The sequence below is a fragment of the Bufo gargarizans genome, chromosome 2 (assembly GCF_014858855.1).
Source record: "Bufo gargarizans isolate SCDJY-AF-19 chromosome 2, ASM1485885v1, whole genome shotgun sequence".
Taxonomy (NCBI): Eukaryota; Metazoa; Chordata; class Amphibia; order Anura; family Bufonidae; genus Bufo; species Bufo gargarizans.
Window position 1 is genome coordinate 686,493,519 of NC_058081.1, and position 72,089 is coordinate 686,565,607.

The following is a 72,089-nucleotide window of genomic DNA, read 5'->3' on the forward strand; positions in this document are numbered from 1 at the left end:
AATATCCCACTGGGAAGCCGTCGGGACCCGGGCTCTTCCCCATTGGCATGGACCCTAAGATGTTAGTAACTTCTTTCTCCGTTACGGGGGATAGTAGAGTTTGACCCTCTTCCTCGGTTAAGGTGGGAAGATGCAGATGTTTTAGAAAATTATCTATCAGGGTATCTCTATCTGCAGTAGACCCCGGCACCTCATCAGGGAGTCCATATAGGTCTCGATAAAATTTTTGAAACTCGCTGGCTATATCAGATGTTTTATGTAAGGTAATGCCATCTATCGTATTAATTCCTGCTATATACATTGAATCCTTTTTTTGCTTAAGAAGAGAGGACATTAGTTTCGTGCCCGAAATTGTGAATATTGATATGTTTTCGCATAACGAACATTCAGGTGGTCTGTTAGTTGTTTACGCAAAATGGTCAACTTCTCTTGGGCCACCAGGGCTCTAGAACGCTTATGTACCGATTCAATAGCGGCAATTTGCTTAAGTAGGGAGTTTAAGTGCTCCTGTCTATCCCTTTTAACTTTACTGCCCAGTGCAATGAGCTCCCCCCTCATGATCTGTTTGTGCGTCTCCCAGACAGTTGTGAGCGGCATGCCTTCCGTGCAATTCTCTTTAAAGAACCATGTCATTTTCTGACTGAGGCTATTCAGGTCCGATTGTTTGTCTAGGGGTGTTTCATTTAACCGCCATTGTCTGGTATGTGTTGGCAGTGTCGGGAACTGGAGAGAGGTAGTCACTGGGGCATGGTCGGAGACCGTAATGGGTTCAATGGTGGATTGCTCCACCCTGTCAGCACAGCTTCCTGAGATCAGGACATAGTCCAACCTCTTATAGGTATTATGCGGGGCTGAAAAGAAAGTATAGTCCCTTTCGGCAGGGTGAAGCAATCTCCACGAATCTACTAAGTTGACGTCAGCCAAGTATGTGTTAACCCGGCCTAAGGCCGCCTGGGTCAATTGGGAAGAGCCATCAGACGCATCCACCAAGGGGTTCAGCGTCATATTAAGGTCACCTCGTATTAATCTAATTCCCTCAGCGAAGGAGGCAAATGTCTTCAAAGTGCTGACAAGCCATTTTGTTTGACCCCGGTTAGGGCTATATAGACTGGCAAGGGTCACTACCTGGGTACCTATTGAGCCCTTCACAAATACATAATGCCCTTCCGGATCATCTTGTATGCAGGTTCATTGGAAAGGGACTCTCTTTGATATAGCAATGCCTACCCCTCTAGCTGCCTTGCTGTATTCGCTAGTAAACCAATGCTGGAAGTACGTTCTAGGAAGGGTGGGCACATACGCTGACTTAAAGGGATTCTGTCACCTCCCCTCAGCCAAAAAACGATTTAAAAGCAGCCATGCAGCACAGCTTACCTGCATTAGGCTGTGCTCTTTTATCTTGAAATCCGTCCAGCAGTTACTTCAAAAAACGACTTTGATCGATAAGGAAATGCGTCCTGAAGGTGCCCAGAGGGGCGTTTTTTTCTTCCTAGTGAGCCCAGTACCGCCCCTCTTTCAGTGCCCAGCCCGCCTTCCTTGTATTTTTAAACCGCCGCCCCCAGCCTGCCACAGCCTCCCCTCCCTCTCCTCCCCCTCCCTCACGCCGAACGAAGTCTCGCACAGGCGCAGTACCCACTGAGGGCTGCGCCTGTGCGATCATCAGGAGACTGAGGGCGGCAGCTTCATCTTCGTCACTGGGCATGCGCCGAGCCCAGTGACGTCCGATGCTCGCTCTTCCCTGCTGACTGAGGGAAGAGCGAGCATCGGACGTCACTGGGCTCGGCGCATGCCCAGTGACGAAGATGAAGCTGCCGCCCTCAGTCTCCTGATGATCGCACAGGCGCAGCCCTCAGTGGGTACTGCGCCTGTGCGAGACTTCGTTCGGCGTGAGGGAGGGGGAGGAGAGGGAGGGGAGGCTGTGGCAGGCTGGGGGCGGCGGTTTGAAAATACAAGGAAGGCGGGCTGGGCACTGAAAGAGGGGCGGTACTGGGCTCACTAGGAAGAAAAAAACGCCCCTCTGGGCACCTTCAGGACGCATTTCCTTATCGATCAAAGTCGTTTTTTGAAGTAACTGCTGGACGGATTTCAAGATAAAAGAGCACAGCCTAATGCAGGTAAGCTGTGCTGCATGGCTGCTTTTAAATCGTTTTTTGGCTGAGGGGAGGTGACAGAATCCCTTTAAAGTGCAGTTCTTGCAGGAAACAGATGTCAGTGTGCCATTTTTTCAGCAAACGTATAACCTGCGATCTCTTCTGTGGGGTGTTAAACCCTCTAACATTAAACGAAGTACATTTAATCAGTGCCATGGTACAGTCTAGATGGGTACCATAGCAGCAATCAGCAATTCGGATTCATGCGTGTGACCAGGGAAACACATTAAAATAGGGAACAGTAAGAACAACCAGGAAATAGAGTAAGTCTCCAACATGGGTATCGGGTGACTCGTGCCTAACGCGCAGCCTATCAGAAGAAGGCAAAGCGCGAATGGCCCAAGCCAGCCTGTTTTGAGGCGCTTGCACCAGGATTGCGCCAATAAATCCCTGGTGAGTGCCATGTAGGTCCGTAGACAAACGGCAATACGGGGGGAGTAAGCCAGCCTGTCTCCCGAGCCATGGCAAAAGGAGTCAAGTAAGATAAACAGCTTATCAACCTAGCCATCAAACAAATGGCCTGACCGGCCCTAAGGCCACTTATTGGCATCAACACACCATACCGCAATGCCCCAACAGTGAAGCGGTCTAACATACCAAATAAACTGTTGAAACAGACATGTAAGATAAATATATGAAACGTGGCTGCACACCCCAACTATACCAGTGGAAAAGGTATAGCATAGCAGCGTTTTGTGGACCACCCGGCCGGGTCGGTCCACCGAAGAGCGGCTCAACCGCCACTCAACAACCAGAGGAATCCCAGCCTGGGCCCTGTGTCGCGAGGTAGCGGCCGAACATCTCCCGGTAGGCAGCAAACAAAACAAGCACATAGAATTTCAGTTTATACTTGCACACCGGAACACTGAAAACATCTATAATGCGGGTTGGCCCAATATCTCCGGTTCTGGCAGCCGCCATCTGCAAGCGAGGTAAGTGCTGTCAAGCAAGACATACAGCTCAAGGCCTGTTGTTAGATTTCCTTTTCGCCACCGCTTTGGTCCACCTCTGCTCTGAGGGCAATTCAGGTAGCGGGACTCCCGTATCGGCAGATGGGAGCCATAATGGTATGTCCAGAGGGGTCGTCTGGAGCAGAGTCCACGCCGCTGGTAAGTCCGCCGGTGTACGGATCGTGCATCTTTTTTACCCTCAGAAGAAAAGGTCAGGCCGAATGGGAAGAGCCACTTGTAGGGCAGCCTAATAGCCCGCAGATGGTCCGTGAGCGGTTTTAGGATTCTCCGCTTGCTCAATGTTGAGGGTGCTAGGTCTTGAAACAAGAGGATCTTGGCTCCTTCATAGAGCGGTTCCTTCTGTTCTCTGGCGGCTTTAAGGATCGCCGCCGTGTCAACATACCGCAACAGGCCGCAGACCACATCCCTCGGTGGGTCAGTGTCCTTCGGTTTCGGCCTAAGTGCTCTGTGGATACGCTCCACACAAATCTTGACAGCCCGTTCAGCTCCTAGTAGGCCGGAAAATATGGCGGCCGCCGCTTCAGGTAGTGCGTCATGCGGCACCAGCTCTGGGAGACCTCGCAGCCTGATGTTTTTCCGACGGCTACGGTTCTCCTGGTCTTCTATCAGAGCATATGCATTGTCCATCCAGAGAGGAGGCAAGTGCAGCGCTGTTGTCGCCCAAAGTGTGGGCAAAAGTTAGTATGGCCGCCTGTGTGTGCTCCAACTTCTCCACACGATGCCCGATGTGCTTCACGTCGCTCTTGATTTCAGTGAGGTCTTGTATCACCGGAGCCAACGCTGAGGTCAGGGCTTGTTGTATGAACTGGCGCGAAATGGGCGCCGTGGAATTTGCACGGAACCCAGCGTCTGTGTCTGAGGAGACGCCGTCCGCTCCCTCTGCGTCCTGCAGCCAGTCCTCATGCTCAGGCGGCGCCATCTTAGGCCTCTTTCACACTTGCGTTGTCCGGATCCGGCGTGTACTCCACTTCCCGGAATTACACACCGGATCCGGAAAAACGCAAGTGTACTGAAAGCATTTGAAGACGGATCCGTCTTCAAAATGCTTTCAGTGTTACTATGGCACCCAGGACGCTATTAAAGTCCTGGTTGCCATAGTAGGAGCGGGGGAGCGGTATGCTTACAGTCCGCGCGGCTCCCGGGGCGCTCCAGAGTGACGTCAGAGCGCCCCATGCGCATGGATGACGTGCCATGCGATCACGTTATCCATGCGCGTGGGGCGCCCTGACGTCCCTCTGGAGCGCCCCGGGAGCCGCACGGACGGTAAGTATACTGCTCCCCCGCTACACTTTACCATGGCTGCCAGGACTTTAGCGTCCCGGCAGCCATGGTAACCATTCAGAAAAAGCTAAACGCCGGATCCGGCAATGCGCCGAAACGACGTTTTTCTTAAGGCCGGATCCGGATCAATGCCTTTCAATGGGCATTCATTCCGGATCCGGCCTTGCGGCAAGTCTTCAGGATTTTTGGCCGGAGCAAAAAGCGCAGCATGCTGCGGTATTTTCTCCGGCCAAAAAAGTTCCGTTCTGGAACTGAAGACATCCTGATGCATCCTGAACGGATTTCTCTCCATTCAGAATGCATTAGGATAAAACTGATCAGGATTCTTCCGGCATAGAGCCCCGACGACGGAACTCTATGCCGGAAGACAAGAATGCAGGTGTGAAAGAGCCCTTAGCGGCACTCACGGCCAGCGGCCTCTTATTTAGAAATGTATCCATTTCTTGTGGACCGCGGTCCGGTCTGTTGGGTTCTGGCTTGTCTCTGGGGATGTATCTTTTCAGGCTAGGAAGCGAAATTAACCAGTTTGCTGGCTCACATGGAGAGGAGCTCTCCCACATGCGTCCGGCAAGGTCGGCAGTCAAGCTCCGCCCCCATAGTAGTTATATTCTTGTACATAGGAGGTAGTATTATAGTAGTTATATTCTTGTACATAGGAGCAGTATTATAGTAATTATATTCTTGTACATAGGAGCAGTATTATAGTAGTTATATTCTTGTACATAGGAGGTAGTATTATAGTAGTTATATTCTTGTACATAGGAGCAGTATTATAGTAATTATATTCTTGTACATAGGAGCAGTATTATAGTAGTTATATTCTTGCACATAGGAGCAGTATTATAGTAGTTATATTCCTGTACATAGGAGCAGTATTATAGTAGTTATATTCTTGTACATAGGAGCAGTATTATAGTAGTTATATTCTTGAACATAGGAGGCAGTATTATAGTAGTTATATTCTTGTACATAGGAGCAGTATTATAGTAGTTATATTCTTGTACATAGGAGGCAGTATTATAGTAGTTATATTCTTGTACATAGGAGCAGTATTATAGTAGTTATATTCTTGTACATAGAAGCAGTATTATAGTAGTTATATTCTTGTACATAGAAGCAGTATTATAGTAGTTATATTCTTGTACATAGGAGCAGTATTATAGTAGTTATATTCTTGTACATAGGAGGTAGTATTATAGTAGTTATATTCTTGTACATAGGAGCAGTATTATAGTAATTATATTCTTGTACATAGGAGCAGTATTATAGTAGTTATATTCTTGTACATAGAAGCAGTATTATAGTAGTTATATTCTTGTACATAGGAGGTAGTATTATAGTAGTTATATTCTTGTACATAGGAGCAGTATTATAGTAATTATATTCTTGTACATAGGAGCAGTATTATAGTAGTTATATTCTTGCACATAGGAGCAGTATTATAGTAGTTATATTCCTGTACATAGGAGCAGTATTATAGTAGTTATATTCTTGTACATAGGAGCAGTATTATAGTAGTTATATTCTTGTACATAGGAGGCAGTATTATAGTAGTTATATTCTTGTACATAGGAGCAGTATTATAGTAGTTATATTCTTGTACATAGGAGCAGTATTATAGTAGTTATATTCTTGTACATAGGAGCAGTATTATAGTAGTTATATTCTTGTACATAGGAGCAGTATTATAGTAGTTATATTCTTGTACATAGGAGCAGTATTATAGTAGTTATATTCTTATAAGTACAAGGCGGTATTATAGTAGTTATAGTCTTGTACTTAGGAACAGCATTATAATATATTCATGTACATAGGAGCAGTATTAGATTTAATGTTCCCTTAACCGGATATTCACGGATTGAAGTATTGATTACATGTCCTTATTATAGTTCAGCAGTATCTGATCGTTGGTGGTCTGACCCCCGGTATCCATGTTGATCAGCTCTTTGAAGAGGCTGCATTACTTAGGTGAGTGCAGCTGCCTCTTCCACGTCCTTTGACGTCAGGTATGCCGTCACATGGCTCTTCTGCGGCTTATTCCCATTCAAGTGAATGGTATTGAGCTGCAGTCTAAAGCACAGCCACTACAAAATATAGGTCGCTGTGCTTGATATCCTGCGGGGAGGCCCTAGTCCTTCTGAGTTATGTGGTTCCTTCTGACAACTGATTGGAGGCCATGCCGGGAATTGGACCCCCACCGTTCACATATTGAACGACAGATCGACCTATCTTGAGGATTGGAAAATCCTCCAGAAAAATCCCTTTAACAGGTTAAATAAGCTGCATCATGAAGTGGGGGGGGGGGGGGGGGGGGGGTTTGCTTTGAGAGATGCACCTCCTGGCCCTGGATCAGCTTTCTCCATGCTCCACAAAGCGTATTACAGGCATCTGATATGCTCTGTGGTTGTTAAATACAGATGGTCAGGGCAGCCAGAGGACTGTGAGATGGTCCTGATTCCGCCCAGGATGTTTTCTCTCTGAACTTTACCTTTTGTACATATGACTCATTATTCTTCACATTGCAAACTGTTCCTGGTAAAACCAAGTGGGGCATCACAAGGAAAGCTAGAGAAGTTTCTCTACTGGAAATTCGTGTGTGACACAGGTTCTGATTTCCAAACTGTGTTAACCCTTGCTTTTTTCCGAACAGGTATACTGCAAAAATCTATTTGACTCCAAATAAGTCATCATGATCTAATGCACCAGGTCCTTCACAGGAAAACTAGCCCTTTGGAACAGCTGTCCACTCCGTCTTAGTATCTCCGCCAGCTCCAAAAATTTGAATGGAGGGGTGGCGCACACATTTAACCACTGCTTCATTCACACAGGCTATAGGACTCCTGTTCTCATGATTGGTGAGAGGTCTCAGCTTTTGGACCCTCACTGAACAGAAAGTTGTCACCTATCATGTGGATAGGTGACAGGTTTTGGTTTTTGGCCAACTCCTTTAAAGATTCTGAACAAGTACGGGGCATTTTCTTTTATGATTGCATTTTACTACTTTTGGTTTAAAAATAATTTTTTCATTATTTTTTTTTTATTAAATACTAGCAGAAGGAACCGGCTTCGCACGGGTATATTTCATCTATTTATTTTAATGTTTGTGTGTGTCGTTAAAAGATATCGACAGTATCCCCCATAACAGTGACATCTCCTTCCCCCTTAACAGTAACATCCACAGCGGCTGCCCCTTTATTAGTGACCTCCACAGTACCCCATCTCGTTAACAGTGATTTCCACAATAACCCGCCCCCTTAACAGTGATCTCTACAGAGCTCTGTTCCCTTAAAATATGACCTCCACAACACCCCGCCCCCTTAGCAGTGACCTCTACAGCACCCCGCCCCTTAACACTGACCTCCATAGAGGACCACCCCCTTAACTGTGACCTCCACAGTTCCCTGTCCCCTTAACAGAGACCTCCACCGTGCGCGCCCCTTTAACAGTGACCTTGACAGCATCCCGCCCCCTTATCAGTGACCTTGACAGCATCCCGCCCCTTATCAGTGACCTCCACAGTGGCCGCCCCTTTTTTAGTGACCTCCACAGTACCCCATTTCCTTAACAGTGATTTCCACAACACCCCGCCCCTTTAACAGTGGCCTTTACAGAAATCTGCCCTTTAACACTGACCTCCATAGCGGACCGTCCCCTTAACTGTGACCTCCACAGCAGTCTGCCCCTAGGGTGACCAGAGGTCCGGTTTCAGGCAGGACAGTCCAGCTTTCAGACTCCCTGTCCTCCGTCCGGCGCAGGAACTGGATGGATACAGGGATGTTCTTTTGAACAGCTCACTCTCAGACAACAGCACTGTGCTGTCTGAGCGTGAGCTGCAGGGAGAAAGTCACCTTCCCTGCCACCCCTGCAGCTGACAGTTGATTTTTACCTCAATTTGTTCAGTCCTTGTCGGCTGTGGAGTGGGAGGGGGCGTGGCTTAGCAGGACCTGGGGGCGGGGTTTTTAAGTCCATCTTTTGAGGGTGGCCTGAGTGGCCACCCTACCTGTCCCTGAACTGAGACCTCCACAGCATTCCGCTCCCTTAACAGTGTCATCCACAGCACCTTGCCCCTTCAAAGCTGACCTGCAGCAGTGAAGAAAAATGGCTGAGTGGTTATGGAAACCTGGAGTAAAACTGTGTGTATGTGGAGACTAAGGGCCTGCGAGCTTCTATTGACTGATAGGGGTTATGTGACCAGGCTTCTATTGGCTAATGCATTTTTTGAGTATATCTCACACAGGGATGTCCTTTTGAAAAGCTCACTCTCAGACAGCAGCACTGTACTGTCTGAGTGTGAGCTGCAGGGAGAAAGTCAACGTCCCTCCCACCCCTGCAGCTGACAGAAGTTAATTTTTACCTTCATTTTTTTTCAATCCCTATCGGCTGAGTGGATGGGCGTGGCCTAACCAGATTGGGGTGTGGCTTAGCGGGATCTAGAAGTTGATTTTTAACTTCATTTTTTTCAATATCAGTGGGCTGAGGAGTGGAAGGGGGCATGGCCTAACCGGATCAGGGGTATGTCCTTTTGAACAGCTCACTCAAAGACAGCAGCACTGTGCTGTTTGAGCGTGACCTGCAGGGAGAAAGTCACCCTCCCTCCCCACCCCTGAAGCTTATAGAAGTTGATTTTTACGTTAATTTTTTCAATCCCTGTTGGCTGCGGAGTGGACAGGGCGTGGTCTAACCATATCTAGGGTGTGGCTTAGCGGGACGTGGGGGCAGACTTTTTAAGTCCATCTTTTGAGGGTGGCCTGAATAGCCACCCTACCTGCCCCCTGAACTGTGACCTTCACAGCACTCCACTCCCTTAACAGTGTCATCCACAGCTCCCTCCCCCTTTAAAGCTGACCTACAGCAGTGAAGAAAAATGGCTGGTTTGTTATGGAAACCTGGAGTAAAACTGTGTGTATGTGGAGACTAAGGGCCTGCGAGCTTCTATTGACTGATAAGGGACATGTGACCGTGTGTATGACATTTGGGATATGAGTGAAAGATTTGCAGGCTTGTATTGCTAATGCAGGTAATTTTTGGGGGAATATCTCAGAAACGGTACGTCCTAGAGAGCTGTGACCCCCACAAGATTTATTTCCAGGTAGCAAGGGATGTGTATACCAAGTTTCGTTGAAATCGATGTTTGCGTTTTTGAGTGATCTTTCAGCCTATCTGCCGATTGTCCTGCTTCTAGTTTAACACTGAACTGTCAGGAAGCTGCACTGATGGCTCAGGCTGTAGCCTCTCTGAACTCCTTACAGCTCCTAAATTCTCATTATAGCTCAATTCTTACTAAAGTGATGAGCTGTCAGGAAATCAGGGATAAGGTCTGTACATTAAGCCGTCAGAGCAGCTCTTAACTTAACCCTGTAGAACATAAACCGCTGACAATTTATAATAAAAAACAACTAAAAAAATTATCTCAAGCCCAAAATGAGTAAAATGACCTAGTGACCCAAACTAACAAGTGGCCAGGAAATAAGCGCAATACCTGCGTTAAAATGCAGCTGTGTTATTGTAGTACTGGGGCCTAAAACTTGAGTCTTGTTCCCACCTTTGTACAATTCATGGTGCAGGACCTTTTTTTTTTTTGGGTCCTTAAAAGTCAATAAAAAGTTCAGGCTTGCTTGCAGTTTCCATTGACTTCCATGAGTTTGGGCATTAAATATAGATGTTGATATTGTGCAGGTATTTTCAGTTGTGCACAAAAAGTTGCAAAAATCATGTTTTTTTCTTACCTAGGAAAGCTATTATGTAAAAGGAGTTATCCCATGATTAATGTATAAAATAAAAATCAGACATCATATAGTACATGAAAATCTCTTTCTAACAGCCCTGTAAACTTACATGGATCCAGAGATCTACCGATTTATTGCCGTAATTGTTCTGCTAGATTTATTTTGAGCTGTCAGCTGGGAAGGGGGAGGGGTCGTTCATTTTCTCATAGGGTGGGTGTGTCCTGTCTGCTGCAGGTGGTAGCAGTTGAAGGATGAAACTGAGCATGTGCTTCCATCTCAGTAAGCAGGACAGAGAAATTAGAAAAAGAGCAAACAGCAGGTGGCGCTCTACAGATAGATTTCCGTCATAGTTTCACCACAGCTGGAGTGCCGAAGGTTCCTGATCTCTGCTATAGTGATACAACCTACTGTGCTTTGTACAGGGTTTCTTCCAAGGGTCCCCAAAACATAATTCAAAAACAGCTTGAACCAGACCACAGCTATTACTGGTTTCAATAGTGACTCAATTGGATGAAGTTTACTTTCGACCAATTTTTATAACCCCACCAGCAACACCAAAGACTTTCCTTTCACCCAAAGACAAATGAAGTGGCTGTGAAAGGCTCCCAGATTTACCTATAATATCTTTAACCTTTGTAAATCCCTTCTGCACACACTTTAGGGATTAGAAACCTCCGATGAACCGCGTCGTAGATGAGTGATCACTCTTATTTGTTTATACTTGTGGTTTTGCGTGTATAGCCCAAGGACATATGACTCCACGTAGAGGGTTCCCAGTGGCTACTTTTTGGGTCAGGTTTCAACATCTCAGATTTATTTTATTTTTTACCTGGAGCACGCGTACCCAGTAAAATCTGCTATTTAAAAGGGTATTCCGTCCTTAAAGGGGTTGTCTCATCCCAGACATTGATGGCATCTTGCTAGGATATGCCATCCATGTCAGATAGGTGCGGGTCCCATCTACTATCTCCAGAACGGGACCCCCCAAATTGAAGGCTACTGCCCTCCATTCACCTCTGTGGGAGTTTTTGAGAATACCTGAACACTGTCTCGGCTATTTCTGGCAGTCTCACAGAGGGGAGAGGTGGCCGCGCTTGCGCAGTGCGCTCCCCATTCACGCTTATGGGACTTCCAAAAATAGCTGACCACGCTCGCTGAGCTATTTTTGGAAATACAATAGCGATGAATGGAGAGCGCACTGTACATTAAAGACTCCCATAGACTTGCGAGAGCCGCGCACATATGCAGCCACCTCAGGCTCTCCATTTTTCACATTCGTAAAAATTTAAGTAAGATTTCCCACTCAGCATTTCAAGGTCCTGGAGTGGCCTAGCCAGTCTCCAGACCTGAACCCAATTGAAAATCTTTTTAAGGAGCTGAAACTCAAAGTAGCCCAGCGACCGCCCCGAAACCTGAAAGATCTGGAGAAGATCAGTATGGAGGAGTGGGCCAACAATCCCTGCTGCAGTGTGTGCAAACTTGGTCAAGAACTACAGGAAATGTCTGTACCAAATATTAAGTTCTGTTTTTCTATTGTATCAAACACTTATTTCATGCAATAAAATGCAAATTAATTATTTATAAATCATACAATGTGATTTTCTGGATTTATTAAAAATTCTGTCTCTCACAGTTGACGTGCACCTACGATAAAAATTACAGACCTCCCCATTCTTTGTAGGTGGGAAAATGTGCAAAATCAGCAGTGTATCAAATCCTTATTTTCCCCACTGTATAAGGCCTCATGCACACGGCCGTTGGGTAGCCGTGGCCGTATTGTGGCCCGCAAACGCATATCCTAATATGGCCACTGTGGTACTTCAATGGGACTCAGCTGCGCCCAGGCCATGTGACTAATGTACGGTGTGACCTGCTCGGAAATCATTCTTCATGTGTGATTGGGATTTCCCGTTTTGACCACTGCACGTTTCGAAGGAGCGCACGGCATTATACTGATTTATAATGCTGTGTGTCTCTGCATGACTTTACATGAATTATACTCCCGGTGCTCTGTGGCCTCTTCATACAGCTGGTTGTCAGGGGTGCAGGGAGTCGGACCCCCGCAGATCTGATGTTGATGACTAGTGTTGAGTGAAGCGTAGTGGAATTCGGTCCGAAGTTTCGGAAAACTTCAATTTGCAACTAAGCTGAATTTCCTTGCGCTTGGTGGTAAGGAATCGGGTTTTCCTAAAATAGCGGCTGCACGTGTTACAAAGTAACAGGAACGCGAGATCACCCGTAATGCCGTGCAGCCAGCTAACCCGCAGCTAGCCTTGTGATGTCACAGCACTATAAAAGCCTCATCCCGCACGGTCTCCGCCATTGTCCAGTGAGCTGAGCATAGGGAGAGGTGTGGCAAGGGCTCTTGCGTGGTCATGTTTGATCCGTCCACCATGTTCGGCATCTGGTTTTAAGCCTAATAATTTTAAAAGTGAAATATTATTAGGTTCATGGTAGGGAGGGATTCCCAGGGGCGCACCTAGCCTTTCTGCTGCCTGAGGCGAAAACCGAAACGCCCGGCGATAATGATGACACCGGCCTCGGATAGGCTGCAGGAACTAGGACTAAAGCCTATAAGAGGAAACGGTGGACCAGGGAGACGACGCTCCCGTGCACCTTCGCAACATTCAACTGTATTGTTATCCTGAGATACAGTTGAATATGTAGAGATGAGCGTTATCACACTGAAAGCGCTCACTGCCCGTGGCCCTTCTGTTGCCTCACCTGGCCTCATTGGTGGTGCACCCCCAGGGATCCACATGGAATTATGGTCATCCTTGTTGTGAATCCACCAAATTGTATTCCTTTGAGGAAGGTTTCCTGTCTCCATGCTGTGTACCATCTCTGGTACCATCACACAGGAGGACAGGTGCTACTGCATATACGCCCCAGCTCCCCGGGGCGTATATGCTGAGCGGCCTGGGTATACCTGCGTTATTGACGAGTTCATTCGGAACTAAACAAATTTCTCGGTAAACTTCAGCGAATCGTCCGAATGGAATTTTTCAAAACTTTGCTAATCTCTATTGATGACCCATTCTGAGGAGAGGACATCAATATCGAATCCCTGGATAACACCTTTAAGCTCGCTATAGCGCCGTTATTTGGCCAATAAAGGTGTGTGAGACTAGATGGTGGTATGTATTGGGCTCAGCAGAACACCATTAGTGGCCTCTATGTTTCCTTGTAGTGTAGTATTTTGGTAACGTTTAAGGAAGACCTAGCATGCCGCATATTTGACTTTATATGGCGGTATAACTTAGACTCTGTGTAGCACTATTATTGGCCTCTCCGTATACTTGTAACTTGTCTGGCGGTATAGCACTATTTGGTGGTATAATTTATGTGCTGTAGAGCGCTGTTACTGGCCACTATCTGAATTAGGGCTCATGCACGTGAACGTATTTCCTTTTCCTGTCTGTTTTTTTTGCGGACCGTATACGGAACCATTTATTTCAAAGGGTTCGCAAAAAAAATAAATATGAAGTTACTCCGTGTGCATTCCGTTTCCGCTTGTCCGTATTTAATGTCCTATTATTGTCCGTATTACGAACAAGGATAGGACTGTTCTATTAGGGGCCAGCTGTTCCTTTTCGCAAAATATGGAATGCAAACGGACGTCATCTGTATTTTTTGCGGAACGCAAACTACATACGTTCGTGTGCGTGAGCCCTTACTGAAATGTTCTGTATTTTGCGGTCTGGAAAACGCGGATCCGCAAAAAATACAGATGACGTCCGTGTTGCATCCGTTTTTTGGGCGGATCCTTTGTAACGATGCCTATCCTTGTCTGCAAAACGCCAGTCTTTGATAAATGACCCCCATTGACTTTAATGCTTAAGGGCTCATGCACATTGAACGTATTTTCAGTCCGCCTTTTTTTGCGGATTGGATGTCCTACAGACAAGGATAGGACTGTTCTATTATGAGCCGGAAGGCACACAGCCAGCATCCGTGTTTTGTGGGTCACAAAAATGGCTAAGGCCGTGTGCATGAGCCCTTGGGCTATATGCACACGACCGTGCCGTTTTTGCAGTCCGCAAACCGCGGATTCGCAGAAAACGGAAGCCGTTTGTGTGCCTTCCGCAATTTGAGGAGCGGCCCATTGTCGACATGCCTATTCTTGTCCGCAAAACAGGCAAGAATAAGACATGCTATATTTATTTAGCGGGGCCTCGGAACGGAGCAACGGATGCGGACAGCACACGGAGTGTTGTCCGCATCTTTTGCGGCCCCATTGAAGTGAATGGGTCCGCACCCGAGCCACAAAAACTGCACGAAAAACGAGCCTTATTCACACATCCGTGATTTCCCAAAGAGTGTAGGTCAGTGGAAAAATCACGGAGACTTGCACAACTTTGGTCTATGATGCGGCCCAAAACGCACCCATTGAAGTCTACGGGTCCGTGAAAAACCACTGACACAACACGGGTGGCGTCCGCGTTCTGTCAGTGATTTTCACGGATCATTTGAAAAAGAATTCTCAGTCTAGCAATGTCTGTTAAATACGGATGACACACGGAAGGCAAAAAACGGACACGCGGACCCCAAACGTGGATCCTTCACGGATGCACTACTGACCGTCTTGTAATGGGTGTCATCACGGACGTGTGAAATACCCCTTACAGATGATGGGGCTTCTCCTTCTGGGATCCGTCCTGATCTATAAGAAAGGAGCAGCTCTAACACGGCAGGAAATTGCTTATAAGGTAATTGCTTAGCACGATCGGTAAAGCGACGGCAGTTTGGAACGTGACTGCAAAAAAACGTCAGCATCATTAGTATGTAAGCTCCTAATGGAACAGTGTGCTGACATGTAAGCAACTCCCCCAAATCCACAGTTATAAAGGGTGTGCCGCCTGCAGGCACTGCCCTTCACTGTGCAGCGGAGAAGCAGAGGAGAAGGTAGGAGCAGCCTCGTAGCGGGCAGCACTGGGGGGGACCTCTGGATGATACATGACAGTTTTACAGAATCCAGCGACATTTAGGCTTAAGGCTGCGTGCAGCGACACCTGAGGCGATTTTAGGTCAGCCTCGCCTAAACAGCCATTACCTAATACACTCAGATGTAGCAGAGCTGAGTTTGCGCAGCTCATGGTGAGATCACAATGTGGCTTAGCCTACTACATTATCTTAACCAGTAGCAGTTGAGGGTGCAGAGGTTGCAGTTGTCCCAGCGTCACGCCTCGTGCAGACAAATGGGACAGAAATTTCGTCAACCAGTCTGCAGTGTACGAACAGGTACCTGCGCACGCGTGCAGATTTCAAAACGGAAATTCCGCGCTGCTTTCCATGTGGATTTCTGTGCATTTCTGCACCCAAAACCGCATGTGTTACTTGCGTTTTTATATATATATATTTTTTTGCTGCAGGATTAAAGCGAATTTGCCGCAGATCTCGCCCTTCCATTGAAAAGGGTGAAATCTGCACCAAAAATCGCACGGTTTACAGTTGTCACTAGTGTTGAGCGAAGCGAGCTTCGGATGCTTTATCCGAAGTCGCTCCGTTCAAAACTTCGGAATAATACTGTAAGGAGATCCGCCTCCGTACAGTATTAGAATGTATGGGCTCTGATGAGCCGCAGTACGTTATTCGCAAAGTTGCGCGTGACTTCGTTGAATAACTTTGGTAGTTGATTTTTTAAATGGAAAAACACTTTTAACTCGGCTTCGGTTCCGACTTTGCTAATAACTAACTTCGGCTCATCGGAGCCCATACATTCTAATACTGTACGGAGACAAAATCTCCGTACGGTATTATTCCGAAGTTTGGAACGAAGCATCCGAAGCTCGCTTCGCTCAACACTAGTTGACACGCTGCAGATTTCAAAATCCGCACGGCAGGTCCATTTGCGCTGAGATTTCAAGCGTTTCTATCCATTGACGTCCAGAGCTGACTCCAGATTTCATCTGGCAGTGCCTTGTGGTTTGTCTGAGCTTGAGCTCAAATTCTTGATGCAGCTTTGGATGTGAATGGAGAAGCAAATATCCTCGCTCGATATCTGCAAACCTTTCACGTTGATTTGCAGTGTGTAACAATGATGTTATGCGTCATTAGTATCTGATATGTGTGTTTGTTATTTACAGATAATAGTGACCATAAATTGTTACATTGTTTATTATTTCTGATTATTTATTTATTTTCCCTGATTTGTGTTTCTATCGCTTAAAGGGCATCTGTCAGCAGTTTTGTACCTATGACACTGTCTGACCTGTTACATGTGCACTTGGCGGCTGGAGGCATCTGTGCTGGTCCCATGTTTATATGTGCCCCCCCCCCCCCCTGCACTGCTGAGAACAATGATGTTTTAATATATGCAAATGAGGTTCTAGGAGCAACGGGGGCGTTGTCATTACACCTAGAGGCTCTGCCATTTCTTCAACTGTTGCTCCCAGAGGCTCATTTGCATATAATAAAACCTCATTTTTCTCAGCAATGTGGACATATGAACATGGGACCAACACAGATGCCTTCTACTGCCAAGGGCACATGTAACAGGTCAGCCGGTGTCATAGATACAAAACTGCTGACAGATGCTCTTTAAGAATATTAGAAGAGAGGGGCTCAGTGTGCACCAGCTCTGTGATCTAGATATATGTTCCATAAGTCTTCTTGTCCAGAGGTCCTTGTATATAAGAAGATGAATATTACATGACGAGGGTTTAGGTAGGTCTGCGCGGCTCGCTAAGGCTTGTTTCACACTAGCGGCAAGGAACACCATGGCTGGAAGCACAAAAGCAAAAAACAAACACAATACAACAAAGCTCTGCAAGCACAAATAATAAAGTAATTACAATAGCACCATACTCACTATAGAAAATGTACCAATGCTACGTTATAAATGTGAGATTTTAATACAAAATAATTTGTGCCTGTCCGCCAACGGTAAGGCGATCTCTTTAGGACAGGAACCTACACTACATACTCCCTCCAGACTTGCCTCCATTAAATTCAGGGAATGCAGGTCCCACATGCATGCTGAGCCCACTCTGTATTCCGCCTCTCCTGGTGCCAAATGGCCTCCGATAAATGCAGGGAGAACGGCTACAGGTTTATACTTGCCTGTCGGATTAGATATACTGCCTCAGCAGACAATGTCCCTCGTCACAGGCTTAGATACACCATTTTAGCAGACATTTTCACACATGATTGGATTAGATACACTCAGTGTCATGATAGGTTTAGATATCAAGACCGTAGACGATATAACACATGACAGGGTTAGATACAAAGCTCAGCAGACATAATTAGACTTGATTGGCTTGGATAAGCACAGTGTAAGACATGATAGTTTTAGATACAGCAGCTCAGCAGAAAGTATCACACATGATAGGTTTAGATTCATCAGGCAATATCACACATGATAGGATTAGATACTCAAGCCCAGCAGATAGTAGCACACATGATAGGATTAGATACAGCAGTTCAGCAGACAGTATCACACATGGTTGGCTTAGATACACATGCCATGATAGGGTTAGATACACTGACTCAGCAGAAAGTATCATACATGATAGGATTAGATACTCAAGCTCAGCAGATAGTACACATGATAGGATTAGATACAGCAGGTCAGCAGGCAGTATCACACATGACTGGCTTAGATACACATGATATGATAGGGTTAGATACACTGACTCAGCAGAAAGTATCACACATGATAAGCTTATATGTACTGCATTTCAGCTAATAGTATCACCTATGGTGGGCTTAGATACAAAGCTCAGCAGACATTATTAGACATATTGCGTATAAGACATGATAGTTTTAGATACAACGGCAAAGCAGACAGTATCACACATGATATGATTAGATACACAGATCAGCAGACAGTATCACACATGATAGGATTAGATACACATATCAGTAGACAGTATCACACAGGATCGGATTAGATACACAGCTCAGCAGACAGTATCACACAGGACAGGATTAGATACACAGATCAGCAGACAGTATCACACAGGACAGGATTAGATACACAGCTCAGCAGTAGTGTTGAGCGCGAATATTCGAATATCGAATTTTTTTCGCGAATATCGGCACTTCGCTAATTCGCGAATATTTCGAATATAGTGATATAAATTCGATATTTGGAATATTCGTTTTTTTTTTTTTTTTTTTTTTTGTTTTTTTATTGTTATATTTTTTTCTTTCCCACTTCCCTAAAGTTGTTCTTACCTGTCCTTTGGATTCCTGGCTTCCTGGCTGCTCCAGTCAGTGCCCGTTGCCGCTTCTGCCGACTTCCGTGCTCATGGAGCGTCCCCATCACCATGGGAACGTCTCCATATACTAGAATGTACTGTCGGATTTGAGAATTACGTTAAAATCGCAATTCGATTTTTTCAAGTTATAATAATCGAATTTCGATTTTAACTTAGCACTGCTATATGCCATATTAGTTAGCCTAATATGGAATATAGCAGTGCTAAGTTAAAATCGAAATTCGATTATTATAACTTGAAAAAATCGAATTGCGATTTCAATAGGAGAGTAGCCTTTAAGTTAAAATCGAAATTCGATTATTTAAATCGCATATTAATCGCGATAACAAGAATAATGACGAATATTCGATTTCGACGAATATAAAACGAATATTCTATCGAATATTCGCGAATTTCGTCGAAATCGAATATGGCACCTGCCGCTCATCACTACTCAGCAGACAGTATCACACATGATAGGATTAGATACACATATCAGTAGACAGTATTACACAGGATAAGATTAGATACACAGCTCAGCAGACAGTATCACACATGATAGGATTAGATACACAGCTCAGCAGACAGTATCACACATGATAGGATTAGATACACATATCAGTAGACAGTATTACACATGATAGGATTAGATACACAGCTCAGCAGACAGTATCACACAGGATAGGATTAGATACACAGCTCAGCAGACAGTATCACACAGGATAGGATTAGATACACAGCTCAGCAGACAGTATCACACATGATAGGATTAGATACACAGCTCAGCAGACAGTATCACACATGATAGGATTAGATACACATATCAGTAGACAGTATCACACAGGATAGGATTAGATACACAGCTCAGCAGACAGTATCACACATGATAGGATTACATACGGCAGCTCAGCAGACAGTATCACACATGATAGGATTAGATACACATATCAGTAGACAGTATCACACATGATAGGATTAGATTCATCAAGCAATAACACACATGATAGGATTAGATACTCAAGCTCAGCAGATAGTAGCACACATGATAGGATTGGATACAGCAGGTCAGCAGGCAGTATCACACATGATTAGCTTAGATACACATGATATGATAGGGTTAGATACACTGACTCAGCAGAAAGTATCACACATGATAAGCTTATATATACTGCATTTCAGCAAATAGTATCACCTATGGTGGGCTTAGATACAAAGCTCAGCAGACATTATTAGACATATTGCATATAAGACATGATAGGATTAGATACAATGGCAAAGCAGACAGTATCACACAGGATAGGATTAGATACACATATCAGTAGACAGTATCACACATGATAGGATTAGATACACAGATCAGCAGACATTATCACACATGATAGGATTAGATTCAAAGCTCAGAAGACATTATTAGACACTATTGGTTTAGATACACACAGTGTAAGACCTGATAGTTTTAGATACAGCGGCAAAGCAGGCGGTATCACACATGATAGGATTAGCTACATAGCCCAGGAGATAGTATCACAGAAGTAAGGATTAGGTACAGCAGTTCAGCAGGCAGTATCACACATGATAGGGTTAGATACACTGATTTAGCAGACAGTATCACACATGATAGGGTTAGATACGCTGATTTAGCAGACAGTATCACACATGATAGGGTTAGATACGCTGATTTAGCAGACAGTATCACACAGGATAGGATTAGATACACTGACTTAGCAGACAGTATCACACATGATAGGGTTAGATACACTGATTCAGCAGACAGTATCACACATGATAGGATTAGATACACTGATTTAGCAGACAGTATCACACATGATAGGGTTAGATACACTGATTTAGCAGACAGTATCACACAGGATAGGATTAGATACACTGATTCAGCAGACAGTATCACACATGATAGGATTAGATACACTGATTTAGCAGACAGTATCACACATGATAGGGTTAGATACACTGATTTAGCAGACAGTATCACACATGATAGGATTAGATACACTGATTTAGCAGACAGTATCACACATGATAGGATTAGATACACTGATTTAGCAGACAGTATCACACATGATAGGGTTAGATACGCTGATTTAGCAGACAGTATCACACATGATAGGATTAGATACACTGATTTAGCAGACAGTATCACACATGATAGGATTAGATACACTGATTTAGCAGACAGTATCACACATGATAGGGTTAGATACACTGATTTAGCAGACAGTATCACACATGATAGGGTTAGATACACTGATTTAGCAGACAGTATCACACATGATAGGATTAGATACACTGATTTAGCAGACAGTATCACACATGACAGGGTTAGATACGCTGATTTAGCAGACAGTATCACACATGATAGGGTTAGATACGCTGATTTAGCAGACAGTATCACACAGGATAGGATTAGATACACTGACTTAGCAGACAGTATCACACATGATAGGGTTAGATACACTGATTCAGCAGACAGTATCACACATGATAGGATTAGATACACTGATTTAGCAGACAGTATCACACATGATAGGGTTAGATACACTGATTCAGCAGACAGTATCACACATGATAGGATTAGATACACTGATTTAGCAGACAGTATCACACATGATAGGGTTAGATACACTGACTTAGCAGACAGTATCACACATGATAGGATTAGATACACTGATTCAGCAGACAGTATCACACATGATAGGGTTAGATACACTGATTTAGCAGACAGTATCACACATGATAGGGTTAGATACACTGATTTAGCAGACAGTATCACACATGATAGGGTTAGATACACTGATTCAGCAGACAGTATCACACATGATAGGGTTAGATACACTGACTTAGCAGACAGTATCACACATGATAGGATTAGATACACTGATTCAGCAGACAGTATCACACAGGATAGGATTAGATACACTGATTTAGCAGACAGTATCACACATGATAGGGTTAGATACACTGACTTAGCAGACAGTATCACACATGATAGGGTTAGATACGCTGATTTAGCAGACAGTATCACACATGATAGGATTAGATACACTGATTTAGCAGACAGTATCACACATGATAGGGTTAGATACACTGATTTAGCAGACAGTATCACACATGATAGGGTTAGATACACTGACTCAGCAGACAGTATCACACAGGATAGGATTAGATACACTGATTTAGCAGACAGTATCACACATGATAGGATTAGATACACTGACTTAGCAGACAGTATCACACATGATAGGGTTAGATACACTGATTTAGCAGACAGTATCACACATGATAGGATTAGATACACTGATTTAGCAGACAGTATCACACATGATAGGGTTAGATACGCTGATTTAGCAGACAGTATCACACATGATAGGATTAGATACACTGATTTAGCAGACAGTATCACACATGATAGGGTTAGATACGCTGATTTAGCAGACAGTATCACACATGATAGGGTTAGATACACTGATTTAGCAGACAGTATCACACATGATAGGATTAGATACACTGATTTAGCAGACAGTATCACACATGATAGGATTAGATACACTGATTTAGCAGACAGTATCACACATGACAGGGTTAGATACGCTGATTTAGCAGACAGTATCACACATGATAGGGTTAGATACGCTGATTTAGCAGACAGTATCACACAGGATAGGATTAGATACGCTGATTTAGCAGACAGTATCACACATGATAGGGTTAGATACACTGATTCAGCAGACAGTATCACACATGATAGGATTAGATACACTGATTTAGCAGACAGTATCACACATGATAGGGTTAGATACACTGATTTAGCAGACAGTATCACACATGATAGGATTAGATACACTGACTTAGCAGACAGTATCACACATGATAGGGTTAGATACACTGACTTAGCAGACAGTATCACACATGATAGGGTTAGATACACTGACTTAGCAGACAGTATCACACATGATAGGATTAGATACACTGATTTAGCAGACAGTATCACACATGATAGGGTTAGATACGCTGATTTAGCAGACAGTATCACACATGATAGGATTAGATACACTGATTTAGCAGACAGTATCACACATGACAGGGTTAGATACACTGATTTAGCAGACAGTATCACACATGATAGGGTTAGATACACTGATTTAGCAGACAGTATCACACATGATAGGGTTAGATACACTGACTTAGCAGACAGTATCACACATGATAGGGTTAGATACACTGACTTAGCAGACAGTATCACACATGATAAACTTATATGTACTGCATTTCAGCAAATAGTATCACCTATGGTGGGCTTAGATACAAAGCTCAAAGATAACACTTTACCTAAAGCAGCTCAGCATATAGTATAACGCATGACTGGCTTAGATACAGCAGGCAGTATCACAGATGATGGGTCTTACTGTACATTATTGGATTATAATCCATTGCTCCAATGTTTCAGGACTCATTACTGCGCTAATTACACTTCCTATCATTGTGCACCAACTACTCTCATCCTCCTGTGTTTCAGAGGGGAAACAAACACTAACATGGGGACCTGGAACTGTTTAATAACTTTGCTCCTGGGTAAGTAAATGGACAGCGGGTCCTCTAGTCCTTAAAGGGCCAGTAACCCTAAAGTGGTCAGCTGATAAGGGTATGTTCACACTGAGTATTTTCTGTGCTGGGAATTCTGGACACAGAGTCCTCATCCAGAATGGACAGGACAATTCTTTTTTTCCACCATACGGTTTTTAAAACTAGACACGGAAAAAGCGCGTGTAGGGTTTAACATCGAAATAAATGGAGAAGTTCTGCAAGCATTTGTGGCCTGGAATCCGCGTCAAAAAGCCTCTGTGTGAACCTAGTGCCTGTTCACACAGAGTTTTTGGGCGCGTCCCTGCAGCCACCTATTCCTTTCAATGGCAAGCAGCACTTGCCATGGGCTGAAGGGAAGGAGTTAGCATTGGGGAGGGAGGGGCGCCGTTTCAGTTTTTGTCTCCGCAGCAGAAAGGCTAGGTGCGCCCGTGTCCGCGTCTATACACAATTTTTGGTGCAAATGCATTGAAATAGACACAGCTGAAAAATGCCTTAAACCCCCCCCCCCCCTTCCCTTTGAAATCAGAGTGGATTCCTTACTGATTTCTGAAGCAAATTTTAGAATTTTTGCCGCCTCCTGTTCATTTTAATGGGACGTCCAGCACGGATTCCGTGCCAAGAGAGGGCATACTGCTTCTTCCCATTGACATGAATAGGAGGCTGCTTAGAGTCATTTTTTGGCTCTGATTCCTATACCGAAAATGCGACACAAACAGCACAGAAAAAGCCAGTGTGAATGGGGCCTAACGATGCTGGAACGCTATCAGACGAGCGGCTGATATCAATGCAAATGTCTCCGGAGGTTCTTAGCGCTGGAGATATGGGACATAGTAGGGATTACGGAGGGCAGGGAGGGTTATGCACTTTTGTCTCTCATCCAACATTACAGCCAGAAATGGCTGATAACAGAGAGCAATGCATCCCGTTTAGAATCACAGCTGATTGACTATAGATTTGCTGCCGGTTACTCATCTCCATCCGCACTTGTTTTTCAGCGCTGCCGTCGGTTCTCTCTTTGACGTCTATACACTCAGGTACAGTAAGTAGCTGTATCTTATGGGAAATTAGAAAATCGGAGGTTGTGTGGCTTATATACTGCTTCTAGCTTCCGTTGTAAGAGTAATTGCATCTATGAAAATGCCCCACCTCTACTTGCCGATCCCTCTTGATGTGGACATGTGACCAGTGCAGCCAATCACTGGCTGACCGAAGCCATTAGAAACAATGTATATTGCTCTATGTAGAGGGACACATATGGAAAGCTCCACTACTGTAGAGAGATACAAGACAATAGATGAAAGTTGGTCAACCTGCTGATTTTGGTGTGACATGCCAACCTCCTAAGGTGTATGCTCAACTCTTTCCCAGGAGGGACAAAGTGGGGTCGCGCATGTTGGATACCCAATGCTTTTGTTGTCAGGAAAGATAAGCTGTTGACTGAGATTCCTGAAGGGAAGAGAGGGCTCTGAGGGAGACAGATGTGTCTGGAAGAGGACTGAGAAGTCTTGAGGAGGACATAAGGGTCTGGAGGCGACAGATGTCTTTGGAAGGAACAGAGGTGTCTGGACGGGAAAGAGGGGTCTGGAGGGGAAAGAGGGGTCTGGAGGGGAAGGAGAGGCCTGGAGGGGAAAGAGGGGTCTAAAGAGGAAAGAGAGGTGTAGAGAGGACAGAGGGATCTGGGGGGAACAATGGAATCTAAAGGGGACAGATGTCACTGGAGAGGACAGAAGGATCTAGAGAGGACAGAGAGGTCTGAAGGGGACAGATGTCTGTGGAGAGAATAGAGATGTATGGACAAGACTGAGGACTCAGACAGAGGGAACAGAAGTGTCTGACATAGGAGTTTGGGGAAGACAGACGTATCTGGAGAGGACAGGGAGATCTGGAGAGGACAGAGGTATACGAAAAGGAGAGAGGGGTCTGAATGGGACAGAACTGTCTGTAGGGAACAGAGGGGTCTGAAGAAGGCAGAGGAGTCTGAATGGAACAGAAGGGTCTGTAGGGGACAGGTGTCTTTTGAGGGAACAGAAGTGTCTGGAGAGGACAGAGGGGTCTAGAGGGAGTAGAGGTGTCTCACAAAGGCGTCTGGGAAATAAAGAAGTGTTTGGAAGAGACAGAGGCGTTTGGAGGGGACAGAGGGGTCTGGAGGGGTCTGGCACTGGCTTAATACCCATCTCCCTACTGAGAACACATGCACACTCGGCTGATCCTATCTAATGTGTATGACCAGTTTTAGTTTTGGGGTTGTCACATGTCATTATCTCTCTCGCAGACTCGCTCCTTTACCCCTATGGGGAGGCTCATAACGACATGATGACTGAAATTGAGGATGACGGCGGCACAGGCATGATGCACATAAACTATGCATTTACCTACTTTGGTGAAATATACAGATCTCTTTGCGTAAGTCGAGACACGTCGAGGTGTTTATGGGGTTCATGTCGTCACTTTTTGTCATCTCATTGCTGACTTTTCTTTTGCTGGCAGGTCAACACCAACGGGGTTATATCATTTCTACTGGCAATGGAAGAATACACCCCTGACATGTTTCCCATTGAAGGCTTGTATATGATCTGCCCCTTTTGGTCAGACGTGGATATTGAATGCGGAGGGTTTATCTATTACAGGGAGTCGAGGGATGAGACTATTCTGAATCGAATTAACGATGAGATAAACAAATGTTTTGAAAATGCACAATTTAACGCAGAATGGTGCATGATTATAACCTGGGACAAAGTGTCATATCACGGAAGCGAATCCAACAAGGTTAATATCTGAGTGCTATATCTGACATATCTGATTTCCAGGTACAGATCCTGCTACAGTGGCAGCGATCACAGGCATTTAACCCCTTAAATATGATCAAAATTGACTGTGGCATTTGACAAAGCGTTTGACAAAGAGATGGCGATCCCTCTGTACCCCATCAGCATCCCATGATGATGACTGCCATGCTGGAGGCCTAACAATGGTTAGGTCAATTAGACCCTAATAGGCAGACTAGGGGCGTTGCTAGGGTCTCAAAAGATCTTAAATCCAAACCCCAATGCATAGGGCTCAATTCTCTAAGTCGACCAACCGCCCCCCACAAACACTAGCACTGAAGACATTTTGCTGTACTTGCTATACAGCAGCTCGTACCCCTCACATCCAGGGCCACCCAGGTGACGTCTCCTCTGATGTAGATCTTCTCAGTCATCATCTTCTCCATTCAGTCCGGACAACTTCTCTCAGCGGCCTCATCTCTGCAGAGTGTGACACATGGACATCTTAGCTTCCTCACTTTTCTGTACCCCCAAATACTATCCTGAAGAAAAATTTGTGCCATACAGATAATCTTCCCCATAGTAATAGTGCTCCTCATAGTCCCACGAATAGTAATTCCCATCTAGAATGCCCTCATTAGTAATATTGTCCCCTACAGTGCCCCTACAGTAAAGAGTGCCTCCATTAGTAGAAGAGCCCTCCAGTATTAATAATGCCCTTACAGAGCCCCCAGTAGAAATAAGGCCCCCCCTATTGTTCCCCCAGTGGTAATAAAGCTATCTACTGACCCCTCTGTAGTAATAAGGCCCCCACAGTGCTCTTAGTAGAAAAATGCGGATCTATAAGGCCCCCAGTAGTAATAAGAACGCCTAATGTCCCCTGGATTTAAAATACCCCCCAGTGCCCCCAGTATTTATAATGCCCGCCCTGAAGTGCCCCCAGTATTCATAATGCCTCCTGCAGTGCCCCTGTAGTTATATTCCTCAGTTTAGTGTCCTTCAGAAATTATAATTCCTCAGCCCCTCCACCATACAGTCCCATGTAAATAACACTATTTCCTTCTCTCCACCATAGAGTCCCATGTAAATACCATCACACCATCTTTCAAGCCCCCTCCAATATACAGTCCCATGTAAATAACATCCCTCCCTATCTACAGCCCCGTCCAATATACAGTCCCACGTAAATAACATCACCTCCTCCCCGGCAGCTTTCAACATACAGTCCCATGTAAATCTCATTACCCCCTCCCCAGCGCCCTTCAACATACAGTCCCATGTAACTAACATCACCCCCTTAATATTCTGTCCCATGTAAATAACATCACTCCCTCCCCCAGACACCTTCAACATACAGTCCCATGTAAATAAAATCACCCCCTCCCCAGCCACCTCCAAATGCAGTCCCATGTAAATAACATTACCCCTTAGCATTCAGTCCCATGTAAATAATATAACTCCCTCCCACAGCCACCTACAACATGCAGTCCCATGTAAATAACATCACCCCTTAACATTCAGTCTCATGTAAATAATATAACTCCCTCCCACAGCCACCTACAACATGCAGTCCCATGTAAATAACATCACCCCTTAACATTCAGTCTCATGTAAATAATATTACTCCCTCCAACAGCCACCTCCAACATGCATTCCCATGTAAATAACATCACTCCACCCCACTGTCCCATGTAAATAACTTCCCTCCCTTTAGCCCTAACATACAGTCCCAGTTAAATAACTACAACTCCCAGCATTGCTCTGCCTCTCCCTTCACTTACCTCTCCTCATGTACAGACATCTCCACAGCTTCTTCCCAGGACTTCTCTTCACTGCTGAGCCGTCCTCTCCTGCACTGATCACATGATGGTGACATCATCGCAGGTCCTTTTCAGCTACTGCATTTAGAACTGATCACATGACCTGTGATGTCATCATAGGTCCTTCAGCTCTTGCAGGGCATTAGATTCAAATGTATTGCCGTACTGAGGATGGCAATACAGTTGTATCTATCTGGCAGGCAGTGCATTCGGGGCCTGGGACAAAACATCAGGGGCCCAGGCCCTGGATGTTTTAACCTAGCAATGCCCCTGAGGCAGACTGTCAATATAAGGCTACTTTCACACTAGCGTTGTTAGAATCCGACAGGCAGTCCCGTTTGCCGATGCGCGGCAAACCATATGCAAACAGATATCTTTTTTCCCCCGGATCCGTTAGACCGATCCAGTGATATATCGGATCTGTCTCATCCTTTATCATCCGGTTTCAAACGGAATAATGGATCCGGTATTAAAAAAAATTCAAAGATCAAAAGCGAAACTAGCTCCTCCCATATCCAGGCGCAGATCGGAAAACCGGATCCGGCGACGCAGAAATTTCCAGAACACTTCCAGTATCGGATCCTGCATTACTACATCTCTATGGAAATTAATGCCGGATCCGGCAAATGCGGTATTGTTCAGGGATTTTGGCGGGAAAAAATACCACAGCAAGCTGCGGTATTTTGTCCGATCAAATACTGTACAAGGGACGGAGCGGAAGACATCCTGATGCATACTTAACGGATCAATTCAGAATGCATTAGGACAAAACTAATGCGTTTTTTTCCGGTATTGAGACCCTTTACCGGATTTCAATACCAGAAAAGAATAACACTAGTGTGGAAGTACCCTAATACGGGTATAATGCACTGCAATACAGAAGTATTGTGCCAGCAATATAGACATCAAATGTTCAAGTCCTCCAAGTGGAACTGAAAAATAAATAAAATAAAAAATAATATATATAAATAAATAAATAAAAAAATTTTTATGAAATAATACAATTTTCAAGCAGAAAAATTGGTTTTAACATAATCAGGTCCTTTATTATAAATAAATAAAAAAACACAAAATATGCTACACATGACTGGTATCACTGTGTCTGTAATGGCCAAAGTTAGAACTTGATCATCCGGCAAGATAAACACGGTAAAAAAAAGAAAAGTTTCAAAATCACAGTTTTTTGGTTACTTTGCCTCTCAAAATCGATCGAGTCATACTTACGCCAAAATTGTACCAATAAAATCTACATCCCCATCCTGCAAAAAACAAAAACAAAAAAACAAGCTGCCTTGATGGAAAAAAAAATATGTTATAGGTCTTGGCATCATGGCGAAACAAAAAATGAAATATATATATATATATTCTTTTAAAAGTAATTTTATTGTGCAAAAATAATAAAACATAAATTTGGTATCATCGTCATTGTATCAACCTGCACCCCATAAAATTTAAAAATGAAAACTTCTGAAAGAATTGCAGTTTTTTTCTCCTCCCAAGAAACAGAATGAAAAGTTTTTTTTCTAAAATATAAAAAAAAAAAATCATTTTAGCAAAATCTGCATTTCAAAATCCAAATATTGCTTCGTCCCTTTCAGAACACTGCTGTGCCCCCGAGCAGCAGTATATGACAACATATGGGGTATTGCCATCCTCAGAGCAATTGCTTAACATTACGTAGGCCGCTTTTTTCACAGGCTAACCCGTGTGAAAATGAAACATTTTGAGCTAAAACCAGGAGCGTCGCTAGTACTGGATATTCGGGACACAAGCCCCGGATATCTTGCCCAATTCTGTGGAAATTATGGATACAGCTAAGCAATGACTGGGGCCCCTGTTCTTCAGATAGGTTTAGGAGGATAAACCATCCATCCAATTAACTGACAAATTCACCTTTCAACTCCCATTCAGTCTCAAGTATGATGTAGCCACCTTGTCCGGTGGTCAGGGGTCCTCCTAATAGGTGGGGTCTATAACCTATAAGACATTTATAGGATAACTTTTGAATAGAGGTTGGTAAAACCACTTGACCACCACTCATTTCCTTCTTTGAAAATCCCATATCAAAAAGTTCCTTCCACCATAAGCTTATCTAGGCTGTAGTAAAAGGGTTCAACGAAAAATTCAAGCTGATTAGATCACTGTTGATTAGTTGGTCAAGATCATCTAATGGCGCCCATAATTGTTACCTGAGTGTTAACATCTCAAGGATCAAACTAACGCTCTTCTCTTTGGCAGACGAACACCTTCCAGGCCATCCTCGCGTCCGATGGTCCGAGGTCTATGGTTATGTTTATCTACGAGAACATGGAGTGGAGCGCAGGCACAGCTAGTGGCGGACACCCTTTGACAGGTCGTGGAGGCACTGCTGCCCAGGTATGCATATAGACTGGTTTTCTTAAAGAAAAGCTGTGCAATTATCATAGGAGGCATGTGCCTAAACTCCAAAAATACAAACAAAAACTGAAAAAAGCTTAATTTTGGTTCCTCATCAAATTTTCCAATTTTTTCCCCTCGAGTAGAGTTTGTTATGTGACATTTGTAAAGGGGAAATCATGTTAGATGTAGAGTGTGACATTTATTTTGTGGCACAGGTGTGAAGAAAATAGAGGCTATTAGTTGCTAGAGTGTAGAAACCATACTGCAACCTTTATGGCTGGGGGCACATATTGTCCTATGCTTGGAGGTAGACCAGTGGATATTGTAATTTAGGGATAAGCGAATCGACTTCGGATGTTTCACCCGAAGTCGATTCGCTCATCCCTAATTGTAATGTCAAGCTGTTAAAGTAAATATTAATTATTGAAATTGATACAAATCTCAATAATTAATATTCATAAATAGGCGTGAGTCGTCTAGTGATGCCTCCGCCTATTTATACCAATTAAACAAACACTACTGATTACCTTACTCTACATTGAACTACCTGCGGCTATTGCTGCGGCGCCTACTACAATAAAAGACTACACACTGTGCTTAAATAAAAAGGTACTTATTATACAATAATACGTTATAGTCTAATATTTGCTTATAATTATATATATCTATATAAATGGAATAGATATGCAATATAATACGTAAACACACTGTAACAACACTAATACGGTCCTAACTACGCTAACACAGTCCCAAGTCCTCCCCGGGATCTAACTACAATTACAATAATACACTTACATACACACAAATATCAGCAACCCACCCGCCTGGCTACTCACTTGTCCCTACGAGGCAACAAGGGGTTAAACACAATTGTGGCACTGCAGGGGTTAATACTTGCAGGCCAGAGATATAGACAGGGATGTAGCCGTGGGTTACAGGTTTCATGGAATACAGGGTTAATACAGGCCAGCAATTCAAGGGTTAAAGCGGGGCCGTAAACCACACAATCACTGCAATGTAGGGGTAATTACAGTGCAGGGGATGATGAACATAAAGGGGTTAACCCAGGGCTGGACATCTGGGGTTACCTGGGTTAGGGGTATTTGGGCTATTGCAGGGGACCAGGATATCAAGGGTTATAACAGCCCAGCAAGGGTATACTGGGGCTGCACACAGGGAATGCAGGAGAACTGGGGTGCAGGGATTGCAGGGGTTAATGCTCTGCCGGGCAGGGAATGCAGGGGTTAAGGATATGGGCAGAAGGGAGTTAGCAGGGGTAAAAGACCTGCAGGACAGTGCAATAGGGGTTAATGATACTCAGCCAGTGCTCATCTCTAGGGCGTTAGATTCTCGCTTGCTCATTTTCATGGGGATGGTTCTCCCTCATCCATGGGGCTGCATGCACTCCACTCCAGTCCCCTCTACCAAGTGTGCCTCTCTTTATCTTCAAATCCCATGAGCCCTCCCCCCTAGTCCCAAATGCTGGAGGGGGGGGATGGAGTTTGGCCATGGAGGTGTGAAAACAGGTTCATGATGTCTCTGGTTAGAAAGCCCCCTGACAAACGGTGCCAGAGAGTCTGCAATCGCTTTGTCCTGAGGCGACCAGCAAACGAGACCATCCTACTGTTTAGGGCCTGAACGAAAGAGGACTAGATACTGATCAGCTGTTATCCTACAGGGTATCCGCACAAGTTTTTCTCTAAACATGGGGGATGAGTTGATTGGGAATTGAATCTTTGGAATACTTAATACACCTCCCTCTACATATATATACATATCCCACTTGGCCATACAGGGCCAATATATATATATATATATTCATATATCGCCCTTCCCTCTACACAAGTTAATAGACTTTTTTCATCCAAATAGGTTGGGTTCAACGCAGGGATGGAATGCTTCAACGTTCCCTTCTCCAGGACCGAAGAAATTATAAATATTAAATCTAGCAGCAATATTGGCAAACCTGGGGTATGGGTCTTCCAAGTAGATCGTTTTCGTGTGCCTGGTGGCTGCATTCACGGCGGTATGTATCTAGAGCTTATAGAAGTGCTCCACTGATCACAAGTAAGGGGGTCACAGCTGATAGCATATTGTTGGGATTTCACTAAGGTTTTGGCCTTTTTTTTTAAGGTCTGCAAAAACGGGGTCCGTAGTTCCGTGATCAGTGACCTTTTTTTCATCCGTGGGTCTTCCTTGATTTTTGGAGGATCCACGGACATGAAAAAAAAGTCGTTTTGGTGTCCGTCTGGCCGTGTGGAGCCAAACGGATCCATCCTGAATTACAATGCAAATCAATGGGGACGGATCCGTTTGACGTTGACACAATATGTTGCAATTGCAAACGGATCCGTCCCCTATCAACTTTCAATGTAAAGTCAGGAGTCCCTTTTATACCATCGGATAGGAGTTTTCTCCAATCCGATGGTATATTTTAACTTGAAGCGTCCCCACCACCATGGGAACGCCTTTATGTTAGAATATACCATCGGATTTGAGTTAGATCGTGAAACTCAGATCCGACAGTATATTCTAACACAGAGGCGTTCCCATGGTGATGGGGACGCTTCAAGTTAGAATATACTACGAACTGTGTACATGACTGCCCCCTGCTGCCTGGCAGGTGCTGCCAGGCAGCAGGGGGCAGACCCCCCTCCCCCCCTGTATTTAACTCATTGGTGGCCAGTGCGGCCCCCCTCCCTCCCCTGTAGTTAACACAATGGTGGCCAGTACGGCCAGTCCCCCCTCCCTCCGCTGTAGTTAACTCATTGGTGGCCAGTGAGGCCCCCCCTCCCTCCCCTGTAGTTAACACATTGGTGGACAGTGCCGCCGGCCACTCTCCCTCCCCTGTAGTTAACACATTAGTGGCCAGTGCGGCCGGCCCCCCCCTCCCTCCCCTGTAGTACTGTAGATTCATTGGTGGCCAGTGGGCCCCCCTCATAATTAAAATCTCCCCCCTATCATTGGTGGCAGCGGAGAGTACCGATCGGAGTCCCAGTTTAATCGCTACTGCAGTCCTGGTTGCCATGGTGCTATACGCAATGCGCCGCACAGACCTGTCACTTACCAGTAGGTGGAGCGCCCGGCCGGTCACAGACATCGCAGCTCGCAGGTAAGTATAATGCTTCTAAAAATTGCTAAGTAACCATGGCAACCAGGACTGCAGTAGCGTCCTGGCTGCCATGGTTACCGATCGGAGCCCCAGCGATTAAACTGGGACTCCGATCGGTACTCTCCGCTGCCACCAATGAGATTTTAATTAGGAGGGGGGGGACCCACTGGCCACCAATGAATCTACAGTACTACAGGGGAGGGAGGGGGGGCTGGCCGCACTGGCCACCAATGTGTTAAATACAAGGGAGGGAGGGGGGGCCCACTGGCCACCAATGAATTTAAAACTGGGGAGGGAGGGGGGGTGCCCCCTCCTGCCTGGCAGCACATGATCTCTAACAGGCGGCTATGATACGCACAATTAACCCCTCAGGTGCAGCACCTGAGGGGTTAATTGTGCGGATCACAGCCCCCTGTAAGAGATCGGGTGCTGCCAGGCAGCAGGGGGCAGTCATGTACACAGTTCAAAGTATATTCTAACTAGAAGCGTCCCCATCACTATGGGAACGCCTCTGTGTTAGAATATACTGTCGGATCTGAGTTTTCACAAACTGAAAACTCAGCTCTGAAAAAGCTTTTATGCAGACGGATCTGCGGATCCGTCTGTGTGAAAGTAGCCTACGGCCACGGACCACGGACGCGGATGCCAATCTTGTGTGCATCCGTGTTTTTTCACGGACCCATTGACTTGAATAGGTCCGTGAACCGTTCTCCGTCAAAAAAGTAGGACATGTACTATTTTTTTGACGGACAGGAAACACGGATCATGGATGCGGCTACAAAACGGTGCATTTTATGATTTTTCCACTGACCTGTTGAAAGTCAATGGGTCAGTGAAAAAAAACTGAAAACGGCACAACGGCCACGGATGCCCACACCGGTCGTGTGCATGAGGCCTTTATCTGTAGAGGTCCAAACTTGGACTTCTAGTTTTAAGGATATGCAACTGTAAAGCACAGTGGCCCAATGGGTTGTCTTCCCCTTGGCAGCTCTCCCAACCCAACACTGTATAAGCACTGCAACATAGCTCCCCTCATAAAACTGGAAGTAGTGCCTATTGGGTTGCTGAGTTAGCTCCATACATTCTTGGGAATGGTTGAGTTGCCAGTCGGACTTTTCTTGGTATGCCATTGGTAGCATATCCTATACAAAACCCCCTTTTAAAGTGGTTGGGCCACAAACAACATTCACAGGATAGTTGAATATATGCGAGGGGTCCAACCACTTGATCCTCCACGTTAATGAGAATGGGGGTTTCTGAGTCTCTTCTGTGAATGGTGGTGTGCATGAGTTAACAGTAGGCTATTTCTGTCAGTCCCATAGACTGAATGAAGCAGTGGTCACACAGGAACACTACCACTCCATTCACATTGGAGGCTCGAGAATCTCAGTTCTTGTGATCGGAGGGGAAGCATTGGTCGGACACCCAGGAATAATATATTTATCACCCACCCTGTGCACAGTTGTTGAATATTGTTCGGCCAACCCATTTAAGCTAAACAATTGATGGGTTGCTAGGGACTTGGACTATGGACAAACCATTTTGTATAAACCAGTCTCACCTAAATTACTTAGTTTTCAGTTAATAACCAAATGATAGCTGTGCTGCAGGCAAGAAACTAGAAAGGGGGCTCTTCAATCCACAAGCTGCCCATATGACAGCAGAAAGTAGAATGTTACATGTTTAGAATATTTCCATGGAAGAACCAAGCTTTTGCCAAGAAGAGGTTTGACTTCTGCCAAAGTTTTGGTCTCGGCACTGTTCATAAAACATCTTCCTGTCTTATTTTCTTATCTGCAGAACATTTCCTTCATTATGGACAAGTCATATGGAGTGATGAAACATGTTCGACAAAATGTTCCTGTAGGCACGATGGGAGAGTGCAATATGAAGAAAAGCCATGCGATGAAGGTCTGGTCTGTCTGCCCTTTGGACGACACTACATGTGCCAGATCAATGAGAAGGACTGCTAGAAACCCATCTAAAGATCTTATGATGGGTCTGCTTCCCTTGCTTGCATTCCTCTCTCAGTCTATCAGCTATTTTTCACAATCTTATTTAGTTATAACCGATAGAATGAACCCAACCCTTTATGTTCCACCATAGCATCCATCCAAATCTCCAGACTCTATCATTTCTGATGTTACATTATATAAATTAGGCCAAGTTTTTGATTAGAAGAAGACTTATATTTTTGGATAAGTTCAATGGTGTCTTATTCTAGTCTCCAAAACTTTTAACCATGGTCCAGAAGATAGAAGGCAGTCAACCTGGTCTGTCATTCCTCTGTTTATGTCAGATATAAAGGTTCACATCAGTCTTTCCTCGTCTCCTTTTTTCTTGATCACATTAAATAAATTGCTCAGCTCTTGTCTACTTTGCAGTTCTTCTTACTTCTCTAGCTTCACAGGGAGGCGAAGAAGAGATTTTGGGAATAAAGATTTAACATGCTATACATTCCGCTCAAGGTTTTGGGTAAGAAGTCGGAGTCTTCATGTTAGGACATTTGTGGCACCTTGAGCCACAAAGAAGAAAGGGGCTCCAACCACTTACCAACATCTTTAGGGGGAACTAAAAGATTTCCCACCAAATTGCATACAACTAGAAGCTAATTTGATGAAGTCAGCCATACTTGATGTAGAATGGGTTTGGAAAGGAATTTTTCAGTACTTTCTATCCCTTGAAGAATCACTTCAAAGGTGTACAAATCAACATGAAGTGGACTTTGTAACTGAATGTAAAATTTAGGGATACAGGGAAAACTCATATATCTATCTTCTTGTGTGGCACATCTGTACCTGATACACGCCAATAAAAGGGAATGTCATCCAACTGTAATCATCAATATAGTTCTTGTATTTATAATGTCATACTATAATCTGCAGCCCATTGCAAAATCTCGAGCCACAATTATAGAACAATGTAAAGTTCCTTTAATCTGTTTCCTTTCTTTAGATAATTCCAGTAATCTGGCACTTAGTTCTGCAGCCTATATTCTAGAAAATTAAGGTGTTTCTCCTGCACTGCCAAAGGTTTGGTCAGCAGCAACTCAGGGCTGATCCACTGCTGTAAGTGGATTCTTGTTTGACAGTTTTGGGTTAAGTAAGAGTTAAAACAAAAACTCACTGAAAAAAGTGGCTTAAATGGGTGGAAATGCTCCAAACCCAGACACTGTAGCGTGTCTATAACTGGGGGAGCAATTCCTCTGCATGCAGTCCGCAGAATGGCAATCCCCAGCAAAAAATGCGTACAATGGAGGATGCTGGGGTGGACCACATGCACCACAAGGACATCTTACACAAAATAATACAATGTGCAGATGAAAAAATACAAAAATCACTACAAAAAATGCACTAAAATGATACGCAACTCACAATACTAGCTAATTCCTCTAGCCGATGTTAAAAACTGAGAACTTTGCCAATATCTTCCAGTCAGGAACATATTGGAGCCCATCATGCACCACGTCACGGTGTCTAAGCAAGCATGGGGTCCTACCACTCAACAGCCCATGGTGAACAATGTCTGAACAGTGCTAGAAACCAACTCACAGCCAGACTCTCACATGCCTCCATAGTGGTATCACCAATGCACTGTGAGGTAGGATAAAGCTGTGAGCCGCACCCACAACAGACCATGTGACACAGAAGCTACCAGGTGCAAAAGAATGTTACCAGCAAAATGAAGTGGCACATTCCATACACATAAAGAAAAAAAACATTTTTTTTCATGCTTGCTGAGACACTGTGACGTGGGGCATGAGGGGCTCCGATATGTTCCTGACTGGAGGATATTGGCAAAGTTCTCAGCTTTTAACATCAGCTAGAGGAATTAGCTAGTATTGTCAGTTGCATATCATTTTGTGCATTTTTTTGTGTGATTTAAGTAAGGATTGGTAATAATAATGAACACTTCATTTCCATAGTAATAGCATATTATGCAGCACGTTACAATTGTTCCCTGTCTCAGATCCAGAGCTGAGCGCTGCTTCGTTCCCCTCTTCCTGCCAGTCCAGTCTCCTCTCCTGCACATAGGGTGGCCAGGGCCACCCAGCCCGTTGTGATGATGTTGACCTGCTGGGTTATTTAAACCTGGAGTGTCCAGCAGGACAGAATCTAATAGATCAGGTGACTGGAGTTCAGGAACACTGGTCAACAGTGTCAAATGCCACAGCGATTTTCAGAAGAATAATTAGAGAGTAGTCACCATTACAACTAGCCATCAGGGGATCATTAGACACTTTAGTGAGGGTAGTTACTGTAGAGTGCAGAAACCAGATTATAAGAGGTCGAAGAGATATTTAGCCAAGAAATAGTGGATGAGGCGAGAGTAAAGAAGGCGTTCCAGGAGTTTAAAGATGAAGGGATGATTACAGACAGGTCTGAAGTTAGCTGTGTAGAATGGATCACAAATGTTTTTAGTAATGGGATTTGGACAGGATGTTTGAAAGAGGAGGGGAAATACCAGAAGAGATACAGAAGTTTAATATTCTTGTCAGGTTAGTCGTGATTGCCAAGATTGCCAAGAAGAGAGACTGAGACTTCATCTGTGATTGGGTCAAATGTAGAGAGCAAACCAGAGGAAGCCCAGGAGGGAAGGGGGTCAATTATACTTGGAGACTGGGAGATAAGTTCCATCCTGACATATTCAATTTTGAAGTAGGTGGCCAGATCTTCCACACAGAGGTCAATGATTGGCTCCTGCACTCTAGGTCTAAGGAAGGAGTGAAAAGAGTTGTTTTGGATTGTGGACAGTGAGGAGATCAGAGTCGTAAAATTAGTTTGTTTGGTGAGGTGGAGGGCAGAGTTACAGGTTCTTCTCATCATACATTTATAATAGAGGAAATCATGTAGTGAATTAGATTTTCTGAGAAAGAGGAGAATTCTTAACAGTGAAGTAAAACAGGTTGTGGTCAGAGTTCAGGAGAAGAGAACTTTTTACGGCGCAAATCAAGCAGTGCCAAAAGAAGAACTCAAAGAAGAATTAGAAAGTTGTGAAATACCAAAAGAGGAGGTTATAGATAGATGGGGAGATGAATGTGGCTATGGGAATGTCAAAGTCATGCAAAATGAGAGTTGGTGAATCTCAAAATAGTAAATGTGGAAGCCATGCAGCAAAGTGATCCAGGCTGTGAAGGTTCTCATTTATTGAGATCATGGTATATCAATAGTAATAAGTCAGAGCAACTGGACTTGTTGTCTTCCCTGAAGATGTTTCGCAAGTCATCTGACAAGCTCTATCAATTAGGAAGGCTTGTAGCTTCTTACCTCCATAACTGAAACATAAGTCACTGGTATTTAATGCCAGAGATTTCTCATACAAGTCATTCTAATTGAGAAAGTCAGTCGGATGACTAGCGAAACGTCTTCAAGAGAAAGTACAAGTCCGTGTTTTGCAGATCCACAAAACACAGATACCGCAAAACGGACAAGAATTGGACATGTTCTATTTTTTTGTAGAACTGGCTTAGTTGCCAATCAGATTCCTCCTTTCATTTTTCACAGCTCCTTTGGAAAATGAAAGTAGGAATGTGATTGGTTGCTTATAGGCAACTAAGCCAGTTCTACTTTATACCAGTTTGATAAATGACCCCACAAATGTTTATGAGATTAGCAGGGCGCCTTGGTGTGGTGGGGAAAGAGCGGAAATTAGCAAGAAGAAAGTGGACCAGGGTTAGGAGAGCTGTCACCTGAAGTTAATAGAAAATCGAGAGAAACAGTAGCTGGTTAGTGATCTAATCCCTGCAAAAGCCGATGTCGGTGGATTAACCCCTTCTATGCCGCAGTCAGAGCTGACCGGGGCTCAGAAAGTGTTTGAGGCAGGTGAGTTATCCTATCGGATCTCTGCACTGCGGTGACGGGGACCCAATGGTTGAGAAGGCAGCCTGATGCCTTGCAGATCCATCGGGATCCTTCTACAGAGGCCAAGGAGATCCAGCCCCAGGGTCGGTCTCCTAGGCAACCTGTTTGTTACGACTATGTCTTTGGTCGTGACTCTTTGTGTCGCATGCAGTTGTCAGCGGTCTGCCTGTTGTCTACCGCAGGTGAAGGCAGTTAATATGTTGTCTCATGTGTGGTTGCCGCTGGCAACATGATGTTTGTTGGCAATGTAGCAGCCTGAGCTGGTTGCTAGGCGTCTCGCTGTCAAGGCATGCGGTTGCATCTGCAACGTGTGTTTGTATGTGTTCACTTTCTATGTCTGGTGTGCACGGGATTTAGTTGTGTGTGCATTTCCCCTTTAAGTGACACTTACCTTGTCTGGTGTTGGAAAGGTTAACTCCTTTCCTAGTATGTGTGTGTGGGTGTGGCTGCTTGCGCTATTTAGCTCCTGCTGGATTCCTGTAGCTGAGGGGTACTCCAGCCATGCTCTATGCTAGAGTCATCCTCCTGGTCTTATATGCCATCTACCCAGTGAGGGCCACCCTTGTGGTCATAAAATATATGTATGATGTTAAGAAGATGTTTTTATGCTTTCTATGTTGTTTGCAGCTATGGGTGTCCTGGATACCTGTGTGAGTTGTGTGTGTGCTGTGTCCTTAATAATTATGTGGACATCAGTACTTGTGCATGGGTTCCAGTCAGCGTTTCTGTGGCAGGTAGGTGTGGTACTGGTTTAACTCACCTGCCATATCCATATGCTGTATATGTTTCCCCTCTCCTTGCTCTTGGCCAGTGAGACTTCTGTTCGTCCGTGTCTAGGAGGAACAGGTCGTCTTACCCTGCTCCTAGTGCAGGGATTTCCTGAGGGCTAGTAGGGACCCTAGGTTCCGGAGTATGAGCCCTCCCACCATCTGGGTTGGCTCATACGGTTAGGAGTCAGGGTCATAATTAGGGATGCGCTAGGCGGTGACCTGCTCCCTAATCCTGTCGTCCTGGCCTAGCAGCTACCCATATCCTATTGACATCGCACAGTTAAGGGTTTCCCCCATTCTCAGCCGTGACACTGTTAGTGTATTACTCAGTGTATTGTATTATTATCACAGATGTATTGTAATGCACTGCTGAGGGGATCAGACACCCAAAAGTTGAAGTCCCAGAGTGGGACACAAATAACGTAAAAAAAAGTAAAAAAAAAAAAGTGTTTTTAATAATAAAAAATATAGTTTCAAGTAAAAAAAAAATGCCCTTTCCTCTGATATTATAATAAAAAATAGAAAAACACACATTAGGTATTGCCGCATCTGTATATCACATAATCTACCCAGTCAGATAAACACCGTAAAAAGGAAACAAATATGTGCCAAAAAATGCACAAAAAGGGCAACACCAAGCAATCAAAAAGTTATACGCACCCAAAATAGTACCAATCAAACAGCCACCTCATCCTGCAAAATATGAGCCCCTAAATAAGACAATCGACCAAAAAATAAAAAAAAATATGGCTTTTATTGTGTAAAACTTAAATATATTAAAAAAAAGTATACATATTGCCACATCCGTAATTACCTGCTTTATAAAAATATCACATGACCTAACCCCCCCAGGTGAACACCGTAAAAAAAAAAGGTGGCACAAAAAGCTATTTTTTGTCACCTTACATCACGAAAAGTGCAACACCAAGCGATCAAAAAGGTGTATGCCCCAAAATCTGTCACCTCATCCTGCAAAAACTGAGACGCTACCTAAGACAATCGGCCAAAAAAGTTAAAAAATTATGGCTCTCAGACTTTGGAGAAATATTTTTTTGTTTCAAAAATGCTTTTATTGTGTTAAAGTGAAATAAATAAAAAAAAGTATACAAATTTGTAATTTAGTAATTGCCACGTCCATAATGACCAGGTCTATAAAAATATCACATAAACTACCTCCACAGGTGAACGCTGTAAAAAAATAAATAAATACCAAAACAAACTTTTTGGTCACCTTGCCGCTGTCGGGGATATAAAGCAAATGCATTATATAAAAGAAAGGATCAAAGGAAAAATTTCAAAGGGAATTGATCCTAGAGGTGGACAACAGGTGAATACCAGTTCGGCTCCAGCATCGTTATGCTCGGCACATGGTGGTACTCAGCCGAATACCGATTGAGCTCAAGCACAATGCTTGAGTCTCCTTCCTGCACGTTTCGCGGCTGCTAAGCAGCCAATAAACATGCAAGTAAGTACTGCCCTCACTGTAATGCCAGTAGCCATGTTGGCTACTAGCATTACAGTGATTGGCTTGCCGACACACGTCATCGGGTGCTATATAGCACCCGATGACGCTTCTACGGCTCATTCTAAGTCAGGGAGAGCTGAGCATGGGAAGGGGCAGGGAGTGTAGGGAGCGAAATTTAATTTTATTTTTGTACAAAAACGTTTCATAGACTCAAAAGTCCTTGTAAGGACTATTGTGTGTGAGAGCAGCAATATATGTTTGTAGCGCAACCTGCGCTAAATTGCTCAGTGCTAGGAAGAGCTGTGCAAAGGAAGGGACAGACAGTGTAGGAAGTGTAATAAGAGGATTTTTATACCAAAAACTTTTCAGACACCCAAAAGTCCTTTTAAGGACTATTGTGTGTGACAGCAGCAATATATATTTTTGGCGCATCCTGCACTTTATACCGTGTAATAGACAGTGAAATTATCCGCGCCACATCTCCTGTTTAAAGTGTGCACATAATAACTGAAATAAAGTGGCCATGGGAGGAAATGCTCAAAAACCCCAAACACTGTGGCGTGTTTATAACCGGGGGAGCAATTCCTCCGCATGTGATCCGTTGCTAACGGCAATCCCCAGCAAAAATGCATACAATGGAGGATGTCGGCAGCGGACCACATGCACCACAATGGCATCCTACACAAGATGGGTTAATGTGTGGACGCAAATATAAAAATACGTAAATCACTGCGAAAGGTGCACCACAATGAGGGATTAGGTACGTAGAGGCAAAAAAAATGACCGCAATATACCTGAAGGCGCAGTCCGAGCAATTGACAGCTATTCAGAATCAGTAAGTTGTATTATATCATTCAAGTTAAAATCATTGATTCAGGACATTTTCCTTTAACATTGGTGGGTCAGTGGGCCCTAAAAAAATGGTTTACATACTGTAGAAGAAGAAAGTTTGCGTCTCGGTTCCGGACTCTGCTTCCGGTCCGTGGAACGCATTAGTTGATCGAGCAGGGGGGTGTGCGCATGCGCCGGAAAGGACAGGGGCTCCAAACTGAGTCGTGGAACGCATGGGGAAAAAGACCCGGCCTAGTGGAACGCTCAACCCCACCGCGCATGCGCCACACCATCTGCTCGATTAGAAGCAAATCGGCACACATTAAGGAAGGCAGAAGGATAAAAGAGGAACCGCTAGATCGGGAGGGCTAATGAATCGCATGTACAAGGGAAAAAATAAATGAGAGAATGTATATAAGAGTATGCCTACCTATACAAACAGATAAAACCCCTATATAAAAGTTAATAGATATATGAATATTATAGGTAATTATTTCATGAATATATGAATGTTCTTGATAATCGGTATTAAAAATTAATAAATAATAATAAATAATATTTAATATTTAAAATAAGATCTTATTGTGATACTTAGTATTGAATAATAAATATTAATGATAGAACATGATTAGTCCAGAATTCATATATATATATATATATATATATATATAAATATATATATATATATATATTTATATATATACAAAAAAATTCATAGAAAATATATATATATAAAATACCAAAAATATATAATATATATAAAAAAATATAACATATAGAAAAAAATACATATATATATAAATATATAAATATATATATATATATACATATATATATATAAAAAACTTTCCAGTATATATAAAAAAGTGTATACATAAATATTATGTTATATATATATATATATATATATATATATATATATAAAACCCCCTGTATAAATATTAATAATAATAATAAAAAATAATAATATAAATATATCAATCCATATGAATGCACCTGATCTAGGAATAAAAAAAAATAAAAAAAAAAAAAAAAAAAAAATATATATATATATATATATATATATATATATACAGTACAGACCAAACGTTTGGACACACCTTCTCATTCAAAGAGTTTTCTTTATTTTCATGACTATGAAAATTGTAGATTCACACTGAAGGCATCAAAGCTATGAATTAACACATGTGGAATTATATACATAACAAAAAAGTGTGAAACAACTAAAAATATGTCATATTCTAGGTTCTTCAAAGTAGCCACCTTTTGCTTTGATTACTGCTTTGCACACTCTTGGCATTCTCTTGATGAGCTTCAAGAGGTAGTCACCTGAAATGGCTTTCACTTCACAGGTGTGCCCTGTCAGGTTTAATAAGTGGGATTTCTTGCCTTATAAATGGGGTTGGGACCATCAGTTGCGTTGTGGAGAAGTCAGGTGGATACACAGCTGATAGTCCTACTGAATAGACTGTTAGAATTTGTATTATGGCAAGAAAAAAGCAGCTAAGTAAAGAAAAACGAGTGGCCATCATTACTTTAAGAAATGAAGGTCAGTCAGTTTGAAAAATTGGGAAAACTTTGAAAGTGCAGTCCAAACTTTTGGTCTGTACTGTATACATAAAAATATATATTTATATATATATAGAAAATATACCCATGCACATACAATTGGGGAGGGGCATAGAGAAAAAATTAATCATTGGTATAGTCTAATGTTTTGTTTAAAGGGGTATTCTCATCACGCTGTTTCATACTTACCTCCTCCCGGTTCGCAGTCCACTTTCTGGTTTCGGCAGGGGGCGGGCTCCATCTTGATTGAAGTCTTCTCCCGGCAGGGCCGCGCGCTGGACTGAACGCGCACGCCGCTGCACATGCACCCTGGTGACTTCTTCCTGGCAAGTATAATATACTACAAAGAAAAAAATGTGGGGGGTTCAGTCAGCACAACCCTGTATGCAGGTGCTCATTGCTATGGCAAAATACACATACAGACGCAAAAACACAAATGCAATGGCACTCTGCAACCAGTACTCTGCCCTGCCTCTATGCTGGATGTTGAATGAGGCATTGGTGTACATTTTAGCCAAAGCGTAAAAAGCCACTCACCACATCAAGGTCGCCTTAATGAGTGGTCCCTAACACTAGTTCCTACCTGTTATGGGCCATGACAGCCACACAAAGTCCAGGGAGTGTAGGTACAGCATGCATGCCAGGCACACTCTGCTTTTAACCCCGTCCGGTGCCATAACAGCTTCCATCGGATCCAGGGATGCAAGTACCAACATGCATGCTGAGCCCACAATATACTTCTCCTGGAGCCAAATGGCTACTGGTAGGCGCTATAAAAGCAGACTCAGTTTTATACTGACTTTAAAACCAGCCTCCAGGGCAGACTAACTGGTCAGGTGTGCATGACTGCATGGAGATCGCCACGCCTCCAATATATACTACAAAGAAAAAATATGGGGGATTCAGCCTGCACAACCCTGTATGCAGGTGCACATTGCTATGGTGAAATACACATACAAACGCAAAAACACAAATGCAATAGCACTCTGCAACCAGCACTCTGCCCTGCCTCTATGCTGGAAGTATAATATACTGGCCAGGAAGAAATCACCATAGTGCATGCGCGGCCTCGGCGTGCGCTTTCGTGACTGCGCGCGGCCGGCCGGGAGAAAAGAAGAAGTCGTCTGCGCAAGCGCGGCCACTGAGATTCCGGAGAAGAGTGGTGGCCGTAACCAGGGGAGACGGAAAACAACAGTCAGGTAAGTATATGTTCATTTTCTTCTAAGGGGTGGGAATTAGTTAATTAAATATATTTAGAAAAATGATCACTGTTAAATCATTAACAGATTTAACAGTGATTATTAAAATGGGAATACCCCTTTAAGCCAAACGGGGACATAGTATTGAGGTGATAGATCCAATACATCTCCTTGCGGGACAATTGTTGATATGATTGTGGCACCCATTCCAGTGGAGTGACTTTTAAAAGAGTTGCGTCACTATTATGGTGTTCGAAAAAATGTCTTGAAACACTATGTGTACAGACTTTACGATTAATATTAGAGCGATGTTCATTCATTCGATCTCTCAGGTCCTTCCTATATAGCTTAGTTTGCAAGGACATTATAATAGATACATGACGTTCCTGGTACTGCAATCCATAGTATGTTTTAAGGAAAAAAACTTCATCGGACCCTGGGATACTGATTGTTTTCCTCTTATGAGTTATAATCTGGCAACATTTACATTTTTTACTGAAACATTTAAAAGATCCTTGTATTATCATTGTGGGTAGAAGTTAGTCGATTAATTCTCTCTCTTTTCTTGAGATGGGGATACGATGGGGCCAGTAGATTTTTTAGGGTTGGAGCCCTTCTAAAGGTAACAGTTGGACCAGAGGGCAATATATCTTTCAAAACTGGGTCCTTTCAAAGGATAGTCCAGTGTTTGGTCAATATTTTCCTTATTTGTGAATGTCTATTGCTGTATCGGGTGATAAGATTAACCTGGAGGTCTCTCTATTGGGGCTTGTTTTGGTCATTTTAGGTTGTAGAGCTGTTTCTTGGTCTAATCTCAGGGTTCTCTCCATGGATCCTTTAATCAAGGTTTTTTGGTAGCCTTTTTCTCTGAACCGCTTTTGGAGAATAGATAACGGAGTTTTCAGGATTTTTTCGTAAGAGCAATTTCGCTTAATGCGCTTCATTTGGCTAAAAGGGATGTTTTTCTTCCATTTAGCGTGGTGGCAAGTAGTATATTCTAAATAGCTGTTAGCATCCACCTTCTTAAAGAATGTCTCTGTAGTTATCTTATGAGATTCTATTTTGAGATGAATGTCTAGAAAAGTTGCCTTGTTGGTATGAGAATCCAAGCTAAAGGATAGTCCCCACTTGTTCCCATTGAGCTCACCCGAAAAAAAGAAGGAATTCTTCTTTCGTACCCTCCCAGATGAAAATGATGTCTTCTATATAGCGGCGATAAAATTTAATTTATTCTTATGGTGAGCGAGCAGGCCATGTCTTTCTTAAAAGAGGCCCATAAAAAGGTTAGCATACGATGGGGCAAACTTATTCCCCATCACAGCCCAGGCACACAAAGAACTGCTTACGGCAGCCTCTACTAATTTTAACCTTGATCTATCTATACTATAACAATTATTTATTCTATTTTTAATACTGTCTAATAGGTTCCACTCTCTGGCACCCTGCCTGACCATTTGATTACTTGGAATTTATTCTGAGATCAATCGAGTGGGTTACCCTCCTTTTTACTGCTATTATTTTTTCTCTTCTTATCTGGATTGAGGGATTAGCCAGTGTTGTCAGCTGCATATCATTGTGGTGCACCTTTCGCTGTGATTTATGTATTTTTATATTTGCATCCACACATTATCTCATCTTGTGTAGGATGCCATTGTGGTGGATGTGGTCAGCTGCCGACATTCTCCATTGTATGCATTTTTGCTGGGGATTGTTATAGGCGGGGCTTACAGCCTTATCCTCTCTCCAACTACATGAGTCATTTCACTATGGAGGTATGTTGGATCTTGGCTGTAAGTTGTATCTTAACACCTCTCAGGCCGTGTTCACACACCACAGGTAGTCTAGTGGTAGGAACCCATGTCACGCTGAGATACCTTGATGGTGGTGCAAAAGGGCTCCGATGTGTTCCTGACTGGATTGCAATAGCTAAAGTCTCAGTTCTTAACAACAGCTTGAGGGATTAGCCAGAGTTGTCAGTTGAGTATCATTGTGGTGCACCTTTCGCAGTGATTAAAGTGTGCGCATCCCTAAAATATCAGTGACATCCAGAGCACTTTTTCCATAGACGGTGTCTGCTGCAGACAGTGAATTTCTCTGCACCACATCTCCTGTTTAAAGTGTGCGCATCCCTAAAATATCAGTGACATCCAGTGTACGTTTTTCCGTAGACACTGCGAACTGTGACATTACCTGTGGTACCTGTCCTGTATAACGTTTCCTCATCACAAATACCTTTTTTTTTGCACATAGACTTCTAAATCCTACGCTACTGTAAGTGTGACATACTTTCAAGCATATATCACATTTAAAGAAGAAGGTGAGCAGTAAGCGACAGGGAAGTGGCGGTGATGCTAATTGTGCACGCAGAAGTCGTGGCCCTGGGCGCGGAGAAACTGTGCCTGCTGCCAGAGCACAAGAAAAACAATCATCCAAGATACCTAGCTTCATGTCCCAGTTTGCAGAGCGGCACAGGACACCACTCTTGAAGTTAGACCAGTGCGACCAGGTGGTCGGTTGGATTATAGCAGATAATGCTTCCAGTCAGTTAAGCACCACACTGTCTTCCACCAAGTCCTGTCTCAGTAGCCAGGAGTCAGGTCAACACAATCCTCACCCTGATCCTCCTTCCTCCCACCATTTACAGTCTGGCCAAATGAGTGATCCCACGCTCGGATATTCCGAGGAGCTCTTTTCTGAGCCATTCCTTCAATTGGGCCTCTCGCCAAGCACGCTTGAAGAGGGACATGAGATCTTGTGTCCTGATACCCAACCTCTTGAGCATCCATAGTCACAAGAACATAACGGTGGGGAACGGCAATTAGTGTTTAATGAGGTGGATGATGATGAGACACAGTTGTCAATGAGTAAACAGCAATTACTGTCTTAAGAGGTTGATGAAGTTGATGAGACACAGTTGTCAATCACTGAGGTTGTGGTTAGGTCATCAAATCATGAGGATGACCAGAGTGAGGAAGTGATCGAGAAGGTGGTGGACGATGAGGTCACTGACCCAACCTGGGAAGGTCGAATGCCGAGTGAGGACAGCAGTTCAGAGGGAGGGATCTGCAGCACTGGAAAAGGCAGTGGGGAGCCAAAAGGGAGAAGGCGGGCCACACCAAACAGGCCCGCAACTGTTCCATGAAGCAACGCCTTGCCAAAATCTCCCTTGCCGAAGGGTAGATGTTCTGCAGTATGGCGCTTTTTTGAGGAAAGTGTGGACGACAAAAGAATAGTAGTTTGCAACCTGTGCCATACAAAAATGAGCCAGGGTGTAAACACTAGCAACCTCACCACCATCAGCATGATCCGCCACATGACATTCAAGCACCGTAATAAGTGGGATGAACGCTTGGGTCCACAATCTGTGTCTGCGGGTCACACCACTGCCTCCTCTTCCCCTATGTTACATGCTGGCCAATCCCCTGTTGAATGCGCAGGCCCGGATGCATCCCGTCCTGCACCTGGACCTTCGCAAGCACCATCAGCAACCACATCCACTTCCGTGTCCCAGTGCAGCGTACAAATGTACTTACATCAGGCATTTGAATGCAAGTGCAAATACCCAGCCACCCACCCACAGGCCATAGCACTAAATGCGCAACTTTCCAAATTACTGGCCCGGGAAATGTTGCCATTTAGGCTTGTGGACACTCAGGCCTTCCGCAGCCTGATGTCGGTGGCTGTCCCGCATTATGCAGTCCCCAGCTGCCACTATTTTTCACGGTGTTCCGTGCCCGCCTTATACCAACATGTGTCCCGTAACATCACACCTGCCCTGACCAACGCAGTTACTGGGAAGGTCCACTTAACCACGGACACATGGAGAAGTGCATTCGGCCAGGGAGGCTACATTTCCCTGACGGCACACTGGGTGAATGTTGTGGAGGCCAGGAGCGAGTCGTACCCTGGTATGGCACAGGTGCTACCAATGGATTGGTGCTACCAAAAATTGTGGGTGCTACCAAGGATTGTGGGCCCTACCTCGATCAGGGTTTCCGCCAGCACCTACGTTAGTGGCTCCAAACTCCACTTTTCCTCCTCCGCCTCCTCCTCAACTTCCGCCTCGTGCAGTCTAATACTCACTTTTCTTCCATTTTTTTTAGAGGAACAACACTACATGTGTAGTGTTCCCAATGCATTTGTGTGTATGGAAATAAAAGCTATTGGAAGGATTTTGAGCTTTATTGACTTTTTTAAACACACAGCTATTATTTTGAACACAACTGTAAGCGTATCTGCCTGTCAACTGAAAATGCTGACAGGTTGACTCTTATAAAAATGAACAAGGCCTGGATTGTCCCTGACTTCTCTACTCCACCAGAGGAAAGCGGATGAACAAAGGCACTTTAAATGTGTTGTTTAATGTACTCAATACACTGTATTCCCATGCACCCCTTCCACCACAAAAAAGGGTATATGGTTAAATCTTCCTTTTCTCATCCTCCTCCTCCTCTTCCATCATATCAACATGCTTATTCGTCGCATATAAAGCCCTCGCATATCATTTTTTACAGGGTCAGCTCACCTGCAGGCCCTCGCATATAATCTTTTACAGGGTCAGCTCAACTGCAGGCCCTCGCATAAATTTTTTTAAAGGGTCAGCTCATCTGGCCCTTGCATATAATGTTTTACAGGGTCAGCTCACCTGCAGGCCCTCGCATATAATGTTTTACAGGGTCAGCTCACCTGCAGGCCCTCACATATAATGTTTTACATGGTCAGCTCACCTGCAGGCCATCGCATATAATGTTTTACAGGGTCATCTCAACTGCAGGCCCTCGCATATAATGTTTTACAGGGTCATCTCACCTGCAGGCCCTCGCAAATAATGTTTTACAGGGTCAGCTCACCTGCAGGCCCTCACCTACAATCTTTTACAGGGTCAGCTTACCTTCTGATGACGACAGCAAAGTCTTGCCTGTTGGTACTCTGGCACACATGGCTGACTTCATGTTAGGCTGCCTTTCCCATGACCCGTGCGTTATACAAATTTTAGACAACATTTACTGGTCGTTCACAGTTCTCGACCCCCGCTACAAAAAGATATTCTTAGCTCTCATTCCTCTGGTGGAGAGGACAAGCAAAACGGTGCTATACCAGAAGGTCCTTGTTGAAAAATTGCTCCAAAGTTGCTGCCTTCCTTTGATGCTTGTGCTTTAATAACTTGACCCACCCTCTCTGGGTAGTTCACAATTACAAAAAAAAAATGGGCAAGGCAACAACAGCCAATCAAATTTCAGCCATTGACCTCCCTTGGATGTGGTAGCCCTTTCTCAGGCTCATTCTCCGGCATTGAAACCTGATTTCCTGTTACCCGTGATTACCATGGTAGGCGCAGAAAAGAACATCGAAAATTGATAGGGCAGACATCCAAATGGATCGTTGTCGTCATGGGGATGGGAAATCGCCAAGAGGTTATCTAGAGTACCTAGGAAACTGACTTTGGTACAACACCATTTAGCCTTCTGCAAAGAAAGTTTCACACCAGCTTTCCTCAGTTAGGATAGTACATGCCTCAGTTCCTCAGTAATGTGTTCCTCAAAAGTCGTGCTTTTGATCCGGACATCATCCACATAGGATAAGGTACCTTGTTCAGTGGCATCAGGCATTGCCTTATGCATGAACACAGCAAACTCATGGCCTACATTAATGTACCTGAAAGGCAATCAGGTTCAGGCGTATTGCTGCTTCCCAAATGTGAAGGCCAATTTGTATTGATCCTTCTCGTCCACCTTAATCGTCCAATATCCTTGCACACAGTCAAGAGCAGTGAAAATTTTGGACCCCTGTATTTGCGCCAAACACTGGTCAATTTACGGCACGGGCCACCCGGACATGTTTACCCGTTTATTTAACTGTCTTAGGTCCGAACAATGGCGAAATTGACCATTGGGTTTGAGAATCCCAAGTATAGGATGATTGACCGAGCTGTGATTCTCCTCCTCTACAAGTTCTTGATAATTTCCGATAAGCTACGAGCGGATGTTGGTACTGTTTGACATATACAGGGGGTGCATTGGGATCAGTCTGGATTCTCGCAACGTGCAGGTCAGTTTCCCCACAGTCACAGTCATAAGAATCCTTAGCAAACATATTCTGGAGCCCCTTTAGCTGTTGACGTTCTGACTCATTGGAGCATGCGTCAGCTATAGAGATTTGCTCTTTCACCCATTTCTGAAATTCAGGAAATATTTCAGGTTGACTTAATTCATAAGCTTCTTCAAGCTCACTAGTTAAATTGCTTTGAGTATCGCGTACCTTCTCTTTTCCCTGTTGGCATGACTCGCACTCCTTCTCATCGATCTCATGGTTGAAAACCAAAGATGATTCTTGAATGTGGCACGTACCTTCTTCAGGACTGAAAGGATAAACAGAGTGGATATTGAATAACCCCTTAGGTGTTGAGGAAAAATGTCGTTCCACTACTTGCTCTTCTGTCAAGTATTCATCATACTCCAAATCCATACCTAGACCAATTATGGTACCTTTTTGTAAGGATATGCTATGGGGAGCCATATTATGAATTACCATATGCAATGGATTCTGATGGATGTTTACCATAGGAGTGGGCTTTACCTTCAGGCCGAGTTGTTGTATCCATTAGACAAACAGGTCAAAGCATCTGCATTGTTCAGTTTTTGCCCCTTATTTACTTGCATGGGAAGAAGAAATGGCTTGCACCTTTCAGGGATTTTAACCTCATCAGCAACCATGATACTTACGGCATAGGGCATCTGTTGTCCCCATCTCAAGGCTTGCTCTTCATCCTGGAACCCCTCCGGGTCTGGACCATAGAGTATTGTTGACCAGATCAATCTGCACGGCAAATCAGTGTAGAAGGTCATTATCTATGTACATCTGGTACCGTGGTTCATTCAACACGATGCTGTCACGGAAGGTGTACAGAAAACTAGAAGACACAAAATGAAGATCCGACTGACTGGATCCAAAACTAAGGAACCAAAGGGAAAGCCCTGCAACAGACCTGGCTCTCTCCCTAACTGCTCAGCCTATGCAAAAATCTCAATGGTAGATGATTGCATATCTTCGTTCCTTGACTGTATAACACCTGAACACCCTATAATAGTGAGGGGACACGACCACCGGCTCCCTACACTTGATACGGAGGGAGTCAGGGTCACCTGGGATCCAGCAAACAGGAAAACACAAATGAATGAACAAAACTTATCTGTAGAAGACTCAGTTGTAGCATCCAGCATGCACACACTCCAGGAAGTTGTATAAACCGCAAAGTGATGCAGTATGGGAAGGGATTTAAAGGGATGCAATCAGTGCAACTACATGACAGCTGAGAGAGGCTAACGAGATAAGAAAACGAAAGCAAAACAAAAGGAACCTCAAGCAGGAGGTTCTGAAGAACATCTGACAGAGCTTCTCAGATGTCTGGTGGTGACAGATGCATAAATGTTTAGTAGTCTTATCTCCTATGGAAATAGACAATAGACATCTTGCAATAACATTATGACTCTGAGAATCTCCATCCAGATCATGAATCTATTGGTCCTGTCGAGAGGAACCTTTTATCACTTTAGGGTTGGCGACCTGTTTTAAAAGACCTAGGCTTATATAACTGGCTTCGGATTTTATATCCAACTTGGCATATTTCACCCGGGCTATATTGTGCACCTGTACGGGAATCAATAAGTTATCACTGACCTTCTCAATCTTTACCATGGATTGCGTATGCTTGGTCAGGTCCGCAACTTAGTAATTTCCCCCTTTAAGAGAAATAGTTAATACATCCCCATCCAAGGTTACCTTTTCAATTCTGTCCTTCTGGATGGTTATGGTACCAGCGGTACCATTAACATCTTCCCCAGGCTTACCATTTTCAGGATCGTGACATCGTTGTTCCTAATACAAACTTCAACAGAATTAAGCCTTTTTTTCAATCAAATGACAACTATGTTGGGGTTGTGCATTGCAAGAGTACTCATAGGCAATAGGTGCATTTACCTGAGTCCAGATTGCTTCATTGATGAAGTCTATTATGGAACTCAATCTTTTCAGGAGGTCGATTCCTATGATCAGCTGATCATAGGGAAGATCCACAATGAGTGTGGAATGTCTAATTACTTTCTTGACTATTTTAAATTTTAACCATGCTGTACCTCTTACCTGCAAAGCATCTCCGCCTAGTCTTATCAAAGAGCCATCAAACTATTTCAGTCTCGGCCTCTTTGCTGTCACATCCATAACCTGTTGAAAATAACTATTTGACAATATAGTGGCTTGTGATCCCGTGTCAAGTAAACCCCTAATTGGCCCTATAAGTTCATCTTGGAGATAAGAATCAACAAAATATCAGCCTTTAACCTGAAACAAACCACATAATAAATTAGGATGTTCACTCATCTGACGCTTTTTGATGATTTGATACTTTTGCAGTGATGCAACTTCTGGAGAAACACAGACATTCTTACTGCACGCGGCAGCAGCAGCACCCACCTTCGGGGAAAACTGGATTAAATCACAACTTATAGACAGCAGCTCACAGATTGACGCGGAGATGATGGGATCACTCACTGGAGAAGACACATTAGTGCACAAATCTACATGGTTAGACTGCAAGATAGATAACATGCTAGACACCTTCTCTTTGACCTCAATTATAGGGTCAAGAACTCTGCAAGGCAATATAGGGTTAGGAATCACATTAGATTCTTCTACAACCAGCTCGGTAACCTTGCGTTGGCCTAGGCTCTGACCCCGCCCTGCCTGCTTTATAGGGCTGAGCTGGGACCTGCAGCTGCCCCTAAAAAAAGGCTCAGGTTGTTTTTTGATGGACACCTTGGACATCTTATTAACTATTTCGCTGAATTTAGCCACTTGATCTGCCAACTGATCACGATCATTTGATTTGTGCACAGTTTGGTTTTATAGTGTACCCTTACTAGAATGTTTAGGCCTACCTTCCTTCTGTTCTCTGGGCCTGTTATTCCAGCGCCTGTATCCCAGAGGACTCCTATCGTAATATTGGGGATGGTAGTTAGACCTTTTATCACCATTATTATACACCTCTGACCCGCTGGGGCTATGAGGTTTTGTTTGCTTAGGTCCAACCTGTTGTCGCTGGGTTCGTTGGAGAGGTCCTGTAGATGGAAGGTACCTGTGTGGCTGCGTTTCAAATTCCAGGTTGGGGTTTATTTTAGCTTCTGCTACGTTTTGTTCTGGGGACCTTTTGTATCTTTTCTCACCCATAGCATGGCACTCACTGATGTTATACAGTAAAGTGGAAGTCATCACCAATCTGTCCAATAGAGCTTTAAGATCGAGATCTCTAGCTAGGCTAAATTTAATTTCCATAGGCATTGCATCATAAAACAGTTGTTTGAATTTCCCAGATTCCCAATTTGTGGACCTATACTCTAACCCATAGGCATCTTTAAGGATAGAGAAAAATTCCCGTGGTTTTTGATTGGGTCTACATGTGAGTTTATAAATATCACGTTTTGCAGCAGTAATAGTCCGGTAAAGGCCGAATTCTAATTTCACCTCGTGCAAAACATCCTGCCAATCCCAGATCCCCCTTCTCTGAAGCAAATAAAGTAATAGCGATACTTATTTTCAAACACCCATGGTAGGAATCTGTTCCTGTCCGCATCAGAAAACAATTTTAAAGAATCCATGGTGGACTGGTACAGTTCTAAGTGATCAGCAATTTCAGGAGAACCTCTCTTAGAGAATTTAGGTACAGTGGCATTTAGAAATTGAATGATACTTGAGGAACTCTGATCCCTTTCTGAACACTGAGCATTTTTATTTATAGAGACCACGTCAGCATATGACGGTCGCCTGGAACTCTCAATTCCTCTTTGTGGGCAAACTCATGCCTGCGCGGTGGGGAATAAGCCACATGCATTTCTACATCACTGTCACTATCACTCATACTCCGATCACTTCCATCGTACCCACTTGGCACAGGTGACTTAACCCGAACATTCCTCTCTAGGGAAAGGTGTGGGGGGACACTTATATGGCCTTTAGTGTCGCTAGCGCCTAGTAAGGTTAAAGCTTGAAATGCCTGACTTAATTAGGTTAATGCCTCCTGTGTAATCATGCCATCACCCTTGGGTGGCTTAGGATCTCGGATGGATTCCGCTTTAAGAGCACGTGATGAGGGCATATCTAAATTTTGGGGTGTGAGAGCTGGAGGATCCAAAAATCTCTCATTATCAGACAGATCACTTTCAACATCGACTATAAAGGTCTGCAATAACGGAAGTTCCGCTCATTTGCCTCCCTTTTTAATTGATGATAGGCAGTATAGCTGAGATCAAGCTCACTTTTTAAGTCCTTGATCGATGCTTTTGTAGATTCTAACTCTGTTTCTATACGGGATATATAGGCCTGCATGACTGTTATGCACACATTTCTAATCTTTAAGAGGGTACTAACTTCTAATATTGCATACAGGACTGGTGGCAACTTCTTTAGGAGGTGTTGGTCTTTACTGGTGTTACTTTTAAGCACAGAAAAATTGGTTAGATGTCTCCTGACTGTACCAAGTGATGTCCATACATCCACACATTCTCTTTTGGCTTCTGCCTGCAGCTCATTTAACCATGCAGTTACATCCTGATCCAAACCCAACCGTGAATTTTAGTGATGATCGAGTATGCTCGGCCGAACAATTATTCGAGAATCTCGATCAATGGCACATGGCGGTACTCGGCCGAGTACCGCATGTGCTCGAGCGCAATGCTCGAGTCTCCTTCCCGCAAGTTTCTTGGCTGCTACGCAGCCAATTAACGTTCGGTGGTACTGGCACGCACTGTAATGTCGTAGCCATGTAGGTTACTAGCATTGCAGTGATTGGCTGGCCGGAACGCGTCATCGAGTACTATAAAGCTCCCGATGACACGTATTCGGCTCAGTCTTAGTCAGGGAGAGCTGAGCATAGGAAGGGAAAGACAGTGTAGAGAGTGTTATTAGAAGAATATTATTACAAAAACTTTTCAGAGACCCAAAAGTCCTTTTAAGGACTATTGTGTGTGACAGCAGCAATATATATTTTTAGCGCATCCTGCGGTAAATAGCGTCTAATAGGCCACTGCGTACAGTTTAAAGTGTGGGCATCCCTAAAAAATCAGTGACATCCAGCGTACTTTTTCTGTAGACGGTGTCCGGTGCAGACAGTTAAATTATCCACGCCTCATCTCCTGTATAAAGTGTGTGCATCCCTAAAATATCAGTGACATCCAGTGTACTTTTTCTGTAGATGGTGTCCCCTGAGGACAGTTAAATTATCCATGCCACATCTCCACTGTAAAGTGTGTGCATCTAAAAAATATCTGTGACATCCAGTGTACTTTTCCACAGACGGTGTCCGCTGCGGACAGTGAGATTAGCTGTGCCACATCTCCAGTGTAAAGTGTGCGCATCCAAAAATATCAGTGACATCCACTGTACTTTTTCAATAGACAGTGTACGCTGAGGACAGTGAGATTAGCTGCGGCACATCTCCTGTGTAAAGTGTGCGCATCCCTAAAATATCAGTGACATCCAGTGTACTTTTCCACAGACGGTGTCCGCTGCGGACAGTGAGATTAGCTGTGCCACATCTCCAGTGTAAAGTGTGCGCATCCAAAAATATCAGTGACATCCACTGTACTTTTTCAATAGACAGTGTACGCTGAGGACAGTGAGATTAGCTGTGGCACATCTCCTGTGTAAAGTGTGCGCATCCCTAAAATATCAGTGACATCCAGTGTACTATTTCCATAGACGGTGTCCGCTGCAGACAGTGAGATTAGCTGCGGCACATCTCCAGTGTAAAGTGTGCGCTTCCAAAAAATATCTGTGACATGCAGTGTACTTTTTCCATAGACGGTGTCCGCTTCTGACAGTGATCTTACCAAGGCCACATCTGCAGTGTAAAGTGTACGCTTCAAAAATGTATCTGTAACATACAGTCTACTTTTTCCGTAGACGGTGTCCGCTTCTGACAATGACCTTACTAGGACCACATCTGCAGTGTAACGTGTGCACTAAAAAAAATTTCAGTAAAATACAGTGTACTTTGTCAGCTTTGCAATCATACTCCCCACAGAACCCAAAGACTCTGGTTTCCTGGAAGCAGCTCGGCGGGTCATGAGAATAACGCAGCCGGATCGCCGGTCGTCAACTCGTTATTGCTTATGTTCAGAACTACAATGGTATCTGATCGTCTTCAAACCTCCGACTTTTGTTTTTGATTAAAGAAAACATTCTTGGCAAATGCTTTTGCTTTGGTTCGTCTTGCGCCGGTCCAAGAATTTCACCTCTAGCGGCGCAATACGGATGCCCCCGGCCGTCCCTCTTAATCATGGCCCCAGTTCTGAAAATCAACAAAATAGAACCGGAATACTATTGCATTATTCCAAGCTGAAGTATTCAGGCGACCTGGCCTGCTTTAAAACTGTAAATTTTTTCAATGCTCAGCTAAGCAGCAGGCACTCTCCCATAATTTTTTAAATGGTCATCTCAGCAGCAGTCCCTCAACCATAATGTTTTAGAGGGTCAGCTCAGCAGCAGGCCCTCGCATATAATTTTTTAGAGGGTCTTCTCACCTGCAGGCCCTCACCTACAATCTTTTAGAGGGTCAGCTCACCAGCAGTCCTTCACCTACATTCTTTTACAGGGTCAGCTCACCTGCAGGCCCTACCTAATTATACCTTATAGGTGTAATTTGCATGCATGCTGCCTTGCTTGGAAGTGGTAGCCATACATGTTTCTCAGGCTCCCTCTCCGGAATCAAACCCTGATTCCCCGCTACCCATGGTCACCGTGGTTCACGCTGAAAATATGCAATATCGAAATTTGATATGGCGGACATCCGTCACGGGGACGTGTGATCAAGCCCAGGTTATCTAGCGTCAACAAAGCGGCAGCAGGCCCTCGCCCATAATGTTTTAGATGGTCAGATCAGCAGGCCCTTGCTCCAAATGTTTTTGAGAGTCACCAGCAGGCAATCAATCATAATTTTTCAAGGCTGTGTATGATGCCCTCCTTTATGTGTAATAAAGGGTGTATTGTAGTGCCGGTTCCTTGTAATTTTTGGCAGGCCTTTCACTTAGTGCAAAGGCTTTATGAGTGTTGGAGTACCACTACCTGAACAATTGTACCACAATGTGATTGAGGCCCTCCTTAATGTGATATACAGGTTGTATCGGAGTGCCTCTTCCTTGTAATTTTTGACAGCGCTTGCACTTTATATACAAGTAAATATACAGGAAAGAATTTTTCCTAACAATTTTTCCTCTAAAATCGATTTTATCTTTTGTTTTGTGCATATTATTGTCAGTCTGTAAAAGTGGCGTACTACTCGGACAACATTGTTCCCAGCAGCGACCTGGGAATCCAAGATGCATCCAGACATCCTCCCCATGCTGTTCCCGAATCATTTTGGTGGTGTTTCCATCAATTTCTGACCTTTTACTATGAACCAGGAACCCTCCCCTCTTCAGAGCAGGGGGTTGCCTGGTTTAATGCTTGGGTTCTCCCATTGACTCCCAGCATCCCGATGTGTTTGACCCGAGCACTATGGTGCTCGATCAACACTAGTGAATTTACATTTTCAACAATGTTGTGGATTAACTGTTCCGGGCTAGATGGACTACCTCCTGTAGCTTCACCAGAACCCGATTCACTACTGGCTGCGCTCATTTGCACTACCAATAATTAGTACACAGATAGATGAACAATCTGGTTAGCCAAGAAAATTATGGAACGTTTTACTATTTGCACAAATAATTAATGAATTAACTGTCTCAGCAGTGCCTCCATATTATGTCGCGATATAAAGCAAATGCTTTATATAAAAGAAAGGATCAAAGGAAAAATCTCAAAGGGAATTGATCCTAGAGGTGGACATATAAAACACCTCAAAAATAATTTATTGTTAATTTAATTATGTTGTGCAATCAGTAAAATAAGGTACAAGTGTCTAAAATTCGCCACTATGGCTCTAACACGACTATCAGCGTTCCATATCACCTCTTAAACATAAAAATATAATACAAGCGTCTCAATGACAATTATGAGATATACAATCAATACTGATAAGGACAGATACGAACCCTTGCTCTGCTCAAACTATGACCAATCTAGGATATTGGGTAGTATTGCTACACAACTTATAAATTATCAAGCCTGATATGACTATGGAATATAATATTCCAATCAGAGATTTTCTCCTGATATCAATATATTATATTTTATTCAGTAATATGCATCTTTACTGAATAGTGATAATATTGATGTAGTACATCTAACATTATACATCCGCAATAAAGCTGGAATTTTCCTAAATATCAAGCTAATTAATTCAATCTATACTACACACAATAAAATTATACGTTACCCAAGAGTGCAGTGGATATGCAGAGTCTAAGGGAAGTCAGCTCTAAAGTCTGTTCTGATCATTGGGATTTTTCTCCTGGGGTCTCTCCTTTCTTTCTTTGTTTCTCTTATCAGTTAGACACACCTTCCTAACTTGGAGTTTCTAATCATTGTCGGTTAGGCATGTACATATGATAATGACTGTAATGTCACTGTATCACCCAGAATGCATTTCAGCTGTTGGTGCAATGTTACTTATTCATACCTAGGTGGCACTATTGCATAAGCTACTAGCATAATCACTATTAAGATTTAACTGTCCACAACTGATTTCTCTTTCATTCTATACACATAATATATGGAATCCTAATTCAGAGCTAAGTGATTATTTTTTGACACTTAAACCAAATAAGGCATAGACTTTGTGGTACCATTTAGATTTTTCCCATACTCTCAGATTTACGTACCAATAAGAATATAATTGACCATGTACTCTCACAGACGTGTGTATCCTCTGCCCCTTCAACGGATGATTGATTGTTAGTTAAAATAACACCATCTTCCCTGAACAAGGACTCATTAACATAGTCTACACTTTAAATTCTTCTCACCATGCTTTAGGAGTATATGCGTTCCTAGTGAGGAATATATAAGATAATAGATGCATGGACGTCCTTATAATATCCAATAATATAAAACGATACATATGTCCTATTGATTATCTTATACTAAAACCTAATGTTCATTAAACATATACATCACAGATTTTCTGCTTCATCAACAGACATTAAACCGTAGGGATAATTAGCAGATGCTTCTAGAAAATATCCTTATCTCAGTCATAAATCAATAAGGAGACAAGAATGACTCTTCTCAGACTGGTACATCTACAGAGAAAAAAAAACCTACATAAACTGTGTTCTTTCCAAGCGCCTCTTTCGGCCTACTTTAAAATACATACACAATGATGAATATAACACAATATGGCCAATTATATATTAAATCCACTATAATTAGGATATTTTGATATAAATGTTATATACCTATGAAAAGGCACAACACCCTAAAAAGTGTAATATTGACTGATCAAAAAATCAAATGTACCATAAAAACATCAACTCTTCCTGCAAAAAACAAGCCCCTGCACAAGACGATCGGCAGAAAAAAAATAAAAATATGGTGTTCAGAAAATGGAGACATAAAAACATATATTTTATTATGTACATACATATGCTTTATTATGTAAAACTGAAACAAAGAAAGTAGACATATTTGATATTGTTGCGTCCATAACAACCTACTCTATAAAAATAGCACATGATCTAACCTGTCAGATGAACATTGTAAAAAACAAATAATAAAAACTGTGCCAGAACAGCCATTTTTTGGTTACCATGCCTCACAAAAACTGTAATATAGAGCGAATAAAAATCATATGTACCCCAAAATAATACCGATAAAACTGTCACCTTATCCTGTAGTTTCCAAAATGCGGTCACTTTTTGGGAGTTTCTACTGTAGGGTGCACCTGGGGGGCTTCAAATGGGACATGGTGTCTAAAAACTAGTCCAGCAAAATCTGCCCTCCAAAACCCATGCGGCGCTCTTTTTCTTCTGCGCCCTGCCGTGTGCCTTTACATCACTTTACGAACACATGTGGGGTGTTTCTATAAACTGCAGAATCAGGCTAATAGATATTGAGTTTTGTTGGCTGTTAACCCCTGATATGTTACAGGAAAATATGGATTAAAATGGAAAATCTGCCAAAAAAGTGAAATTTAGAAATGTAATCTCCATTTTCCTTTCATTCTTGTGAAATACATAAAGGGTTAACAAGGTTTGTAAAATCCGTTTTGAGTAACTTTAGGGGTTTAGTTTCTCAAATAGGGTAATTTATGTGGGTTTTCCACTATGTAAGCCCCACAAACTGACTTCAGACTTGAACTGGTCCTTAAAAAGTGGGGTTTGGAAATTTTCTTGAAAACTTGAAGAATTGCTTCTAAAATTCTAAGCCTTCTAACATCCTAAAAAAAAAAAAAAATTATATTTACAAAATGATGTCAACATAAAGTAGAATATGGGGAATGCTATGTAATAAATATTTTATGAGGTATCACTTTCTGTTTTAAAAGCAAAGAAATTGCAATTGAAAACTGTGAATTTTTCATCATTTTTGGTAAATTTGGGATTTTTTCATAAATAAATAAATAAAGGTGAAATATATTGACTCAAATTTATGAAGTACAATCTGCCACGAGAAAAAAATTACCACATAAAGTGACACATGTCGGATTTGCAAAAAAAGGGCCTCGGCAGGAAGGTGAAAACTGGCCCAGGCTAGAAGGGGTTAAAGGAGTGTTTTTTGTGTTGCACACTGGGACATGATGGCTTAAAGGGAACCTGTCACATTGAACATGGTGTCTGATTTGTGAGCAGGAGAAATTAAGTGTATTGTATGTAGTTTTGTAGAAATATATTCTGGGATGCATATGACTCTTTTATCATATTTTATTCATTTTTTTGGTGGTTTTGCAGGGGTGACTATACTCTGTGGAAAAACACTTCGGTTTTGTAGTTGTTCTCTCCAGTTCCAGGTATTGCAGCTGGGGGTTAGTTGTAACTTATACACTACTCACATAAAGTTAGGGATATTTGGCCTTCGGGTGACATTTATGAAAAAGGTAAAAAGGTCCCACGCTAGTGATATTATATCATGAAAGTCAAGCTTTTAAGTAGAAGCAGCAATGGTGATTTCCTCATCTCAAACAATTTATTGAAACAAAAGCCAACACCAGTGGTGGAGATACAGCCACAAAACGTCAGTGTCTCAGGAACTTGTCATGAGGCCTTAAGCATTAATTACAGCTTGACAACGATGTCTCCTGCTGTTCATGAGTCTACTTGAAGGGCGGCCCTCAGGTCATTGAGGTTCTGGGGTACAGAGTTACGAGCCTCTACATGGCCACTCAGCTGATCCCATAGGTTTTCAATGGGATTCAGGTCTAGAGAAAGTGCAGGCCACTCCATTTGAGGTCGCCCAGTCTCCAGCTGTTCCCTAATGATGCAACCTCGATGAGCTGGCGCATTGTCGTCCATGAAGATGAAATTTGGCCTGTGTTGTTCATGCAGAGGCACAATGAGTGGATTAATTATGTTCTTCAAGTAGTATGGGCTTCTCACTGTACCATTCACAAAGTGTAGGGCAGTTATGTATTGACTAGACACGCCTGCCCACACTGTGACACCACCACCACCAAAGGCTCATCTGGTGACAATAGTGGCTGATACACAGCGCTCTCCTTGACGTCTCCAACATTGTTGGCGGCCATCATTTCTGCTCAATGTGAATCAACTTTAATCAGTGAAGAGCACTGAAGCCCACTGGTCCCTCGTCCAGTGTAGAAGCTCCCTGGCCCATGCAAGACGATGACGCCATTGGTCAGGTACCATTTCAAGTCGTCTAGCACGCAGACCACGCTGATGTAAATGGTTTCGAATGGTCTGACGTGACACTTTGGTGCCTCTCGTCTCCCTTAAATGTGCCTGGAGTTGTGTGGCATTCATCATCCGGTTCCGTAGGGCATTGTTCACAATGAAGTGGTCATCAGTGTGGGATGTGGCCAAAGGACATCCACTTCTCTGCCTTTCTGTGACTCTTCCAGTCTCTCCGTATCTCTAATACAAACTGTTGATGACATTCTAAGCTCAAGGGCCACTTCCATCTGAGAACATCCTGCTTGAAGCCTCGCAATGGCGAGGTACTGTTCATCAATTGTTAGGTGTCGTCTTGGTCTCATGATGTCAAAATGTGAACAGCATGATGAGGAGGACTGTTTAAATATCAATTCTAACTGAACCAGGAAATGTATTGAGCTCCTTGTTCGAGACCAGCAAGTTGTGCAAAAAGTACTTGCCAACATTGAAGAGTTGGACATGTGCATTCAGAAGTTTAGAAATGGTCACATTAAGCTCACCTGTAAAGGTTAGAGAGCATATTAGGTTCATCCTGAAATTTCACCCACAAGCCAAATATCCCTAACTTTTTATGAGTAGTGTGTATAGTATAGAGTGTGTGACACATACAGTATTGTCTTGTACATCACACACCTATTGTACCATATCGCACATTACACACATACATGCCACATATTACCCACATATTGTACTGTACTGCACATTACACACATATTGCACTGTACTGCACATCACACACATACAGTATTGTACTGTACTGCACATTACACACATATTGTACTGTACTGCACATCACACACATACAGTATTGTACTGTACTGCACATTACACACATATTGTACTGTACTGCACATCTCACACATACAGTATTGTACTGTACTGCACATTACACACATATTGTACTGTACTGCACATCACACACATACAGTATTGTACTGTACTGCAGATCACACACACATATTATTATGTACTGCACATTATACACAACAGTACAATCCCGGAATACCCCTTTAAGTAAAGTTGTGGATTATGTGCTATATGATCCATGAAATAAAGCTATTTTGAGGGTTATTGACTGTTATATTATTTATTAGATACAGTGAAGCCATTGTCAGGTATTTTCATAAATCTTGAAAAAGCCTTAAGAAAAATCACAATCACTCTCATGGTTGCGCTTATATATCTGCAGCTGCATCCCCCTCCTCACTTTATTTGAAGCAATGATGTGCATAGCAGTCAATCAGCTGGGCAGTTAATTAATGTATTGCACAATGAGTAATGTGGCCAGTACAGATAAAGGGGTCTTTATATGAGTCACTCTGCCCACCTCTCCATGGGACCTCTGTGTGTGGCCCTGATTGGTCAATTTTTGGCTAGTTTTGGAAAAATTTGAAACATCATGAATTAAGGCAGGTGAAGTCAGGGTGCGAAGATGTCCATCATCTTAGATGCAGATCTTCTCCTTGATCTTGCAGGTGAAGAAGGATCCAGAGGCTTCACAGGTGGCGGACTCTGGGCAGACCTCCTCCACACAGGACACCCGGCCATCCCGGCATGTGCACTTAGTGCTGCAGGCTTCTTCTTTCCAGAAGTCTTCACCTTCTTTAGCAAACTTTGCTGTGAAATAAGAATCAGTGTCGATCAGAGGAGAAATAAATCATTACATGGTGGCCATTCACATGAATAGCTATCATGTAGGGAAGTAGATAGTAGATAGATAGATAAATAGCTCAGTTGCACACCGAGAGGAACAGCTATGACAGCACAGTAAATAAAAGTGGCAGAACATTGCTCAACTTATGTCGAAGCTTCGGACTTCATATTCTCAATGGCCGCACCAAAGAAGACTCTCTTGGTAGATATACCCTAAACTCCCATGTAGGCAACAGTGTGGTAGACTATGCCATCACGGATATGTACCCCAAAAATGTTGGTGGCTTCATAGTAACTCCACAGACACACCTGTCAGACCAGAATCAACTGCTCCTATACATTAAATCCACAAGTAAACCACCGGCACAAACATCACAGTAGACCTGCCTCTTTAGCCTACCTCCATTTTTTTAATGGTTCAAGATGTCAGCCCCAAACTATATGGAGACCATAAACAGCACAGAGATCCAGAAGATGCTCCATAACTTCCATAGTAAAGTGTATGAGCTGAACCCAGAAGGAGTAAATCTCGTGGTGAGGGACTGTAGTAATATACTTTACACCATGGCAGAAATGTCTGACCTCAAAAGATGCAACAAATGGCCAAAAAAGCAACAACTCAACAGTTGGTTCGACCGGGAGTGTAAAGCTATAAGGAAGGCGCTAAGAATGGCCTCAAATAGGAAACACCAGGATCCGAAAAACCCCAGTCTGAGGGAAGCCTACAACAACATACAAAGGCAATATAAAAATACCCTCAGAAAGAAAAAGCAAGGCAACATCTCAACCAAGCTCCTCCAACTCCAAGATGCTCTCCAGGACAACTCCTTCTGGGAACTATGGAAGCACAAGGACAAAACCAGCAAGAACACCAACCTCCACATCCAAAACGGCAACATCTGGCTCCAGTACTTCAAGGATCTTTACAAAGCCATCTCGAGGGAAGACCAAAGCCCAGAACAAAAATAAATCACAAAAAAGCTGAAGGATATTGAGGAAAAAAATCAAAGATTTCAAAAACCCTCTATACACACCGATCACACTGCAGGACATAACATAGAGGATCTAAGTGATAAAAAGTAAAAAAGCCAGCAGCCCAGGTGGGATCCTTCCAGAAATGATCAAATACAGCACGCCAGGTATCCAGGCTGCATTAGTAAATCTCTACAATGTTGTGCTGAGTGCTGGCTACTTCTCCCAAAGCTGGAACCAGGGCATCATCACCCCCATACACAAGGGCGGAGACAGGTACGACCCAGCCAACTATAGAGAGATATGCATCAGCAGCAATCTGGGAAAACTCCTCAGCAGTATCCAGAATAAGAGGATCCTCAGCAGTATCCTGAATAAGAGGATCCTCAGCAGTATCCTGAATAAGAGGATCCTCAGCTTCCTCACCCAGCACAACATCCTCAGCAGAAGCCAAGAAGGCTTGATACCAAACCACCGTGCCACGGACCACATCTACACCATCATCGCCCCAATCCTCCTGTATGGCAGCGAAGTCTGGGGCCCAGACATATACCCAGACCAGGCAAAGTGGGACTCTGGGCTAACAGAACTTTTCCACCTAGAATTCTGCAAACACTTTCTCCAGGTCCACAGGAGTACCTCCAACAGCGACTGTCGAGCAGAACTGGGCAGATTCCCACTTTACTTTGCTGTCCAGAAGAAGGCGCTATTATTCAGGGCCCATCTGCATAGCAGCAGTCCCAGCTCCTACCATCACAAAGCCTTGCTACACCAAGAAGCCTCAGAAAAATAAAGCACCCTGCAACAAGTCACCCAAACCTGGCCTGCCCAAGCCACCAACCAATACAGCCTGGAAAAGGGGGAAATCCAGAGGACAATACACAAGTAAAAAGAAGAGTATATTAGCGTCTGGAGGAGCGACATAAGAACATCCCAGAAGCTGACAGTATACCAGAGCCTGCAGAAGGAGTGCAAACTAGCCCCATATCTAAAGAAACTCCCCAATCCAAGAGACCGACAGATCCTGAGCTAATACAGACTGAGTGCCCACAGCCTGCTCATTGAATCCGGGCGTCACCGACAGAGAAACAAGCCAAGGGAGAAGAGACTATGCCAGCAGTGCGACCAGGAGGCCGTGGAGGATAAGGCTCATTTCCTGCTGCGATGCCCCAAATACTCAGCAGTGAGAGATTCTCACTTCAGGAGACTGTCTGATCTCTGCTCAGACTTCATCTCCATGGAGGAGGAAGAGAGACTCTCCATACTGCTGGGGGAAGAGGAGAACACAGCGGCCACAGCAGCACAATATATTACTGCCTGCCATAGACTGAGAGGAGCCTGATATACCATGGACTCCTATACCCCCACCCTGTATATGTCCAACTTGCTTTGGCAATGCTAAAATGTATTTAGTCCTGCCAATAAAGCTTATTTGATTTGATTTGATAGATAGATAGATAGATAATAGTAAATAGATGGGAAATAGATAGATAGATGAGATAGATAATATATAGATAATAGATAGATAAATAATAGATAGATAATAGATAGATAATAGATAGATAATAGATAGATAGATAGATGATTGATAGATAGATAGATAGATAGATAGATAATAGGAAATAGATAGAAAGATGGATAGAAAGTAGATAATAGAAGATTCATAAATACCTTGAAATACGCATCCTCCAGGAACCTTAAAATCATCGACTTGGAACACCCATCGTCCCGGGCAGTTGACATTGGATGTAGACTGAATGTTCAGCACCTCATTGGTCCTGGATCCAGGGATATTAAAGTAATGAGTGTCATCTCCGCTGTTGAATCCCGCCTGTGAACAGGATACAGTCCCCATTACTCCACTCTCAAGACAGTCCACTGGGAATGTTACACTGAACACTCACCAGCAGGGGGCAGTAATACACAGGGGGCGCTGTTTATGGAAGATATCCCTCAAAGGGGTTGCCCACTTCCTGGCTACTTGTGAGCAATGTTTATGTAGTGCATCTGAATGGAGCAGGCTGAGTGATGTGTCTGGTCACATGACCCTCCATCAGCAGCCATTTTATGGACAGGACCTCCGTGTCAGCAGCACAAAAAACTTGGCCAACAAGGGGGCTTACCTCATGAAATATATAAAATGGCACAGAATTTCAACAAAGGTTGTATTAGTAAATGTCATACACTCACCTTACAAACACATTAGTTAACAGTAGCCAGAAAGTGGACAACCCCTTTAAGGCTTGTAGTAACATACCTGAGCAGGAGTCCCACCTGTACCAGTGTAAGGGTCTCCACCACTAGCCGTTCCTGTTGTCCAATGAATGTCCCCGTAATTTAAGATGGCAAAGTAATGGAAACCATCACTGGTGAGGACAGCCTGGAAAGTGTTCACCTGATGGAGGAGAAGAGCAGAACTATAAACAGGTCATATACATAATACATCGCTGCAGGAAACATCTGCAAAACCAAGAGAAACCAAGAGAAAGCAATCTATCTATCTATCTATCTATCTATCTATCATCTATCTCATATCTATTATCTATCATCTATCTATCTATTATCTATCTATCTATCCAATATCTATCTATCCATATCTATCTATCTATCTATCCATCTATCTATTATTTATCTATTATCTATCTATCCATCCATATCTATCCATATCTATCTATCTATCTATCTATCTATCTATCTATCTATCTATCTATCTATCTATCCATATCTATCTATCTATCTATCTATCTCATATCTATTTATCTATCTATCTATCTATCTATTATATATCTATCCATATCTATCTATCTATCTATCTAATATCTATCTATCCATATCTATCCATCTCTATCCATCTCTATCCATCTATCTATCTATCTATCTATCTATCTATCTTCTATCTATTATCTATCTATCTATCTATCTATCCATATCTATCCATCTCTATCTATCTATCTATCTATTATCTATCTATTATCTATCTATCCATATCTATCCATCTCTATCTATCCATCTCTATCTATCTATCTATCCATCTCATATCTATCTATCTATCTATCTATCTATTATCTATCTATTATCTGTCTATCCATATCTATCCATATCTATCTATCTATCCATATCTATCCATCTCTATCTATCCAATATCTATCTATCCAATATCTATCTATCTATTTATCTATCTACATATCTATTATCTATCTATCTATCTATCTATCTATCTATCTATCTATCTATCTATCAATCTATCCATATCTATCTCTCCATATCTATCTATCTATCTATCTATCTGTCCATATCTATCTATCTATCTGTCCATATCTATCTATATATCCATCCATCGTACAGGCGCAGACAGAAATAACTCTAACCTTTTTGGTTGCAGACCCGTAATACGCTACTTTGTCCCAGGTGGCAAGGAACGCCCAGGTGGCCATATAGTGCAGATTTGGCAGGTGCTTCCCCATGTCCTCTGATATCTGATCCAGGAGACTGGGGTCAGTGGTTTCCCTGTAGAACACTGTGCCCCCCAAATTATTGTCCACATCTCCCCAAAAGGGGGTGACAAATGTTTCCTCGCTGGTCAGGGGGAAAGCATCCGGGGTGTATTGGGATACTTCCATGTTGAATGAAATCACTCCATTGTTATTCACCTGTTGAACACAAAAATAATAAGTTCATAACTGGAGAAGATAAAATTGTGATTGTTTTTACGGTGCCTGAGATACCACATACCACCAACAGGTGGCGACAATTCAAACAGTGTTAAAGTATAACTGTCATATTTATATTTTTTTGGAGTATTGGATTGTGGTGATTAATACCTCCTTGTGGCCCTATTTTAACTTTTCACTGTGTATTCAATTACCCCTTAATTCCACAGTTTTGTTCCCTGTACTACCTACTTTTACCTGTGCTTAAAATCAGGTTGCTATGCAGGGTCCGTCTATGTGTTGCCATGCAGGGTCCGTCTATGTGTTGCTATGCAGGGTCCGTCTATGTGTTGCTCTGCAGGGTACGTCTATGTGTTGAAGGATGGAGGACGCAGAAGCAGGTGCAAGGTCAGATTACTGACAGCCAGGGACTGTAAGTAAATGATTATAGCCAGGTCCTCCCCAGCAGCTGATAACAGTGCCTGGGCTGTGTGCACTTCTCCCAGTCCCTGCGCTTGGCAGACGCTCCCTCACTCAGCAGAGCTGGAGAATGCAGAGTTGAAGCAGCGCAGACCAGGGAAGGGAGATCTGCCCTCTGCTCAGTGTATAAATGAAAGCAACATGTGGTAAGAGAACCCCTTTGTGCTGCAGGAGATTAACCCTTTAGGGGGGAAGGGCTCTGGTTGCTGATACTTTTGGGGAGCTATTGTTACTGGCTAGTGAGGGCAGGCGGGATTAGCCTCAGGGGGAGGGCAGTGGCGGCCATCTTAACTGAATAGTGAGATTGCAGTTTTATGCAGACTGGTTGCTAAGGGCTGAATCTTATTAAATATGGGGTAAGTCAGTCTGATAGTAACTGATTCTGGAATATCATGTTATGAGTAACTACATATATGAAAATTGAAATTAGGGTCTAAGTGTGACAGTTATCCTTTAAAGGGAACCTGTCACCTCCAACAAACATCCCAAGCCGGCAGCTGTACCTGAGCAGCCAGCAGCATGTTTGTAACGATCATTTTCTTCCTGCAGGTAGTTGAAGCAAAAGCTGTAAAAACTTTCTTTAATCCCCTGCCGGCGCGCTTCTCTAGTCAGGCTTGAAGTCACGGAGGCAGCGGCATCCTTGCTTCAAGTCACAGTAACCAGGCCCCCTTCCCTGCCCCTTCGCTGTGACTGACAGCGCTTATGCACGACAGTTCGGCTGGCTTTGCCAGGGCAGGGAAGTGGGCCTGGTTACCGTGACGTGAAGCAAGGAGGTCGCTGCCTCCGTGACTTCAAGCCTGACTAGAGAAGCGCGCCGGCAGGGGATTAAAGAAAGTTTTTACAACTTTTGCTTCAACTACCTGCAGGAAGTAAATGATCACTATAAACACGCTGCTGGCTACTCAGGTACTGCTGCCGGCTTGGGATGTTTTTGGAGGTGACAGGTTGCCTTTGAAGGAGTCTTTTTTTCCTAGTATTCTAACAGAGAACTCTTGGGTGCAGATTTGGAATCACAAATAATGGATTTGACAGTGTCACCTCTCTATAATTGCCATCAGAATGTCTAGCCCCAGTATCGAGGGAGAAGAAGATGGTTACATGGACTATGAGTTTTTAGGTTGGCTGATGTCTTCCAAAAACAGCACCACATCTGTCTGTGGGTTGTTTTTGGTACGGAAGCTCCATGGAAGTGAATAGAACTGAACTGAAATACCAGACAGAGCCATGGTACAAGAATGGCGCTGTTTTTGGAATTAGCAGCTATGTTTTTCTAATCTTGTACAACTTCTTTAATCCTTACGGTTGCGGAGTGGTTCTTGTCTCTCTCTTTTGGACTTTTAGTATCACCATCTGTTGTTCATGGTCTGGAATATGGACAATATCTGGTGGCTACCACTACTCCCAGGTAGGGTCCTCTCATTTCCCATAATTTGTTTTCATTTTTTACTTAGGGTCTACATTAACGGCCATTGAATTGTTGGTGATTGACCCGAAGACATATATCTTATCTGGAGGTCAAGCTAAGATACCATCTTTCCCGGGTTCATCCCTACTGTAAGTGTACAAAATTGTCCTCCTTAAAGAGGTTGTCTGGCCAAAGAGTTGACAACCCCAATTGTCCTAACTCGTCCTTGACCTGAATTGGGCTGAGATGGTCATGCTGGGACCACGGACAGGCGAGTGTTTTCTTTTCTAATAGGGCACAGATTAGGTCCGTTGGGGTTGTTGGCGCCTAGGCCAAACAACCCCTTTTAACCTATATGTCTGGTACCACCAATAATTTTCTGGTTTGTCTGAGTGATAGAGACAGGTTTCTTCCTTCTGTAGGACATCTATTTTGCAATTTTTTTCCAAGGAGCATTGCCCTGCCTGCTGGCTCTCCACAAGGAGTGGAGTATGATAGGACATCCAGTTATCTTTTTTATAATCTAAAGACATGCCCCTGTCGCCCCTTAATGGAAACAAATTTTACAAATGGTGGAGTCATAAAATTCTACAATAAGACACCAGAAATGAAGATAATGGACAGAAAAATGTTCTTACGTAAAGAGAGTTGTATTTTTTGGCATAAAATATAAATGGTTTGGAGAGCGGGACTTCACCAGACGTTCCATCATCTTCAATGGGGGTCTTTTCGTCACCCTGATCACTACCATATGGGTAGAGTACATAATCTAGATCAGGGGAATAAACCAAGTAAGTCAACAATGGAAGAAAAGAGGAGTGAGCAGAATTCAGTAATTTGGGGTGTTTTAACTCTCAGCTGTGTTTTGTTGGAATTGTTCTAGACAATATTTTTTTAGGAATATTTGGGTGAATTTTGGTGATTGCAGGTAAGTCTTAGGGTTTGAAAAAAATTCTACCCACAATTCGCTCCACCAGTAGGACAGAATCTAATTCTATTAATCCAAAACTTTTTAAAGACTTACCAGAATTCTGGTGCATTTCAGACTTCAAAAGTTTTGTGGGACAGTGCGAAATATTATGTATTATAGGGTAGACCAGTACATAAAAAAAAATTCAGAATGCCTTTATAAAAAGTCATACCTCACCGATCCCTGGCTGCCCCCGTTACCATGGTTACCAGGTCCCCACCTGTCTTTATTTTCTGGTCCCTGTCTACACTGGGAATGCAACTGGCCACAGTGGTGACCTGCCTCAGCAAGGGATTGGCTAACTAGTTGCATTTCCAATGTTTAGAGGGATCAGTAAGTAGTTACCAGATTGATCGGGTAAGTATTACTAGTTTTATTTTGTCATTTTAGCCAGATTTTTACTTATATATTTTTTTTCAATTTTTATATATAAAAAAGCAG

The 72,089-nt window shown here is 43.3% G+C and overlaps 2 protein-coding genes across 2 annotated transcripts in view; one reads left to right on the top strand and one right to left on the bottom strand.

Moving 5' to 3' along the window:
- The first annotated feature begins 15,006 nt into the window (after positions 1-15,006).
- Positions 15,007-35,353, top strand: LOC122926980 (alpha-tectorin-like). The gene is made up of 8 exons (XM_044278511.1): positions 15,007-15,033; positions 22,864-22,919; positions 23,927-23,965; positions 25,204-25,334; positions 25,419-25,697; positions 29,755-29,892; positions 31,768-31,921; positions 34,808-35,353. The coding sequence occupies exons 2-8, from the start codon at positions 22,883-22,885 to the stop codon at positions 34,978-34,980; spliced, it is 951 nt and encodes a 316-aa protein (XP_044134446.1). The 5' UTR covers positions 15,007-15,033; positions 22,864-22,882; the 3' UTR covers positions 34,981-35,353.
- Positions 35,354-63,584: 28,231 nt separating this feature from the next.
- The window catches only part of LOC122926981 (alpha-tectorin-like), a 9,606-nt gene continuing 1,101 nt past the window's right edge, over positions 63,585-72,089 (bottom strand). Inside the window, exons 4-8 of the mRNA XM_044278512.1 lie at positions 71,317-71,447; positions 68,512-68,793; positions 67,401-67,538; positions 66,815-66,974; positions 63,585-64,135 (exon numbers count right to left, since the gene is read on the bottom strand). Of these exons, the coding sequence (XP_044134447.1) occupies positions 63,963-64,135; positions 66,815-66,974; positions 67,401-67,538; positions 68,512-68,793; positions 71,317-71,447 (884 nt within the window). The 3' untranslated portion in view covers positions 63,585-63,962. The remainder of the gene's footprint in view (positions 64,136-66,814; positions 66,975-67,400; positions 67,539-68,511; positions 68,794-71,316; positions 71,448-72,089) is intronic.

Excerpts from the sequence above, each read along its gene's own strand:
- LOC122926980 (XM_044278511.1), top strand. The coding sequence starts at position 22,883 with ATGGGGACCTGGAACTGTTTAATAACTTTGCTCCTGG. Across the intron at positions 22,920-23,926 it reads TTTAATAACTTTGCTCCTGG|CGCTGCCGTCGGTTCTCTCT; the intron begins GTAAGTAAATGG and ends CTTGTTTTTCAG. Across the intron at positions 29,893-31,767 it reads GTGGAGGCACTGCTGCCCAG|GTTGGGTTCAACGCAGGGAT; the intron begins GTATGCATATAG and ends TCATCCAAATAG.